Consider the following 69841-nt stretch of genomic DNA (forward strand, 5'->3'; position numbering starts at 1 on the left):
CAATTAACATTAGGCTATATGAAAAACAAGCTTTTTTGTTATGTATAAAATTCCATATATAATTCCACATGTGTTAATTCATAGTTTTGATGCCTTCAGTGTGTGTATATATATATATATATATATATATATATATATATATATATATATATATATATATATACAGTACAGACCAAAAGTTTGGACACACCTTCTCATTCAAAGAGTTTTCTTTTTTTATGACTATGAAAATGGTTGTTTGTAACGCTGTGGTTGTAGATTCATATTGAAGGCATCAAAACTATGAATTAACACGTGGAATTATATATGGAATTATATACATAACAAAAAAGTGTGAAACAACTGAAAATATGTCATATTCTAGGTTCTTCAAAGTAGCCACCTTTTGCTCTGATTACTGCTTTGCACACTCTTGGCATTCTCTTGATGAGCTTCAAGAGGTAGTCACTTGAAATGGTCTTCCAACAGTCTAGAAGGAGTTCCCGAGAGATGCTTAGCACTTGTTGGCCCTTTTGCCTTCAGTCTGCGGTCCAGCTCACCCCTAAACCATCTCGACTGGGTTCAGGTCTGGTGACTGTGGAGGCAGGTCATCTGGTGCAGCACCCCATCACTCTCCTTCTTGGTCAAATAGCTCTTGATGCCTTCAGTGTGACTCTACAATTTTCATAGTCATGAAAATAAAGAAAACTCTTTGAATGAGAAGGTGTGTCCAAACTTTTGGTCTGTACTATAATTATGAGTTCTGTGCGTACTCGGCCCACCCCAGGAACTGGTTCCCAGAGTCCTGGTGGCCATGGCAGAAGGTACGGAGGAAGCGGTGTGAGCCAAGTGGATGAGTGGAGTGTGCCGTGTTCTGGTGATGTACCGCAAGCCCGGTGGACAACCTGGCGGGCATTGGTGGAGGAATTGGAGGAGGGTAGAGTTTCCGCTGACCACGTGATAGGGCTGACGATTACCTTTTCAGGGAGTATAGCTTCGGGTTCCTTCAGGTTTTCTTCGAGAGTGTAACAACGGGATAAAGCATCAGCCTTAACATTCTTGGATCCAGGCTGGTAGGAGATTGAAAAGTTAAAACAGATGAAGAATAGAGCCCAACGGGCCTGCCTGGGGTTAAGCCTCTTGGCCATGCGCAGATATTCAAGGTTCTTATGGTCTGTGAGTACTAGGAAGGGGTGTCTGGCTCCCTCCAGCCAATGCCTCCACTCCTCAAGCGCCAGCTTGATGGCTAAGAGCTCCCGGTTGCCGATGTCAAAGTTAGCCTCCACCAGGTTGAGCTTGCGGGAAAAGAAGGCACATGGATGGAGCCGGCTGGGATTCCCCTGCTGCTGGGAGAGCACCGCTCCTACTCTGGCGGTGGAGGCATCAACTTCCACGATGAAAGGCCTATCGGGCTCGGGATGGACCAGGAGAGGAGCGGTGGTGAAGGCCTTCTTGGCCCTATTGTTCGCTATCTGGCTCGTCTCTGTGTTCATCTTCAGTTCTCTCTTCACAGCAGTTCAGTCAGTGTACTGTTTGAGTGCATGCATTACTCCTGGATATTGGTTTGTTTGAACTCAGAGGGAGTGTCAGCCACATTAAAAAAAGTTAACCGCTTAAGTCATTTGTGGATTAATGCGTATTAGAGATGCGAACCGTTTAAAACGATTCAGTTCGATTTGGTGAACTGAATTATTCGTTCGCGAACCGGATATCCAGCTGCTTTGTTTTGAACTCTCTCTCACAACAGACACGGAAGAGAAGACAATGCTGAATAAAGTCGTCGTTTTTGCTATTTTTGGACCAAATGTATTTTCGATGCTTCAAAAAATTCTAACTGACCCTCTGATGTCACATGGACTACTTTGATGATGTTTTTCTTACCTTTCTGGACATGGACAGTATACCGTACACACAGCTTCAATGGAGGGACTGAGAGCTCTCGGACTAAATCGTACTCGGTTACTAACGTAACCTCGGTTCTCTCTAGAAGAGGGAACGAGTACTGCGTCTTAGCTAAGAGGCTACGGGAAAAGTCTCTTTTCACGAAACACTGAAGCAAAAAATTATCCCTAATTTTGAATTTTTGTATAGCGCATTTGCAGCAGTACACAGCCATAGGCGAGACGGCTCACTCGCTCATTGGCTGCTCTGCAGCAAGTGCACAGCCTATCGAGCGCAGGCTGATGCAATATCAGACCAATTAGGACGCTTCGCGCCCATCACGCCACTTCCCGCCGAAACGGGTGTGGCCCAACCCTATAAAAGGAGCTCGAAAAGGCTGACTCACCTGATTTATTTCATCGCCGAAGCGAACCAGAGTGAATCGTACGCACGGCAGAGAACGCAGTACTTGTTCCCTCTTCTAGAGAGAACCGAGGTTACGTTAGTAACCGAGTACGTTCTCTTACGAGAGTTCTCTCGTACTGCGTCTTAGCTAAGACGCTACGGGAACCCCATGTAAAACGCTGTGCGCGCAGGGATCACACACCAATAAACCTGAAGCAACGCCCAGGATATACAGTGCATAGTCACCCGAGGGACTCACAGAGAGTCCAGGACAGGAAAGGGGGCGAGCCCTCCGTCCCATATCTAGCAGCACCCGTAGATGCGGCAATATAACATCACACAGTCGAGGCACGGCCTGACCAATGTGGCAATGCGGGTCTTACGCAATACTGCCCATATAACAGTTGGCAGCGCATAATGCTCACAAACTCAGAATTCCCATCAGGGCCCTGATTCAACTATACCGACAGCAGCCTTGCTTGCAAGGCGGGAACCTCCAGGTTATAGAACCTGATAAATGCAGACGGCGAGGCCCAACCTGCCACCATACATATATCCTGCAAGGAGATCCCAGTAGACCACGCCCACGATGAGGCGACGCCCCTTGTGGAATGTGCTCTGACGCCCAGTGGGCACTGAAGGCCCCTGGAAGCGTAAGCTAACGCTATGGCATCAACTATCCATCTGGATAGAGTCTGTCCCGAAACAGCCATTCCCTTGGAACGTCCTCTGAACGAGACAAACAGCTGCTCAGCCTGTTGAAAGACAGCGGAGCGAGACACATAAGCTCTTAAAACTAGGGATGTGCACGGATAGTCGAATATTCGAATATTCGTTCTGCTCTAATTATTCGATAAATAAAAATGATATTCGAATTTCGCAAAAAAAAAAAAAAAGTTCACAATAAAACCTAATTTGGTCACTTTCTGTGATTCTCCACGGCATATTTGAAGGTGTATGCAAGCAAAAAATAATTAATGAATGATTAAGGGGCCATTCACATATCGCGCCTAATAAGGCGTGGAAAAGGCTATGCCCGCCGCTTTCTCCTTCTTTCCAAAGCGCTCGGGCAGAAGCGCTCCTGAGGCGACGCGTTCTCTCCATGAAGACGCGGAAATTTCAGCAAAGGATAAATGGATTTGCAGCACAAAAAAATCGCTTTCAGTAGCTCTGCTACTAAATTTATTTCAAAATGGCAATCCATATACAGCTATGATCAGCTGTTCCTTCATCTTGACTGAGCTTTCAACGTTGTTACAGGAAAGGATGAAGCTGAATGTTTAGTTCTTGTCACATGACCTGCGGTGCGCTTGTGTCATTCTGAAAGTTGAGATGTTTTTAACTCGATGCAGTGCGGACGCGCCTGAAAAGATGGGACCGCGTCGCACCACGTGCGCATCGCGACCGCGTCGCTTCCATTATGAGCGTGCATACCACGCGCCTACATTGGAAATAACGAACTTGAGCATGCAAAAGACGCGATATGTGAACGCCGCCTAAAAGAACTGCGGTCTTCTACAGTACTTCGCATATGCCGTGGAGAATCACAGAAAGTGACCGAATTCAAGAACATTGTTGCAGCATCTCTCAAGCAACGAATAAACACCGCTAACTTGGAGAATGCAGTGAAAACTCCTCTTCTCGCGTCTGCCCTAGACCCTCGGCACAAACATCTCAGGTTTCTCGATGAAAACATGAGAGAAGTAAGAAAAAAAAGAACATTTTCCTTGATGCCAGTGGTGCGGATGCAGTCGCCACGATGAAGAAGATGCAATGCCCACTCGTCGGAAAAGGCAGAGCCAGTTCTCCAGCGATGATTACAGAGAGTCCAGCCGAGACGAGTGGGAACAGTTCTTGCTGGAGCCATGTATTCCACCAGATGAGGATTCCATTCAGTGGTGAAACGAAAACACGAAGCGCTTCACAAAACGTATTCGCTTAGCACACCGTTATTTGTGAGTCCCGCCAATGTCTGTGCCGTCAGAGCGCGTTTTCTCCGTGGCCGGCCTTATTGTTCACAGACTAAGGAGCCGACTTTCCCCCGATCATGTTTTCATGCCCATATTTCTTAACAAGAACATTTGAAACAATAGAAAAAAAGCAAAAAAGATTTGCTGACAGTTTAAAAGTTAAGTGTAAGCTACATTCTGTACAATAGCCTAATTGCTGCAGGCTGCTTTACGTTTTTTCATTGTTCACTTTCTTTTATTTTTTTTTATCTGTACTTTTGTTTGTTTGCACGCATTGTTAAAGGTTTTCAGCTACAAAACACGATGTGTAATGTTCAAGCTTATTGTAAGCTTGTTCAAAATGACGAAAACAAATGTTGCTGAAAAATAACGTCTGACTCATTAAACTTAATTTTATTAAACAAATATTCGAATATTCGTTTTTTGTAAGCTCAAATATTTGAATGTGATATTTGTGGAAAACGCCCATCCCTACTTAAAACCCTAACAGGGCAAAGAAGACTCGAGTCTCCATCCTCTCCTGACACCGACAGGGCAATAACCTGAGCCCGAAACGGCGTGTTGAGGGACTTCAGCACATAACCGTGCCTAGGTTTGAGTATGACCCTTGAGTCATTAGGCCCAAACTCCAAGCACGACAGGCTCACCGAGAGCGCGTGCAGGTCACCCACACGCTTCACTGAAGCGAGAGCCAACAAGAATACTGTCTTGAACGACAGATGCTGGAGGCTAATCGATTGGATAGGCTCAGAAGGGGGACCCTTCATGGCCTCCAAAACCGCCGCGAGGTCCCATATAGGGACTGACGGAGGTCTGGGAGGATTCAGCCTCCTAGCTCCTCTAAGGAAGCGGATAATCAAATCGTTCCTTCCTATTGACTGACCGAGCGCTGTTCAGAAAACGCTGCGATGGCCGCCACATAAACTTCGAGCGTGGATGGGGCTCTGCCCTTATCCAACAGCTCCTGTAGGAAGGAGAGAACCTCCGTCACCTCACAACTAAGGGGTGAACATCCCCGAGCCGTGCACCAGCTGGAGAACACCGACCACTTCGAGGCATACAGCCATCGTGTCGACGGAGCTCTAGCCTGAGTGATGGTATTTAGCACTCCCACTGAGAGATCAGCGGGTAACCGTTGAGCGCCCACACATGGAGGGACCGCAACTCCGGTTGAGGGTGCCAAATCAAGCCCCTGGCCTGCAAGAGGAGGTCCCTCCTCAACGGCACTGGCCACGGGGCGATGTCTGCTAACTGCATCAAATCTGGGAACCATGGTTGGTTCTTCCAAAAAGGTGCTACAAGCAGTATTGAACATCTCGTTTCTCTCACCCGTTCTATCACCTGCGGAAAGAGGGAGACGGGAGGGAAAGCATAAAGCGGGCAGCATGGCCATCTCTGTGACAGCGCGCTTTCGTCCTTGGAAAAGAACGCGGGGCAGTGAGCGTTTTCGTGGGACGCGAAGAGGTCCACCTCCGCCCTGCCAAATCTCTCCCACAACAGCCGGACTGTTCGCGGTTGTAGAGACCATTTGCCCGTGGGAATGTTGCTTCTGGACAGCCTGTCTGGACCCAGATTCTGTAGCCCAGGCACATGAACTGCCCTCAGCAAGCGCAAGTTGCGCTGAGCCCGAACCAGGAGGCGTTCTGCCAACCTGTACAAGTTTCGGGACCTGAGACCGCCCTGGCGATTTCTGTAGGACACCACAGACATGTCGTCCGAACGGACTAAGACGTGGTGTCCCTTGATTCGGGGACAAAAGCGCGTCAGCGCGTTCTCCACTGCCAGCATTTCCAGACAGGCGACACCATCTTCACTTTCGAGGGAGTCCCCAGGCTTACACCTGATTGGTACCAGTCGTTTGCTGTCCAGAGTTTCAGGGCTGTAACAGCCCTGATTGACCTTGAGACGCAGTCGACCAGATACCCGCGCTTTCAGCCAGAACTGCAGGGGGCGCATGCGGAGCAGGCCCAACTGCAGAACCGGAGATGCTGAGGCCATGAGACCCAGCATCCTCTGACATTCTCTGAGCGAAACGGTCGCGCCGCAGCGGAGAGAACTCACCGCGCTGAATGCCCAGCGCGCGCTGTGGTGACAGCCGCGCCGTCATGGAACGTGAGTCCAGAACTAAACCCAAAACAGTATCATCTGACTGGGGTTCAGCGACTCTTCGTCCAGTTGACACTGAGACCGAGTTTCTCGAGGTGATCGAGCTCCGCTCGTGATTGAGCCAGAATCAGCCAGTCGTCCAAATACGTACGAGGAGCTACGGACAAGCCGAACGGCAGGACTGCAAACTGGTATGCCTGGCCTTCAAAGGCGAATCTCAAATATCGCCTGTGACTTGACGCCATCTGTATTTAAAAATACGCGTCCTTCAGATCTATTGACATGAACCAGTCTCCTCTGCGAATATGCGCGAGGAGCTTCCTGGTCGTAAGCATTCTGAAACTGCGTTTCACCAATGCCTTGTTCAGCTGTCTTAGATCCAGTATGGGCCTAACACCCCCGTCTCTCTTGGGCACTAGAAAGTATCTGCTGTACAGCCCCCCCCCCCCTCGCTTTGAGCTTGAGACACAGGCTCTACAGCCCCTCTGCTCAAAAGTTTTGATATTTCGGCCCGAAGTATGCGTGCTACTTCTGTTTTGACCGTGGTTTCGACGCGCGCTAAAAAGCGCGGAGGGCGTCGAAAAAACTGTAGCGAGTAGCCTCTCCTTATAATGCCTAGCACCCAATCCGAAACCCCTGGAAGCGCTGAACATGCATCTGCATGAATGGCTAAGGGCTGGATGCGAAGCGCGCTCTGTTGACTGAGCAACAGCGGCGCTTCGGTGTGCTGTAACATGGGCGTTACGCCTGTGGCATTTGAGGCGGGTAGCACGCTGATCACAGCGGGCAGATCGCTCCTCCTCGACCCCGTCCCGGCGCTTAACCGATTGAGGGAGGGCTGAGCGGGTCCCGTGGGACACGTGATGTCTGCGAGTAACTGTGGGCTGCAAGTGTGCACATTTACTGCTTTCGACTCGCTGTCTGCCTGGGCAGAGCGTACGTGCACGGGTTTCGTTTTTACAGAGACCACGCGCCGTGTGTGACATAGTGTTTGTGGGCACTGAGGAGTGGTCACGTTTACTATGTGGAGCGCGTGACCGATCTGAGTTGATCTTATAGGCGCGAGCCCTGTGTGCAGGGCTGTGCTTACATGCGGAGAGAGGCACTGAGGAGTGGGCATCGTCACTACATTTATAGCACCATCGGCCGTGGCCGGACGAACGTGCACGGGTTTCGTTTTTACAGAAACCACATGACGCGTGTGACATAGTGATTGTGGGCACTGAGGAGTGGGCACGTTTACTATGCAGTGCGCGCGATCGACTTGAGTCGCTTTCATGGGCGCGAGCCCTGTGTGAAGGGCTGTGCTTATATGTGGAGATGGGCACTGAGCAGTGGGCATCGTCACTACATTTATAGCACCATCGGCCGTGGCCGGGACACCAGAAATTCCACCTTTTTCGGGAAATATCTTTTTTTTGGGGGGGTTTTTTTGTTTAGGCACAAGCGGGCCACCATACAGGCTTGCGCATTGCAAAAGACGCTGAAACAGTCACAATCCCTGGAACTGAAACAGCGGCGCGCTTAGGTGAGAGTTCGGCCGCGGCGACTCGTACACCGGCGCTTTCCTAGGATGGCTTCGGGGCTCCCGGCCTCACCGTAATCCTCTGCCGCGGTCTCCGCGGCGCGGGGCGACGGCCGGTAGAGCGAGAACGGGGGTCTCGAGCTGCGTTGCTGAAGCTGTTGTGATAACGGCTTTTGTGTGCAGGCAAGCGGGTAACTGTGCAGGCTTGCGCGTTGCAGAAAACGCTGAGACAGTCACAATTCCTGGAACTGAAACAGCGGCGCGCTTGGGTGAGAGCTCGGCCACAGTGGAACTTGTACACCGGCGCTTCGATGAAGCAGCCATTGTGTGCAGTGCAGAAGATTCGCGCGAGCAGAGGTGACGTCATGCAGCAGGCTTTAGATGGCAACACCGCTTTCGTCCGCCGTCCAGCAGAGGGCGGACAAAGGTGCGTCGATATCGCCTGTTCCACCGGCGGAAGTGACTGGTAGTTCCTGTTTTTAGCATCATCCAGTGTGGAGAATGCTAGTGAGACAGACGAACGAGTTCGCGCTGAATATGGAGCGTTCCAAGCCTTTGCCACCTCTTCGTGAAGCTCAGGAAGAAATGAGGCGGGCTTTGAGAAGTACGCTCATCCGAGAGGAAACTACCATCCAGCCGGGAACGAGAGGGGGGGCGCTGGTGCAGACCACTCGCGGGCTGGTCGAGCTCCGAGGATCTCGAACCTTCTGCTCAGAAGCCCAGCAAACGAGTTGACATCGAGAAGTAGCCGAGGCGAGTGTTCACGCTGATCCTCGGAGCTCGACCAGCCCTCACTGCCCGAAGCTAGCAGAGTGCGCTGCCTCAGCGCAGCGGAGAATGCAGGCTCAGAGAAAAGGCCAAGCGAGTCCTCAGAGTCACCATGGCAACATGCAGCGCTCGCTGACGGCAGATGCCCTCACTGCGAGCGCTGCATGATCTTCACCCAGGCAGGAGACACAGATGATGTACCGGTCTCCCTCGCTGAGTGGGGCTCTGACGAGCTGCAGGAAGGCATCTTAAAAAAGACGCAAGCTCTTTTACGAGTGTGTGTCGCAGGGCGAACACACACACATGCATAAAGAACAGCTGGATATAACAGAATTGAAAGGATATGTGCGCCAGACCGCGCAGCAGGAACGGCAGTAGAAGGCGGCGAAGGCCAGCAGCTTCAGAATGGCTCATCCCGCTGAGATGCTTCTCAGACGGCGCTTGCTTCCTCCGTGATCCAGCGATGCGTGAGCTTCGCTGAAGAGATGAAAAATCAGGTGAGTCAGCCTTTTCGAGCTCCTTTTATAGGGTTGGGCCACACCCGTTTCGGCGGGAAGTGGCGTGATGGGCGCGAAGCGTCCTAATTGGTCAATGTCAATGTCAATGTCACCTTTATTTATATAGCGCTTTAAACAAAATACATTGCGTCAAAGCAACTGAACAACATTCATTAGGAAAACAGTGTCAATAATGCAAAAATGAGAGTTAAAGGCAGTTCATCATTGGATTCAGTTATGTCATCTCTGTTCAGTTAAATAGTGTCTGTGCATTTATTTGCAATCAAGTCAATGATATCGCTGTAGATGAAGTGTCCCCAACTAAGCAAGCCAGAGGCGACAGCGGCAAGGAACCGAAACTCCATCGGTGACAGAATGGAGAAAAAAACCTTGGGAGAAACCAGGCTCAGTTGGGGGGCCAGTTCTCCTCTGACCAGACGAAACCAGTAGTTCAATTCCAGGCTGCAGCAAAGTCAGATTGTGCAGAAGAATCATCTGTTTCCTGTGGTCTTGTCCTGGTGCTCCTCTGAGACAAGGTCTTTACAGGGGATCTGTATCTGGGGCTCTAGTTGTCCTGGTCTCCGCTGTCTTTCAGGGATGTAGAGGTCCTTTCTAGGTTCTGATCCACCATCTGGTCTGGATACGTACTGGATCCGGGTGACTGCAGTGACCCTCTGATCTGGACACAGACTGGATCTGGTGGCCACGGTGACCTCGGAACAAGAGAGAAACAGACAAATATTAGCGTAGATGCCATTCTTCTAATGATGTAGCAAGTACATAGGTTGTTATGGGAAGTGTTTCCGGTTCCGGTTTACCTAATTAATGCAGCCTAAAAATCCTTTAACGGATTTGGATAATAAAAGCATATTAGTATGTTATGTGTATGCCAGGTTAAAGAGATGGGTCTTTAATCTAGATTTAAACTGCAAGAGTGTGTCTGCCTCCCGAACAATGTTAGGTAGGTTATTCCAGAGTTTGGGCGCCAAATAGGAAAAGGATCTGCCGCCTGCAGTTGATTTTGATATTCTAGGTATTATTAAATTGCCTGAGTTTTGAGAACGTAGCGGACGTAGAGGATTATAATGTAAAAGGAGCTCATTCAAATACTGAGGTGCTAAACCATTCAGGGCTTTATAAGTAATAAGCAATATTTTAAAATCTATGCGATGCTTGATAGGGAGCCAGTGCAGTGTTGACAGGACCGGGCTAATATGGTCATACTTCCTGGTTCTAGTAAGAACTCTTGCTGCTGCATTTTGGACTAGCTGTAGTTTGTTTACCAAGCGTGCAGAACAACCACCCAATAAAGCATTACAATAATCTAACCTTGAGGTCATAAATGCATGGATTAACATTTCTGCATTTGACATTGAGAGCATAGGCCGTAATTTAGATATATTTTTGAGATGGAAAAATGCAGTTTTACAAATGCTAGAAACGTGGCTTTCTAAGGAAAGATTGCGATCAAGTAGCACACCTAGGTTGATATTGGTTGATACTAATTGGTCTGATATTGCATCAGCCTGCGCTCGATAGGCTGTGCACTTGCTGCAGAGCAGCCAATGATTAGTGATGTCATTACTGCAGGAACTAGAAGGATGTAGTCCAAATGGGTAATTTTTTTGTAGGCGAATTCTGTTAAATAAAATATCTCGCTTGGCAATGAACTTTGAGCTTTAGAATTTTACAGATATTATTTATACTCTAACAACAACATTACAAACTAACTAAAGTTTAAAACATGGGATCACGAAGAACGGTACCTTTAAATTATAAAGTTTCTCACCAATGGATGAATCCCAGGTGGGTCTGCCGAAAACCTCTCGGAAGTGGTCAACAAAGCTAGAATATGATTGGATGACAGAATTATTTTGGGTCCAAATGGAATCGGCCCACTGAGGCTCTTTACCTTGCAACTGGGAGATTAGGAAGGCTACCTTCGATCGCTCGGTGGGGTACAAGTACGGTTGCATCTTCAGGACCAGTGAGCATTGGAGAAGGAATCCGCTGCAATCCTCCTAACCAGAGAAGGGCACCGGTTTGGCCATGGGGCTAGCGTGCACGGTGGGTGAGGAAGTGGTGGTGTTGTTTCCGGAAGTGCTCGCTGGTAAAGGGGGTGATGGAAGACTGGTAATGGTTCAGTCGATGATCTTGGTCCGGTCTTCTGTTACGGTAGTCAGGGACAGGAGACTGGAATAACAGAGAATGATGTTTATTAAGACACAAGCAGAGGAGCAGGTGATGAATGGAGGAGCAATGGGTGAGGATATGGTGCTGGTGACTTTAGTGGTGAGATGATCCGGAGGGTAGTAGTAAGAGACAATGGAGGCAGATGACACACACACACACACGATGGGGACTGGAAGATGCTGGAGATCGCTGGAGAGAGAGTCAGGTATATGGTTAGGCCTTTAGAGTTAGCAGGTAGGTATTGACGTAGTTGCGAACGAGACCGGACAGTGACTGCGTGTGTGACTTTTGAATGCTGGGGTGATTGCAGGTGGATGAGGAGCAGGTGGGTGTGATTAGTATTCAGGTGAGGGCGTGCGCTGTGATTGGGTGGTGTTGGAGCCTGGTGTGTCTGTGACAATGAGAGGGTCACCTAAAAATTTTGGAAGCATCGAACATACCTTTTGGTAAAAAAATAGAAAAAACTATGACTTTATTCAGCATTGTCTTCTCTTCTGTGTCTGTTGTGAGTGAGTTCAAAACACAACAGTTCAATGATATCCGGTTCGCGAGCGAATCACTCGATGTAACTGGATCTTCTTGAAACAGTTCACCAAATCGAACTGAACCGTTTGAAACAGTTCTCGTCTCCAATAAGCATTAATCCACAAATGACTTAAGCTGTTAACTTTTTTTAATGTGGCTGACACTCCCTCTGAGTTAAAACAGACCAATATCCCAGAGTAATTCATGGACTCAAACAGTATACTGACTGAACTGCTGTGAAGAGAGAACTGAAGATGAATACCGAGCCGAGCCAGATAATGAACAAAAGATTGACTCGTTGTAATACCTGTGTCATACCCATGCCATTATACAGAGTTGTGTCCTGATATGTCACAAAAACAAGAGCACACACACACACACACACACGGATATTTCTAACATTATAGGGACATTCCATAAGCGTAGTGGGTTTTATACTGTACAGACATATATTTTGTTCACCTACATAGCTGTATAGTCTATAAACTGACCCCTAAACCTGTACTCATCTCTCAAAACTTTCTTCTTTTTTTTAAGCTTTTTTCCTCATAGGGACCTAACACAATTTTCCCATAAGGTTAGAATTTACTGGTTTTATACTTGTGGTGGACATTTGGTCCCCATAACGTACAGGTGCATCTCAGTAAATAAGAATGTTGTGGAAAAGTTCATTTCAGTAAGTCAACTCAAATTGTGGAACTCATATATTAAATAAATTAAATGCACACAGACTGAAGTAGTTTAAGTCTTTGGATCTTTTAATTGTGATGATTTTGGCTCACATTTTTAACAAAAACTCACCATCTCAACAAATGAATATGGCGACATGCAAATCAGCTAATCAACTCAAAACAACTGCAAAGGTTTCCTGAGCCTTCAAAATGGTCTCTCAGTTTGGTTCACTAGGCTACACAATCATGGGGGGAACTGATCTGACAGTTGTCCAGAAAGCAATCATTGATACGCCTACAAGAAGGGTAAGCCACAAACATTTGTTGCCAAAGAAGCTGGCTGTTCACAGAGTGCTGTATCCACACATTGGATTGGACTCAACATTGGTTGAGTGGAAGGAAAAAGTGTGGAAGAAAAAGATGCACAACCAACCAAGAGAACCGCAGCCTTTGGTGGATTGTCAAGCAAATCAATTCAACAATTTGAGTGAACTTCCCAAGGAATGGACTGAGGCTGGGGTACAGGCATACAGACATGTAGGGATGTGTCGGTATTAGTTTCGTTATCGAACGGTTCACGGGCAAATTCCAAATGGAAGTGATCATCCTTATCCCCTTGGAGTGGGGACTTTGGAGTGAGCAGGGCATGTGCGTGCCATTAAATCCCCTGTAAAGTCCTTGTCTCAGAGGAGCACCAGGACAAGACCACAGGAAACAGATGATTCTTCTGCACAAACTGACTTTGCTGCAGCCTGGAATTGAACTACTGGTTTCGTCTGGTCAGAGGAGAACTGGCCCCCCAACTGAGCCTGGTTTCTCCCAAGGTTTTTTTCTCCATTCTGTCACCGATGGAGTTTCGGTTCCTTGCCGCTGTCGCCTCTGGCTAGCTTAGTTGGGGACACTTCATCTACAGCAATATCGTTGACTTGATTGCAAATAAATGCACAGACACTATTTAACTGAACAGAGATGACATAACTGAATCCGATGATGAACTGCCTTTAACTATCATTTTTGCATTATTGACTGTTTTCCTAATGAATGTTGTTCAGTTGCTTTGACGCAATGTATTTTGTTTAAAGCGCTATATAAATAAAGGTGACATTGACATTGACATTAAATAGTCATTAGGAATGCACCAAGACAAAGATGGCGGAGCGAACATCGCGAGGCTCAGCGTCTCTCCAGTTTTTGCAATTTTGCAATATTATTCCTGCTCATCTCGGGTCTGTTCGTACTGAACAGCTTTGCTTTAACATCATACACCCGACAGGAGCTTTTGGATATCAGTGAGGACTTTTCCAACAGTTTTATCACCAATCTTCGACTCACAGGCGGCGGCGAGATCGTAAACAAAGGCGGGGGAAGCGCGGAGGTCTAAGAGTCAAGCTAAAGCTAACCCCGCTCCGGCTCTCTTTACCCAGCATTTTCCTTGCTAATGTGCGGTCACTGGTGAACAAAATGGATGAGTTACGACTTCGCATAACCCACAGTAAGAGACTTTTGGACTGCAATGTCATGGTTTTCACAGAAACATGGCTACACAGTGATGTACCCAATAATGCTATTGAGCTAGCCGGACACTACATGTTCCGGGCAGATAGAACAGCAGATGACTCCGGCAAGACAAGAGGTGGTGGACTGTGCATTTATGTCAACAAAGCTTGGTGTACGAACACTGTCATTGTTGGGAGACACTGCTCAGCTAACCTAGAGTTTTTCATGGTTAAATGTAGACCTTTTTATCTGCCGCGGGAGTTCACCATAATAACTGCAGTCTATATTCCACCGGATGCTAATGCCAAGCTTGCTTTGAACGAACTTCATGCAGCCATTAGTAAACAACAGACTGTTCACCTGGAGGCTGCTTTTATTGTCGCGGGTGATTTTAATCACTGCAAATTGATGGACAAACATTGATGGAGCTTACACTGCGACCCCCCTTCCCCACCTTGGACAGTCTGATCACCTTTCTTTGTTTCTCACCCCTAAGTATTCACCTCTCATCAACTGTGTGAAGCCATCAGTGAGGACCATCAAAGTGTGGCCAACTGGAGCAGGAGCAAATCCAGGACTAACCTGAAAAGGGGCATCAAAAAGGCCAAGTACTGCTACAAGCTGAAAGTAGAGGAACACTTTTCCAACTCTCACCCCCGACGCATGTGGCAGGGCTTCCAGACCACCAACCTCTCAAACTCACCTCCACAGATGTCCACACTGCTTTGAGCCGGATCAACGCACGCAAGGCTGCTGGCCCGAATGGGATTCCTGGACATGTGCTTAAGGCATGTGCAGAGCAGCTTACAGGGGTCTTCACAGACATTTTCAACCTGTCCCTCACCCAAGCAACTGTGCCAACATGTTTTAAGTCCACATCCATTGTGCCAGTACCGAAACACTCCTCCCCAATGTGCCTGAATGACTATCACCCTGTAGCACTCACACCCATCATTATGAAGTGCTTCGAGCGACTGGTCCTAGCTCACATCAAAGACTGCCTTTGACTGACTGACAGAGGATGCAGTATGCACAGTGCTGCTCTCTGCTCTCACACACCTGGACCATAACAATACGTATGTTAGGATGTTGTTTGTTGACTTCAGTTCAGCATTTAACTCCATCATTCCCTCCAAGCTGACCACAAAACTTGGAGACCTTGACATTAACACCTCGGTCCTTGAAGGTCACCAGTGACTTGACTCGGTCCTTGAAGGTCAACGGTGACTAGCCCTGATTCCGGAAGGTCAACGGTGACTAGCCCTGATTCCGGAAGGTCAACGGTGACTAGCCCTGATTCCGGAAGGTCAACGGTGACTAGCCCTGATTCCGGAGAGTTCACTGGAACCTGACTCGACTCTGGAGAGTTCACTGGAACCTGACTCGACTCTGGAGAGTTCACTGGAACCTGACTCGACTCTGGAGAGTTCACTGGAACCTGACTCGACTCTGGAGAGTTCACTGGAACCTGACTCGACTCTGGAGAGTTCACTGGAACCTGACTCGACTCTGGAGAGTTCACTGGAACCTGACTCGACTCTGGAGAGTTCACTGGAACCTGACTCGACTCTGGAGAGTTCACTGGAACCTGACTCGACTCTGAAAATTCAACGGTCAACTGACTCGACTCTGGAAGGCCAACAGGAACTAACCCTGACTCTGGAAGGTCGACGGTGACTAACCCTGACTCTGGAAGGTCGACGGTGACTAACCCTGACTCTGGGAAATCAACAGGGACCTGACTTGACTCAAAGTTTAACTGTTGTTTCACTTGACTCTTGGGTGTTAATGGTGACCTGACCTTGTTCTGGACGGTCAGTGGAGACTTGACCTGACTCTGGAAAGTCGACGGGGACCTGACTTGACTCTGGAAATTCAACTGAGGCTGCCATCTTGTGCAGCGGCGCTGGGCTGGCGGCCATCTTGTGCAGCGGCGCTGGGCTGGCGGCCATCTTGTGCAGCGGTTTTGGGGCTTTAAAGTCCTCTGCCTCTCCCACAGTGAAAGGAGAACCACATAACAACTTCCATCAAATTCCATTATGTCCCTTAAGCTGCAATTAAACTCCCCTCTAGGCAACCACGATTTTACTGGTTCATTGAGTCCAAAACGGAATAAATCCTTAAACAAGACTTCATCGTCTAGAGTAACTCGATAAACCAATTCACAGAACTGTTGAACATAGTCCTCAATAGATCGATCTCCTTGCTTAAGATCTAACAGCAGGTCAACTGGATCTGTGGTTAGGCTGGATTGGTGAGATGCTGACAATAAAACAGGAACCGATACCTCAGTGACAAGGGGATACCGGGCTGCTGGATCCTGGTATGGCGAAGTCTTCTGTAACAAGGAGTCGGAGGCGTTCGGATCCATATGCAGCATTTATTCCACAGAATGGTAATACAGGCAGGGATCAGGAATGGCGTCAGGTGTGTCAGGGATAACCAGAATCGTAACCAGAAACAAGCAGAGATCGGGACAGGCAGCGGAGAATCAGAGTCGGAATACACAGTCCAAAAGGTCAAAACACAGGAATAACAAACACAGGGAAAACCGCTCGGAAATGTCAGACTGGCTAAACAGGACTTCGCAGTGAGTGAGAGTGAGTGTGCTGCTTTTATGTGTGTGTGTAAATGAGGTGCAGGTGTGGCAAGGAAATTGGCTGATGAATGAGGTGCAGGTGTGGCAGGGTGATTGTGATGCAGTGACTCATGGGTAATGTAGTTCGGGTGTGGTGCAACAGTTTGAGAGGTGCTAGTGTCCAAGTGACAACTGGTGGTGAATGGGTGGAATGGTCCTGACTGGAGTGCCCTCTACTGAAGCTCATGGGCACTCCATCTAATGATCGTGACACTTAGGCCCTCTGCTATATTCAGTATACATGTTGCCCCTTGATAATATTGTTAGAAAATATGGGATTCGTTTCCATTGTTATGCTGATGATATATATACTCAACTATATATTTCAACAAGACAAGATGAAACTTCTAAATTATATAAAATAACAGAGCTTTAAAAATGTAAAAGATTGGATAACCAATAATTTTCTCCTATTAATTTAGGATAAGACAGAGATATGTAATATTGGACCTTCAATCAATAAGTAGTGACAGGTAGTCCAAAATGTTGGTGCACTTACCAGGTCACTACACTGGCTACCTAGTAAGTTCCATATCAGTTACAAAATATTGCTACTTATTTATAAGCCCCTAAATAGTCTAGCTCATCACACTCAATCACGCAACAATTCATCACGCTTCCTAAGGTCACAAACTCTGGACTTTTGGTAGTACCTAAGATAGCAAAGTCTACTAAAGGAGGTAGAGCATTTTCACATTTGGCTCCCAAACTCTGGAATAGCCTTCCTGATAATGTTTGGGGTTCAGACACACTCACTCTGTTTAAATCTAGATTTAAGACACGTCTCTTTAGTTAAGCATTCACATAATGTATCTCATAACCTGGTACTCCAGCTATATCTGATCAAATGCACTTTTTTTCTTGATTTGAACAGAAGCTACACTTTTCCATTTGCTTTTCTGTTTCTGCCATGGGATAGGAATCTTGAGGTAACAAGGTATTACACAAGCTTCAGTCGGATCCAGCTCTTATGAAGATCTGAGATGACCGAACACCTGCCCTTATGAAACAAAAATATATTGCAGTATATTGGAAAATATCATGTAATATATTAGGCATATATTCTTATATATATTTATTTTTTCCAATATATTGCAATATATTGAAAGCGGCAATCATTTGTATATTTTGCAATATATTATGTAATATATGTAAATGGTAAATGGACTGCATTTATATAGCACTTTCAACAGACCACATGGCCATCCAAAGCGCTTTACCATTTTGCCTCACATTCACCCATTCACACTCACATTCACACACCGACTGCGGTGTCTGCCATTCAAGGCGCCATCCAGCTCGTCGGGAGCAGCTGGGGTTAGGTGTCTTGCTCAAGGACACCTCGACACTTGGTCAGGTGGAGCCGGGGATTGAACCACCAACCTTCTGGTTTGTAGACAACCTACATGAACCACTGAGCCACTGCCGCATGAAAATCTGAGATGACTGAACACCTGCCCTTATGAAACAAAAATATATTGCAGTATATTGGAAAATATCATGTAATATATTAGGCATATATTCTTATATATATGTATTATTTCTAATATATTGCAATATATTGAAAGCGGCAATCATTTGTATATTTTGCAATATATTATGTAATATATGTATCATCAATATATTATTAAATGTTATTCAAATATATAATATTTTAGAAAATAAAAAGGGAAATTAATATATTAAAATATATCACAATTTATTTTAAGAAATATATTGGTAAATATATTTTCCTTTCGTAAGGGTGAGAAGAGATGACTCCAACCCTCCGAGAACCTCAGATGATGCCAACATTGAACCAACATACAAAACTATGTGAAATATTCAGCTATATATTCGGCTCTCAAATTCATGCGAAAATAGGCTGACACTTTACATTTCAGACATTTGTCAAACTTCAAAAATGTCATTTCTAATATTATTGTATTGTATTAAATGAAACATTTCATGATGCATTTTATTGGATCATCATATTTTGTTTAGTTTATTGCTCCATATTTTTATAGCTATGCCTCAGGTCAGCTATGAAGGCCTATTGAGACCAGACTCTTGATTGAACTGACATCTGTGGTTCTTTATCAAAAATAACTGGCTAGTCTATATCAGTGAACCCCTTATTACTCAATGACGACTCCATGTTGACGCTCTCTAATTGAACATAAAAATGTTTGAGGTGCCGGCTTACATCTGGTAAATAAAAGCTAGTGCAAAACTGGCTCCCATTTCATATGTTGAATATTTAGAAGTGTCTGATGCAGCTCTGAGATATTATAATGCTGTATAGTCATTCACGGCACAGATTAATTTTGCACAAATTAAAAAAAAAAAATTGTACCTTTGACATTGTACCTTTATATATAATGACATGTAATTATTTATTTATTTTTTACCAGCTGCCTTATTTGTGCCCTACTGAATAGAGATCACAGCTTTAAAGTGGGGTGGGAGAGGGAGAAAAATTATTTAGTTTGCTTAACATTTTATGTCAATTTATTAATAATGGCACATAGAATATAGTTTTTTTTTGTTTGTATATGTAGTATTTCGTGAAATAGATTCAGTTCCCTGTTGATTTATGCTCATTGCTCACGGTGCGTTTTACTGCATTCCTTGTTTTAGTTTTAATTAAATACGTACGTAGTCATTAGATTTTTTTTCTGTATGCAAATATTTATAAATCAACGTTCATAATCTGAAGTCTGTGTAAGTGGAGGAGACTTTTATTATTGCTCCCATGTCTACCCTTGGCAAATGACCCCGCTGCGCTCAGGTTGATTAACCCGGAAGTACCCACGCGGCGCACTGAGCACTCCGTCCGGTTCTACGGGCTCAAGGGGAGAAACGCCGAAGCACCATGGCTCTGTTCTAATCGCGTTTATTAAGAGAAGTGTTATCAATTTACCGGCAATCCGTCACCATCCGCGCCTTAAACATGGACCTCCAGTCAAGAGGCTTGTCCTGGAGGCATCAACTTTGTCAGTAGTAACATCTGAAAACTGTATTTATATTTTTCCCCCCATACTGTCACTTTTTTTTTTGCCTTTGCACGCTAACGTTACATGGGATTTAAACCTAAGTATCAGAAGCTAGCAACCACTTCTCACTTGATAAACCCAAATATTCCTGTGGAAACCAAGACGCCCTCTGTTAGTAACGAAAAATAACAAAAAACTCGTTGACGAAGTCTTGTCCTCGAGTATTCCCGTCTGTCTGCGGCGCCGGTGAGTAATCACACTGTCTATGCTAACTCTGATAGCCGCGTTTAAACCGATAATCGTAGCGGCCAAGCAGGCCTAGACTGATTCTCACGACGGGATTAATGTTGGTGGGGTGGTCACGTATCAAACCTTTTCTTGTAGCTTGTCACTGGTTATTTCCTATTTTCTCTCCCTGTTAACCCGGTTATATATTTCTGATGAGTTATTTCCCAGCGCTTCGCTTTTTTTTTTCAGTTTAACACTCATAATGCTCATATTTCTGGGAGTCAGTCCTCTGAAATTCGGGGAACACACAAACTCGGCACAGTTTTGTCCCGTCCCGTTGAGTTAACATAGCCTATAGACGGTGAATGGCTTGTTCTCTGGTATTTTAGGTGCATTTGTTACCGTTAAATGTCACATGTGACGTATAGAAGGAATGTCGGTACGCAGACGCTAGAATAAGTTTGTGCGGTAACTTACATGACGGAGATTTTTTTCCCTCGACAAACTCAACTCAAACCCAATTTGTTACATATGTTAGTTTTAAACGAACCGGCCTGACCGTCAGCTTTCACCATGTCATTGATTTAGAGGGGGGTAAAGTTAGCTAATAAGCTAGTGCGGTGAAATCGACAGTTCCCTTCACATTTACCGAGGCCCCGGTTTGATTTTATGGTTTTCTCCGTTGTCTATCGAGGTGGGTTTTCGTCAGATGGTGTATTGAGTTCGTTAAATCTGGGGTTGGAAAATAAAACGACGATGTTATGTTATAGACAGTGGAGTGGATGCGAACGTGTCAGTGCCATATGGAGGCTAGCGCTGTTAGCCACACTGGCAGTGCGTCATGGCTGCGGTGTGACACGTCTTTAGAAGCAGCACACTGCTTTCCTCGCACTCCTGGGAGCCTAGCCTGCAGAAAACTCAACATTTGGGAAATGTTACCCTAGCCTAGTGTTTTTTCTACTTGTCTACGGCTCTACTTGTCTTGTCTACTTGTGCAGTGAATATGTAAACTTATTTAAAAAGCGTTTAAAGCTATTTGGAAGTTGCAGTTTCAGTATATTGAGGATTTAATATTTGAATCAGCCTGTTTGATTAATTTATTTCCACGTGGCTCGGTCATATGAACCACCAAAGTGGGATTAGTATAGTGTAGTTAAACCCCCAAACTGAAGTTTTTGTTTTATATTTTGCTCGCTTTCTAATGAGAAAAAAAAAGTAATACAAATTGACAGTTTCAGTTATAATTATCTTTCAAGGCATGGAAAAAGGATGCAGTGGAAGTGGATAATGAATGTGTAACATCTTTTTTTATGCAAAAGAAAGTAATTTAGGAGAACAATGAGAGGATGAGTTTTCATCTTTTAGTATGAAATATGTATCTGACATTCGTTCATATTCATCAAGTTTTATGTTTTTTCAAGTTTTCTTTTGTCAAGGGTTTTAGTCAGTAATTGTTTCAATTAGATTTAAAAAAAAAAAATTAAGTTAAATGCTTTTATTGTAACAAAAGATTTCTTCTGGGATGACTAAAGCCCAAAGCATTTTTCTTTTGTGTGTGTACATGACACTCACAGCCCGATTTTTCTAACAGTACATGTATGTGCAGTTCACTAGTGGTGGGAATCGCACCTCATGATACGAATCATGATACATGGCTCACGATACAGTATCATTATTTTGATTGGGCTGCAACAAATGATTTTGATTAACGATTATTAGAGCGATTATTCAACTAATCATCGATTATTTAACTGATTAATCATAAGACATTTATTGATATTTCAGCTTTTGCAGTTAGTTAAAATATACATCTTTTGACAAATGAAGGTAACTACCGATTTTGAAAGTCATTATGTAATTACAGTTATACAATTTATAAAAAAAATATATTTGGCACACAAAACGAGATGAGAGAAACTCTCTTTGCCATTTAATTAGCTATATGAGAAAGCAGCTGAATGACAAATCATTTAGCCTATTAGCATCTATGTTTGTAAGTCGTGTAAGAAACAAAAGAAAGGTTATAGATAGGATGTTTTATTTTTGAATAAACATTTTATTCACAGCATAATCTCTCTTAAAATACCTTATAGGGTTATAAAGCAGTAATGAGCTAGATCAAACCAAACAAAAAATTTAATGAAAAATTTTTTTTTTCCCAATAATATAAATTCTATCATTAGCTAGCTCCACACTGGAGAGATGCTTTATAACAATTTTTTTTAAAATTCTAACTGTAAGCGACTCTGGCTGTGGTTTTTCATGTTTAAGTCAAGTCAAGTCTGCTTTATTGTCAATTTCCAAAGGTTCAGTCGTGGCCAAAATTTTGAGAATCACATAAATATTGGAAATTGGAAAAGTTGCTGCTTAAGTTTTTATAATAGCAATTTGCATATACTCCAGAATGTTATGAAGAGTGATCAGATGAATTGCATAGTCCTTCTTTGCCATGAAAATTAACTTAATCCCAAAAAAACCTTTCCACTGCATTTCATTGCTGTCATTAAAGGACCTGCTGAGATCATTTCAGTAAAGGCGGGCGTACACGGTGCAATTTTTGCTGTCGTACGAGTTCCAGGAGTACGAGTTCCACAATCGTGTGGAAATCGCGTATGGTCGCGGCTCATATCATTTGCGATGAATTACGAGCCGAGCAGAGTGGCTTACGAGCACTTCCGGACCTCCCGATCATTTTTAAACATGTCTAAAAAGTTCGTGAGCTATTGGTTTGAATTCGTGACATGTGTGCGGTTGAATGAGCTCATTTGTTGATTTATCTGAAGTTGACCAATCACGAACTAGGAAAACCACAGAAGAAGAATCACGAACACGGCAGCTCCACGGCGAATGTGGACTATTGACCAGGAGGATAAACTCACTGAAGTCTGACAGGAACAGCGAGCGCTGTATAGGGATGGGACGATAACCGGTTTTATTGATAACCGTGATAAAATGTGCTGAAGGTTAGTAATATCGTTTAAAAATGAATTATCATTAAAACCGTGTTTGATTATCGCGGTTTTAATAACTCGCTATTAAATCATGTCCAGCCAGCAACAGTCTGACGCAAGCACAGCGCACAATGTTTTTTTTGTTTTTTTTCGAGAAGGAATGGCGAAATATAGTATTATAGTACTAGTACTCGTATAGTATTTTTTAAAGCCATTTGGTTTATGAGGGCACAGGAATTGTCCTCACAAACCATGTTTACATTTTAATACTTATTTCAGATATTTCTAAACTTACAAGAACACACACACACACAGGGTGACCAAACGTCCCGGTTTCCTATTGCTGAAAAATAACATGTACGTGTAGGAAACCGTCACGGCTTGTATCAATATTTTATATGCAGGTATGAGAGAGGGAGAGCAGTTATATCAGGCGCGTTCAACTTGAAGCAGCGCTGCACAGAATGATCATCTGTATGACATCAAAGTACCGCGAGAGCGATTCAAATGCATTGGATATGTGTGCTCTCTTATCGATCTCGCGGTACTTTAATGTCATACCTTCTGTGCGTGCAGTGGTGCTTCAAGTCGAACGCGTCTATCAACATCGTGCGATTGCTTCTGGAATTCGCAGGTTGTAAAATCGTGTCGTATATCATCTCGTCCGTACGATTTTCAGATAAACTCACTCGTGCCGTGTGCGTGGACATACGATCTTCCGACCATCCGAATTCGCACAGTGTACGCCCGCCTTAATGGTCTTGTTAACTCAGGTGAGAATGTTGACGAGCAAAAGGCTGGAAATCATTATGTCAGGCTGATTGGGTTAGAATGGCAGACTTGACATGTTAAAAGGAGGGTGATGCTTGAAATCATTGTTCTTCCATTGTTAACCATGGTGACCTGCAAAGAAACGCGTGCAGCCATCATTGCGTTGCATAAAAATGGCTTCACAGGCAAGGATATTGTGGCTACTAAGATTGCACCTAAATCAACAATTTATAGGATCATCAAGAACTTCAAGGAAAGAGGTTCAATTCTTGTAAAGAAGGCTTCAGGGCGTCCAAGAAAGTCCAGCAAGCGCCAGGATCATCTCCTAAAGAGGATTCAGCTGCAGGATCGGAGTGCCACCAGTGCAGAGCTTGCTCAGGAATGGCAGCAGGCAGGTGTGAGCGCATCTGCACGCACAGTGAGGCCAAGACTTTTGGAAGATGGCCTGGTGAAAAACATCAGGGACCGATTGATCTTCTGCAGAAAGTATAGTGAATGGACTGCTGAGGACTGGGGCAAAGTCATATTCTCCGATGAAGCCCCTTTCCGATTGTTTGGGACATGTGGAAAAAGGCTTGTCCGGAGAAGAAAAGGTGAGCGCTACCATCAGTCCTGTGTCATGCCAACAGTAAAGCATCCTGACACCATTCATGTGTGAGGTTGCTTCTCATCCAAGGGAGTGGGCTCACTCACAATTCTGCCCAAAAACACAGCCATGAATAAAGAATGGTACCAAAACACCCTCCAACAGCAACTTCTTCCAACAATCCAACAACAGTTTGGTGAAGAACAATGCATTTTCCAGCACGATGGAGCACCGGGCCATAAGGCAAAAGTGATAACTAAGTGGCTCGGGGACCAGAATGTTGAAATTTTGGGTCCATGGCCTGGAAACTCCCCAGATCTTAATCCCATTGAGAACTTGTGGTCAATCCTCAAGAGGCGGGTGGACAAACAAAAACCCACTAATTCTGACAAACTCCAAGAAAAGATTATGAAAGAATGGGTTGCTATCAGTCAGGATTTGGCCCAGAAGTTGATTGAGAGCATGCCCAGTCGAATTGCAGAGGTCCTGAAAAAGAAGGGCCAACACTGCAAATACTGACTCTTTGCATAAATGTCATTTTAATTGTCGCTAAAAGCCTTTAAAACGTATGAAGTGCTTGTAATTATATTTCAGTACATCACAGAAACAACTGAAACAAAGATCTAAAAGCAGTTTAGCAGCAAACTTTTTGAAAACTAATATTTATGTAATTCTCAACTTTTGGCCACGACTGTACAGTACATACATACAGAGAATCGAAACTGCGTTACTTTCAGACCCCGGTGCATACAGATAAAATTAACATTAATCGTATCGCGGCACCACGTGTCATTGATGTAAACACAAAGCCCGCCGCCGTGGGTTTTTCCTCCCGCGACGAGAGCTCTGTCCGCTCTCCTGCTTTCCGCTTTTTTTTTATTTTTTTTTTAAATTTATTTTATTTTTTTATGGTTGGCGTTTACACAGCTGCCTAGAGCAGAGCTGATTGGGGAGAACGGAGGTGCGCTCACTCTATCGGTTAGTAAGACTGTCACTGAAGGCTGCAGTCATGCATATGCTCTGGAACAGAGTATCACGTCCACATCGCAGGCTTTTGCGATTAGCAAATCGCAAAGTCTCAAATTTCGATTTCGATTAATCACACAGCCCTAATAGACATATAATTTTAAGGCTGGATACTGTACACTTTTTTTTTATTTTATTTTTATGACTGCCGTATACGCAAGTGTTTTCCAAGCAAAATTAAGTGCACGTTTTTTTTTTCAATGTGGAAAAAATACATGCTGGATGAAAGCAGTTTTTTGCTTAATATACTATCATCGTTCAACTTACAGAATTCAGGTCATTTTTCAAGCTTGATATGTTGTTGTGGTATGCCAGTTTCAAATCACATATTTGGCACACTGCTGTTGTCTTATCCTCACTCAATTTAAAGTGCTCCCACACAGCGGAGGTATTGGCATTTTTTTGTCTTCTTTACCAGACAAACTAAATCATGATGTTCACTCATGGGCAATTCATATTCAAGGGCGAATGAGAACCGTTTCGAGGGGGATGCCAGGTGTTCAAAAAAAAAAATGAATATTTGAATCTCAAAATTGAATATCAAATGCAAACCCACCGAACTAATATTCTAATAACAAAATTTGTTTTGCCTATGTCATGAAAAGATGTATATGAATTTTTTGGTTAATTTTAATTTAAACAAGCTACGAAATATTGCATTATAATTGCAGATGAATCACATTCGGTTATGAACGCGATATTGCATTGTCAGTGAACTATGGCTTTGTGTAGTAAGTGCCGCTCCATTTGAAAACAGGTGACGGAAATTTGCTACTAATCACGGAACAAAATTTACTGATGACACATGACAATCGCATGAGATTAATCGTGCAGTCCTAATTGTGTGCTGTACAAGCCAGTGGCAGTTGTGTGAGCTTGTAATGGGTATTTTGCCAGTTCTCCTAAATGCATTGATCATAACTCCACAACTGGATCCTGGTGTTCCCTTCCCCCCCACCACCCCACAAACACTTCATCTGGATGTCACGGATGGGTGGGCATCGGGCTATATTGAACACATGCTTGGCCTACCCTCCCCCCTCATGCCATTAAATGTCCCATGTTTAGCTCATTCATTTCTAGGTTGTATACGTCCTACTTTGATTACACTCATGACACCAATGCCTTTCTGCCCTTTTGTCCTGCTTTTTTTTTAAATTTGTGTACAAAATTCACAAATGCAGTTTTGCCTTGGAGGTCTTTCAGAGGCTTTCGCGTTCTCTCTGTCAGAAGCACATTCCCCACATGCTTCAGTTCCTCAGCATCGCTCATCCTCCACCGTCTGTCCTCTCCCAGAAAGTCAGTTCTTTTGAGAGGGTGTTTATTGGTTGCCATCTGTTGGAATCATTAACACAGACCTGGATTGTAAGTCCTGACCTATTGTGCGAGCGTCTCAGGGGGCAGACAGACACACCCAGAATGTAGAGCCTACATCTCTATATCCCCTGATCAGAGCTCTTCGGCTGCTCTCCTGCGGCTTTCCCATCCTTTCTCAGATAATATGATAGATTGTTAAATGCCCAGTGTGGCTCTGTGTTTGAGATCTTAAGGGTGTGGCTTTAACTCAATTGATACTAGTAGACCCCCACTCTTTCTTTACTTGCTCGCAGAGAGCATTCATTCAGGCTTTTCTGGGAGCATAATCAGGTACACTGTGTATGTTGCTGCAGCATAATTGGTGTCTTCGATTTCCCATCTTTGCTTCAGTCATGTTTGATATTCAGATGTTTGTCACTGATAGAACTTGATCCCTTGTTGACGTGTCATATATATATGTATGTGTGTGTATATGTTTATATAAATGCACTGAACAAAATTATAAACGCAACACTTTTGTTTTTGTCCCCATTTTTCATGAGCTGAACTTTTTCTATGTACACAAAAGGCCTATTTCTCTCAAATATTGTTCACAAATCGGTCTAAATCTGTGTTAGAGCTCTTCTCCTTTGCCGAGATAATCCATTCACCACACCGGTGTGGTATATCAAGATGCGGATTAGATGGCATGATTGCACAGGTGTGCCTTAAGCTGGCCACAATAAAAGGCCACAAATGTTACAAGTTTTGAGGGAGCATGCAATTGGCATGCTGACTACAGGAATGTCCACCAGAGCTATTGCCCTTGAATTGTGAGCTGGATGGATTATCTTGGCAAAGTGCTCACTAACGCAGATTTAGACAGATTTGTGAAAAATATTTGAGAGAAGTAGGCCTTTTGTGTACATAAAAAAAAAATCTTAGATCTTTGAGGCCAACTTACAAAAAATGGGGGGCAAAAACAAATGTTTATAATTTTGTTCAGTGTGTATATGAGTGTGTGTGTGTGTATTAGTGTTGTCACGGTACCAAAATGTCAGTATTCGGTACCGATACCAGTGAAAATCCACGGTTCTTGGTACCAATTTCGGTACCAAAGCAAAACACAAAAATATTCTAATTAAAAAAAAAAAACCTTTTTATCACTAAAAATAAAAACAATAACATTCTTTATGCTTATTTACAATTGTTTAAAGTTTTTCTACAAGTAATATAATTATGAAAAACAGTAAACAAGTTTCACCCAAATTTAATTTCTTTTAATTAATGAAATGTAAACATTTAATTTTTTTGATAAATAAAGGGAATTTGCTATTAAAATTTAAACATGGAAGAAATATTGTGTGAATTATTTCTTTAAAAAATAGTTTTATAAATTTTTTCAACAGTAGTAGCGTTATCACATACATTCTACTAAATAATAGTAATATTTCTACTTTTACAGATACTGGTCCATACGGAGATTTGATTAATTTATGCTAACTTTTACATTTTAATATGGACAGTCACGGAATTTGTCAGTTTCATTATCAAGACTGGATTTTGAGATTCTGTCCGCGTTTTCTGCTTCGCGGAAATCATAGCGCTGTATGCGTCAAGAACCGGGTTGACCGGGTCCTCGGTAACACAAGCAAACTGGCCCATTTTATCTTTAAACAACAAACAAGAAAGAAGTGTGCATAAACAAGATGTTTATTTGGTATTTTAATAGGCCAAACTGGCTTTTGGCTATTGAAAACAATAACCGTAACCCTCTAAAATTAACGGGAGTAACTGCACAGTAAGTAGCCTACATTCAATACAAACAGATGGTACAGACATCAGCATTTCGCTTTTGTTTTTGAATTGGGTTGAAACTACATAAAACTGGCCTTAAATTAAAAGATTAACTGTGATCATGTGAAATTAAAAGCAATAACTGCATAGTTCTACAATCCAAACAACTCAATCAACACACATTCAGCATCAGCATTCAGTATTTTAGTTTTTAAAATCAAATAATGTTGGTGCGAATAAAACAAAGATGCAAAGTTTCATTCATCCAATTAAAAATAATTAAGGTAATGATTCACATCTATATTTTTTTACTTGAGACAATGAAAAATAAATAACTATTGTCAAGTTAAAAAATATAAATGTGAGTCATTACCCTTAAATTTTTTAATTTAATGAATGAAACACTTTTTTTTCAGTTTGCTACAGCAGGTGATTTTAAAATCAAATTCAGTCGATATAATTTTAAGGTAAAATAAAAATAATCATCCTATAAAAAACTGGCTTTTCAAACGTGTATGCAAGTTCTACTTTACAGGAAAAAAACTTTCCGTTTTGTCGCAGTTTAGTCTGTTTCATTTCTCATCCAACACGCGAAAAGTTGAGCTGAACATCCCTTCACGGTCTTCACTTGTGTCCTGCGCAAGATTTCGAAATACTTCCACACAAATGGCATAGCGAATGATTACAATGTAGAATGTGCACACGGGCACACTTCCGGAAAAATCGGCCAAAAAAAGACCAAAAACCTTTTTTTTTTTTTTAAGCAAAAACCAGCCGGTTCCGTTTCAGGGCTGGTCAACCGGTGCATCCCTAACAGAAATGGTGAAAAACTGTTTAACGATTTAGCTCCATTATTCAGTACTACAGAATTTACAGCCTTTGTAATGTTTCAGCAATACATTTGTAACATTTATAATGTGAATGAGAATTGACTTTACAGAGACTTTAATATTTAAATGAAAATATTTCACATTATTACTTGTGATTTTGGTTGAAAAAATGCATCTGTGGTGACCATAAGGGACATTCAGAAATAGTCTTACTGACCCAAACATTTGAATGATGTTTCAATGATGGTTTACGTGACAATCAAATATTTGAAGAATTACACATTTTACATCACGAAGAGGCCGATTGTAGCTTGATTTTAATTTGAGTCTGATGACACTGGACTATGATTTCATTGATTTAAAAAGTTATTTTAGTCTAACAAATCAAGTTTTTAAATTGCATTTGCATACAGTATACATATTCATAGAATGGATCATAGTCTTGTTGTACCTACTTGAATACAGAACTTTACTAAGAGATCTGATTTTGGTTGTAACATGAGCATTCCTACCCTGTTGACTGATGATTAATTGATGCTAGTAATTTTTTTTCTTTCTCCATTGCAAAGCAAATGAATTGCCTCTTATTTCTCTCCAGGGTGAATTGCTAACACACTACACAAGGAGTCACCCTGAGGGCTTGTCGATACCCCAGAGATTCATAATACTAATTTAGAGGTATGATTTTCAAACAGTATAATTAAAAACGCATATTATTGTATATTTTTTACTTTCATGGCTGTTAAAAATAATTTGGAAAGCCCAACCTGTCAATACTGTTTTAAAACATGGTTGATTGTATCTGATTATTGCTCATAAAATCATGTTTTCCTGATTCACTAGTTTGGCAGGCAAGTGTGAGGCCCCCTCATGCAGAACCACAGGAAATGAATAAACCACCTCAGCCTATAACAGGACCCCCTGCCGTTCCACACTCCACCCAATCACCAGGACTGACACAGGTGAAAGTGGAATCCGAGAAGCTTATCATTTTGATCGGGATTATATGAGTCTCCTTTAACATTATCAGTGTTTTCATTTGTTCTACAGGCTGCCTATCCCCCAGGTCAGCCTCCCTCGGTTGTTTTTCCCGGGCCATCTCCACAAATGAACACTGCACCGCAAACCAGACAGGTACACTGTCTTCAAGCTATGACAGTATGTTTTTTGTAGTTTTTTTTGGCTTAGCTAGATTCCTGCTTGCTTGAGAAAAACTTCTACTCTTTACTTTCCTCCCAGTTTGCTCCAGGGCCTCGTGCTTTACACCAACAGGTACTACCAATTTTCATAAAGTGGATCCTGCTTGATTTCTGAAATCTTCTGTCTTTACACCCCCCCCCCCCCCCCCACACACACACATACACCAAAACTAGTCTATAATAAACTACAGGTTATTTTGCATTTAGGTGCTGCTCTTGCTAGGTTGTGTGTATTCATTACCATTGTCAGTTGGGTTGGGAATCCATATGTTTAATGAATGTGGTTTGTTTTTATTATATATATATATATATATATATGTATATGTATTAGGGCTGCACGATGTGTCGTTTAAGCATCGATATCGCGATGTACGAGTCCACGATAGTCACATCGCAGGATGTGCGATGTAGGCTGTCGTAGTTGATCCGTTATTCATTAACTGTATGGGCCACCTACTCCCCTGCCCTTGACGAATGTGATTCGCGGATTAATTGCACAGCTTAACCATCATAGAGTGAAAGTTTATAATTGACAGGACTGAAAACCACATGCAAGTTTAACAGGGCAGAGAGAGAGGGAGCGAGAGAGAGCGCGCGAGAGAGACAGAGAAAGCAAAAGAGAGAGAGCGCGAGAGAGAGAGAGAGCGCGAGAGAGAGAGAGCGCGAGAGAGAGAGAGAGCGCGAGAGAGAGAGAGAGCGCGAGAGAGAGAGAGAGCGCGAGAGAGAGAGAGCGCGCGAGAGAGAGAGAGAGAGAGCGCGCGAGAGAGAGAGAGAGAGAGAGCGCGCGAGAGAGAGAGAGAGAGAGAGAGAGAGAGAGAGCGCGCGAGAGAGAGAGAGAGAGCGCGCGCGAGCGAGAGAGAGAGAGAGAGCGCGAGAGAGAGAGAGAGAGAGAGCGCGCGCGAGAGAGAGAGAGAGAGCGCGCGCGAGAGAGAGACACACAGAGAGAGCGCGCGAGAGACAGACAGAGAGTACATTAGAAGTACCATCAATGTTTATAGAAATGTATATGGATTTATTTTGCATGTAATTTTTTTTCCTTATGAATATAATATGTATTTTTGTTTTGTTTGTTTCTATTCTGCTATTTACAATGCTTTGGCAATATGTACCTTTGTATGTCATGCCAATAAAGCAATATGAATTGAATTGAGAGAGAGAGAGAGAGAGAGAGCGAGCCGTTTTCAAACAACACGAGCGCTGTCTTGCTCTCTCTCCCTCGCGCATATTAATCAATTGACACGATGGTGTCGGTTTAAATAATTTAAAATGAGAATGTAAGTGTGCTCACCCCATTTTTGTTTGTAAGGGCTGCACGATTATTTATATTAGGGCTGCACGATATTGGGAAAAAATGACATTGCGATATTTTATTTTTCTGCGATATATATTGCGATATTTTTTCTTACAAACAAAAATGGGGTGAGCACACTTACATTCTCATTTTAAATGATTTAAACATCGACACCATCGTGTCAATTGATTAATATGCGCGAGGGAGAGAGAGCAAGACAGCGCTCGTGTTGTTTGAAAACGGCTTGCTCTCTCTTGGTCTCTCTCTCTCTCTCTCTCTCTCAATTCAATTCATATTGCTTTATTGGCATGACATACAAAGGTACATATTGCCAAAGCATTGTACATAGCAGAATAGAAACAAAAATAACGGCCTTAACGGCCTTCTCTCGGAGCGCGTCCAGCTCGTCACTATACGCTCGCAGCGAACGCGCGTCACACAGCAACTGCAGGTTCTGACACACACACACACACACATACACACAGAGCCTATTAGTGCATAATATCAATGTAGCCTTCAGTAATGTTTTTCATTGATGTTATGGCAGTCCACATTGCTGACTTGTGCGCGTCTCAAGCGCCCTCTTTACGTTCGCCCTAATGCCTGTTTAGTTGTCGGTGGATTTGCCTATATTTGGCGTTGAAAAACGGATCAACGCCAAATATAGGCAATTTACTAACGATTCAATAAACACTTTGCCTATGTCTCAAAAATCAAACAGGATTTTTTTTTTCACAAAAGTGACAGCCCTATACGAGAGGACACCAAAGTTGCAATATGTAACATTTGTTCTGCAAAAATCTCCAAAATTGTGGATTTTTTTGCACAATTTTTAAAAAACTATTTTATTTGATGTAACATAAAACTTGAAGAATAATTATTATTTATATTTATTGTAAAAAATATTTCATGTTTTATGTAACTGTTAATAAAAGTTTGATTATTACATTGTGATTTTTCAATTCAGATCCATTAAATCCAAGCAATATATATATATATATACGTTTTTAAAAGAAGCCATTTTCGGCTTCAGTTTCGGTTTTCGGCCAAGTGCATCCTAAATTTTCGGTTTCGGCGCAGAATTTTCATTTTGGTGCATCACTAAAAAATACATATTCATAAGAAAAAAAAATTACATGCAAAATAAATCCATATACATTTCTATAAACATTCACATTCACATCAACATAAACATTTCTCTCTGTCTCTCTCGCGCACGTGCGCTCTCTCTCCCTGTTTCTCTCGCGCTCTCTCTCTCTCTCTCTGTCTCTCTCGCGCTCCCTCTCTCTCTGCCCTGTTAAACTTGCATGTGGTTTTCAGTCCTGTCAATTATAAACTTTCACTCTATGATGGTTAAGCTGTGCAATTAATCCGCGAATCACATTCGTCAAGGGCAGGGGAGTAGGTGGCCCGTACAGTTAATGAATAACGGATCAACTACGACAGCCTACATCGCACATCCTGCGATGTGACTATCGTGGATTCGTACATCGCGATATCGATGCTTAAACGACACATCGTGCAGCCCTAATATATATATATATATATATATATATATATATATATATATATATATAGTTGTGGCCAAAATTTTTGAGAATTACATAAATATTAGTTTTCAAAAAGTTTGCTGCTAGACTGCTTTTAGATCTTCGTTTCAGTTGTTTCTGTGATGTACTGAAATATAATTACAAGCACTTCATACGTTTCAAAGGCTTTTATCGACAATTACATGACATTTATGCAAAGAGTCAGTATTTGCAGTGTTGGCCCTTCTTTTTCAGGACCTCTGCATTTCGACTGGGCGTGCTCTCAATCAACTTCTGGGCCAAATCCTGACTGATAGCAACCCATTCTTTCATAATCACTTCTTGGAGTTTGTCAGAATTAGTGGGTTTTTGTTTGTCCACCCGCCTCTTGAAGATTGACCACAAGTTCTCAATGGGATTAAGATCTGGGGAGTTTCCAGGCCATGGACCCTAAATTTCAACATTCTGGTCCCCGAGCCACTTAGTTATCACTTTTGCCTTATGGCCCGGTGCTCCATCGTGCTGGAAAATGCATTGTTCTTCACCAAACTGTTGTTGAATTGTTGGAAGAAGTTGCTGTTGGAGGGTGTTTTGGTACCATTCTTTATTCATGGCTGTGTTTTTGGGCAGAATTGTGAGTGAGCCCACTCCCTTGGATAAGAAGCAACCGCACACATGAATGGTGTCAGGATGCTTTACTGTTGGCATGACACAGGACTGATGGTAGCGCTCACCTTTTCTTCTCCGGACAAGCCTTTTTCCAGATGTCCCAAACAATCGGAAAGAGGCTTCATCGGAGAATATGACTTTGCCCCAGTCCTCAGCAGTCCATTCACTATACTTTCTGCAGAAGATCAATCTGTCCCTGATTTTTTATTTTTTGAGAGAAGTGGCTTCTTTGCTGCCCTTCTTGACACCAGGCCATCTTCCAAAAGTCTTCGCCTCACTGTGCGTGCAGATGCGCTCCCACCTGCCTGCTGCCATTCCTGAGCAAGCTCTGCACTGGTGGCACTCCGATCCCGCAGCTGAATCCTCTTTAGGAGACGATCCTGGCGCTTGCTGGACTTTCTTGGACGCCCTGAAGCCTTTTTTACAAGAATTGAACCTCTTTCCTCGAAGTTCTTGATGATCCTATAAATTGTTGATTTAGGTGCAATCTTAGTAGCCACAATATCTTTGCATGTGAAGCCATTTTTATGCAACGCAATGATGGCTGCACGCGTTTCTTTGCAGGTCACCATGGTTAACAATGGAAGAACATTGATTTTAAGCATCACCCTCCTTTTAACATGTCAAGTCTGTCATTCTAACCCAATCAGCCTGACATAATGATCTCCAGCCTTTTGCTCGTCAACATTCTCACCTGAGTTAACAAGACGATTACTGAAATGATCTCAGCAGGTCCTTTTAATTACAGCAATGAAATGCAGTGGAAAGTTTTTTTGGGGATTAAGTTCATTTTCATGGCAAAGAAGGGACTATGCAATTCATCTGATCACTCTTCATAACATTCTGGAGTATATGCAAATTGCTATTATAAAAACTTAAGCAGCAACTTTTCCAATTTCCAATATTTATGTAATTCTCAAAACTTTTGGCCACGACTGTGTGTGTGTGTGTGTGTATAATAAATATATATATATATATATATATATATATAAAATTTTTTTCTCATACTTTCAAAGAAGCACGTTTCACAAAGAACAATAAACAAAATTGTTTCTTTTTATTGCAACAAACCTGTTCCCGATGTATCTTGATAAGTAACCACTCCATTCAAGTCTCCTGTAGAGTTTTATAATTTATTTTAAAATGTTCCTCGATTTCTTCACCATAAAGTCTCGATGTTTTTGAATAGTTGAACTTACATTATTTTTACATGGCTTTCAATACATGCGGCTCTCTTGTGCGAAACAGGAGTCCAACATTGTGCCTCTAGAAAATGTGCGAAATATGTGTTCTTTGTGAATGGCTTGGTTTCAATTTTGATGTAAACAAGAGCTTCTCCACATTGATCTTTTTTTTTCTTCTAGTGGCTTAAACTGGATAGGCTAACATAAACTTTATAATGCAATAACACTTACCGTATTTTCCGCACTATAAGGCTATTCTAACCCAACTATTAACTAACTATTCTAACGTTATACGACAGTGCGCCTTATAATCCGGAGCGCCTTATATATGGATCAAGGCGCTCTGTCAAAATGTTGACATTCCCTTTAGCACAGCTCCATCTAGTGGATGCATAACGCAAACCCAGTCAAACGTTTGACTGCAGTATCTTCTATTCCAGTGGTTCTCAACCTTTTTTTCCATCGGCCCGCATTATGGTCCAAGTGCAAGTCTCGCGGGCCGCACGCATATAATTTACATATTACGTCACCAATACAAACCAACCTGATTTATAATATTATTGCCTAAATATTATGATATCTAATCGATTAGATTCATTTGAAATAAATAATTCTACTCCCCATAAATAAAACGCTTGATGCTGTCGGGAGCTGAACAATTTTGTGAAATTCGGCTCGATGTAGTAACAGCACAATGAAGTTGCGATTGTAAAGCCTGTGTTATACTTTCCGCATGAGCAATCCAGACGTGGACTTCCATTTATACTTCCGAAAGCGTACGCTGATGGTCCGCTCTGCAACAAACATGTGAACAAACAATTTCCCAGAATTATTGCACATTGCTGTCTTTATATTCTTTATTGACGGATTGCACTGGTTCGATTGGCAATGTGCTTCTTCACACTGCCTGAACATGTGCAATTGTGCTTTTGAAGCCTATACTGACCACGCACCTGTCCGCGCGGTTGTCTGCTCAGAGCCTCGGCTCTCCGATGGTGATTTTTGCGTCACGCCTACCTAGCGGTCCAAAACGGACTCGCGGATGCAGAAAGTTTAACTGAGGCTTTAAGATGCAGTCTGTGAGACGCACACGGGAGCATGACCTGACGCGCAATATTGCAGAAAATGTGCGTTCACAAATGTAGCCTATGTCGATCCAAATATGGAAAGCACTGCGACTTTTTTTGTATGCGTTCATTCGCTGACATTCTCCACATTTCTTTTTTTCTCCCTTAAAAACAAATTTGTCATTTCAGATGCTCAATTTTACCAAACTAATAGCTGTTGATGACTATTTGAATTGAATTCTGCCAAAGTGCACACTTGTATGTGTTCGTAATGTTATGTGAGTAAGTCTGCTCATGTCTGGAAAATAATAATAAACAAAATAATTTCACATAAAAACATTAGGTTATAGCTCATTTCTTTAGTAGCCTAATTCTTTTTAATGTACAAAATAAAATTAATTGTAAAGTTTTTTTTTTTTTTTTCTTTTTTTTTTGTGTTCAGCATTTGGTGGGCTGCATTTGAATTTGTGAAGGGCCGCATGCGACCCGCGAGTTGGAGAACCACTGGTCTATTCTATGTATGGTGTTATTTTTGTGACACAATCCTGAGCGAGTAATTGTATGTTTTGAGCACAGAGAACTATATTTTGCAAGCACATTACATTATATTTTGGACAAAGTAACAATCGCAAAAAAAAAATTCGCTTGAGCAAAGAAAAAACGATTCCGTGCTCAAATGTATTTGCTTGTTTGCTATTATCCATATTCATGTGCAGTAATATCCCCTCTCACGCAGTTTACTCAGGTGCTCTCTCACAAACTTATTCTCTGCGCTCCTGTCACATCCCCTTCTCTCTCTCTCAGCCTCTTAATAATGTGCGCGCTCAACTCTTGACACATACTCGCTCAACTTATAACAGCGTTACAAGTGTGCCACAAAATCAACCAATCGGAAAATTAAAGGTCAATTGTGATTGGCTGTTGGTCTCCAATCAAATCGCTAGTAGAACCAAAGCCCATCATTTCCTATTTAAAATTCAATAACGAATTTTTTTTCCAAAAAAAATAAAAATAATGTCAAAGCTCTTTACGTTCTTTGCATATGATTTATCAACACCTAGTACATCTTAAAATATACAGCTCATGAAAAATAAAAGTTCCAGATGGACAAACATTATATGCATTAACCAGTGTGAATAAACTATATCTTAAAATAAATTTGGAGGTAGGTTGAAAAAGCCAGATTGGGAAGTTTTAAGCAGTTGTACAGCTGTGAAGTTTATTCTTGTACACAGATATGGCATATTAATGGCAGTACACATGAAATTCATGTATATATTTTTCACTTAAACTATTGTAAACAGAAATCCTGTCGCCCCCTCTAGTGGACATTAAGTGTTACGGCCTTCATTGCTCAGAAAACAAAAGTCAATAGGATTTTTTGGGAAGTTAAGTCTGACCAGTTATACAGCAACGCAAGTCAGACGAGTCTGAAGATCTGAGCTAGTTCTAGTCGGTGTCAATTACTCTCATAATAAATAATAATAATGTTTAAATGTTGGCTTTCTCAAGCCCAATAAAGAATAGTAAGAAGAGAAACTTCATTCAATTTAGTATGTAATTAAACTAATATTACTAATTTATTTCATAAATTTAACTATATTAATTTTCACAATTAATTATTAATGTCACACACACATACCTAGTGCCTTTAGACTTAAAAGACGAAAGTAATAAATGTTACAGACATTATCATGAAACTGTTATGAAGTCTATTATTGATTTTGATTTCCTCTTCACTTTTATCCAAAGAGACCAGAACTATTTGCACTGTATTTACAGTGGGACAATATTCATACAATACTATAACCTAGAAATTAAAGGGGTCACTTGCAGGCCTCAGCAGCATGAATTATGTGCCCAGCCACATTTGTTTCAAATATTATTCTAATTAACAGTGAGTGGTGGTTTCAGACATTACAGTGCTGCACTTGTACTGACTCTTATTCTGCCGAAAGAATGAAAAGACCGAGCTGAAGGCGGAGCGATTCGACCAATCAGATGAAAGCAGCGTTTCAGCACCGCCCACAAGTGCGCATGAAATATTGAAGCCATAAACCGATTTGTTAACCCCAAAAGACAAAATGAGACATAGAGCCAAAAACCCATTTTTCGTTTGTTAAACTAAATGGAAAAACGAATAAACGAGCCATTTTCCCATTTATCGTTATTGAATTCTAAATAGGAAATGATGGGCTTTGGTTCTACTAGCGATTTGATGGGAGACCAACAGCCAATCACAATTGACCTGTAATTTTCCGATTGGCTGATTTTTGTGGCACACTTGTAACGCTGTTGTAAGTTGAGCGAGCGTGTGTCAAGAGTTGAGCCCGCACAGTATTAAGAGGTTGAGAGAGAGAGAGGGGGACGTGACAGGAGTGCAGAGAATAGGTTTGTGAGAGAGCACCTGAGTAAACTGCGTGAGAGGATTTATTACTGCACGTTAATATGGATAATAGCAAACAAGCAAATACATTTATTGAACACGGAATCGTTTTTTGTTTGCTCAAGCGATTTTTTTTTCGCAATTTTTTTTATTTTTATTTCTGATCAAAATATAATGTAATGTGCTTGCAAAATATAGTTCTCTGTGTTCAAAACGTACAATTACTCGCTCAGGATTGTGGCACAAAAATAACGCCATATCTATGCGCCTTATAATCCAGTGCGCCCTATATATGAAAACAGTTCTAAAATAAGCCATTCATTGAAGGTGTCCCTTATAGTGCGGAAAATACGGTACATCGTCATCGCATCTCGTGCTCCACTGATAAAGGTCAAGTATACTTTGGCCGTCCGCGCACCGTCTGCATTGTCATTTTCATCATCCGGGTGCAGGCAATTTTTTTTTATTTTTTTTTTTTAGACTGCATGGATGGTGTGCTTACATGAGGTGAATGATGAGACCGAAGTGGTACTGCGTGTCGAGCTCGTCTGCCTTTGAATGTCTGTGCACAAGACGAGATGGATAAAACAAGGAATGTGAAATACCCAGGGCTTATAAGGCAGCCTCCTTAATGCACATCTAAAAATGTTTTAGCATTCGAATGTGGATTTTAAATGAATATTAGAAATTTATATATATATATATATTTTAAACAGCCCTATAATATACACAAAGAATATCGGCTAATGTATCTTTATCTGCCTTTTTCTACACCCTAAAATCGGTATTGGCCCCAAAGTACCCATATCGGTCTGGCTCTAAATGCAACTAATAGCTTATTTTACAATTCAACCAAAAAAATCTGTTGAAGACTCAACAGTAGTTGGACTGATGGCTGAGTTAGACTGAAAAGCCTTCTTATAAACAACTTAAGCCAAATTAAATTTTAGTTCGCTCGTAAGGGTTGAGGTAAACCTGAAATAGCCTGATCAATGTGGAAAAATTTCAGAATGTAAACACTTCCCAAAATGTTAATTTGCGTTTACAAACTGGTCAGACTGAATATGAGACCGAATATGTTTGAGAAATGTTAGCAGAACTGAACTTTCTAAATCATATAATGAACAAATATCAGAAAGCTTTTTTTTGTCAATTCCCAACCCTAATAGTCAGAGACATGTTTTAATAGCTGTTTTAAGTCTCATCCTTTCACCATTTCCAACTTGTTCTGTGTGCCACTAATCTTTGTTGTGCTGTATTGCTCAGGCTGTTCAAACTGCATGTTGGAAGCTTGTTTTCACTGCTGATGGCTAACTTTACTGCTGCTTCTTGTTGTCTGTTTTTCTCTCACACCTTCTCTCCACTCTATTTCTTCTGCTATTTTGTGTGGCTCAAGGTTGGATTCAGGTCACTGCAGGTAACTGGCCCTCTAATCTCCCTCTGTTGACAACCAATGTAATCAGACTGTCAAGACATTTAAAGAAAAAGCAAGTTACCTGAATAGAGCCCGACCGATATTTAGCCAATATCATCACCCGATATGAGCCTGTCACCGATATATTGGTTATGGCGAATTTGACGCTGTTAGGATTATTTTTTAAATATTTTTTTTACAGATCACATAACAGATTAAATGCTTCTGAATGGTGTAATTACTTAGTTTGTCCAACAGAGCACACTCCAATGTTTGCTACTGGAGACCCAGGTCAGTGTACTGTAGAGATGCGTGGATGAGCTCAAACTCCAAGCCCGCTTCTTCAAATTATCCTCCCGCCACCCACCTGCACCTATATTTGATCATCACATTAGTGTTTCTAATTCTTAGTTTTGCATGATGATATGATGAATGGATGGCTCATTTCTAACAGCAGATTCAGTGACGTTTGAGACTAGAATTGATCTGTGCATCACGGTATGCGTCTGCGGCACATTAAAGCCTGTGTTACGGCCACCTGAGCTGATCGCGGCCATTCAGACAATGCTGGTGTCTATACCAGCCACACCACTATTTATGGCTTGCTGACACAGTTCAAATGTTTTTCAACAGTCACTTTGTCGCATCCTGTTGCGGCACAGACACGCGTGTCAGCATAGTTAAAAGGTCAGCATAGTCCATAATGTAGCAGATTGAAAAGTTAGTATCTTTCTGCAGTCCAGTAGACAAGTGCGGTGGTGGTTTGAGCCTGTTGAATGGTGATTTAATGCTACGTTGTCATCTAGTTGGACAGACTCAATGCTAAGTAAATAAACAATGTCCCTGTCTTTTGCTAACACAATGAGCTCATCATATTCGTTTGCTACATTAATAGGGCCCTATGTTTTACACGATGCAGAAAACATGGACAAAATCGTGGAATCCAGTTATAAAAATGGAATTTACTATATATAATATATATATACACACACACACACACACTGTGTCTTTGAATATTAGACTGCAAAAAGACGATTTTTGCATGGGGGATATGCCGGTATAAAATTTTCATGTTGCGATAAATTGCTAATGCTTTTATCATGGTGTACGGTATTATCATGATATTGAAATGTATTTTAAAATAAGTGGTTGTAATACAGTATAACAGGTTTACAATGAGCAATAGCTACATTTGCTTCAGAAGAGGCTGTGGCCTTCTTGTTTTTTCAATTTGTCACTGTGCATTCAATGTTAAATAAATTAATGATACAATATGGTTATGACTGTAATTTTCTCGCGAGCCGTGGTAGTTTTATGGTGCTTCGTTTGTTTTGAATATGCCGGCTGAAATGATGGGAGGCGCTCGATCTTGTCCCAAAACCCAATGTCACGTCGCCAGTTTGGGAACATTTTGGCTTACAACCCAATGAAAAGGTCGAGCCAGCGAATATAGATGAGCCGATATGCAAAATTTGCTGCAAAAAGGTTCATGTGACGCAGCAATGCATCTACTTTGATGTCATCGGGACATTCTAAAACGCTTAACGTGAAAAACGCTTAACGTGGTTTAATGTACTAATACAGTGATATTAACAGACCAAACTCACTAAACATATTAATAAAGTATACTATCTACAAAAAATCAGATGATCCCTGAATATACCGCGCTATTGACAAGCAAACCGCAGAGGAAAACCTTCACGTCAGTGCCCATACCCAAGAGAGCGTGAGCAGATAATGAGCTCATACGCTATCTGCATGAGGAGTGCATCTCCAACTCCAACGCAAATCCACTGTCCTGGTGGGCCAGTGGTGACGCGATAATCAGTCTAGATTTCCGCTGCTGTCCAAAGTCCCGCTCAGATACATGTAATACATGTTAGAACTCTTTGATCTCTTCAAAAAATTGTTTTGGGGAAAACGCATGTTCTTGTTGCTGTTTGGCATTTAACAATAAACAAAAAATGTTTTAAAACGTGTGTCTCTGTCAGTAAAAAAAGCAACAATATATGCTTACATAACTCAACGATAGAGCTTTGTATGCAGCAAAATCAGGATAAATTAGGTATGTAAAAAAAAACTGCGGTAATACCGCATATCGCGCTATTGAGCCACCCATAATAACCGCAGGGGAAATTTCATAACCGCGACAGCCCTAGAATGGATGTGGATGAAGGAACGTTACAGGAATAACAATGTGAAGTTTGATCTTGTGTGGATTGTTTTCTGAATTCGTCCAATTTCCCCAACAGCCATATTACCCCAACCGGCCCAACATGCAAGGCGGTGCCCCTCGTCTCCCACACAACAGCACCCCCAGGTCTGTTGCACCCACTCATGTCTACCAACCTACCTCACAGGTTATGATGATTCCCCAGCAACAGTTGCAGTTCGCCAACACTCAGGGCCATGCCATTTATCTACATGGACAGGTAACCCCTATTGTTCTTTTAACAATTGAGTTGTGCATTTTTTGTGAGGCTGTTCATGCATCTAACAACCTTTTGTGTTTTTAATTGTAGTACCGCACCCCCTACATGCCCCCAACGCAGCAGTACTCTGCAGGCTTTTACCCTGGATCCAGTCCAGCTGAATACGGTACATATGGTAAGAGGCTCTGCTCTGGGCCTCCCCTGCTTGTTTGAACCACCATCATTTTGGTCAATAATGTGTTATGTACGAAGCGGACATTACACAGAGGTCTTTTTTTTTTTTTTTTAAACCAAGCAGTTTTCTGTTTGAACTTGAATCTTGTCTGACAGCACTTTAACGATGGGGAAAAAACCTGGCTGCAGAGTTGTATTCCAATCTTTTTTTTTTTTTTTTGGAATATAAAATTGTGTATGTAACGGCGTATGTTTTGGGTAGATTGTGTAACTTCACCTTAGAAGACTTATGCTAGATCAGTCATATACATTAGATAATATCCCTGTCATAACTAACCACTATGCGCATAGTTCTATCCTTCATGTCTGTTCAGATTATTGGCTCACTAACCATGTTTAGCACTTATATCTGTTGCTTGTTGTTTCCTCTTACTCACTTTTGACCTTTGTCTCTTTCTCTCTGTCTCTTCTTGCTTTTCTCTCTTCCCTTCTCTTTCGGCTGAGTTCAGATCCCTCTCTGGCAGGGAGGGAGAGGCAGGGGGGTGGGGGGAGAGGTGCGGGTAGAGAGAATGGACGTCTCTCGCTGCACGGAGCTCCTCTCACCTCCCAGCGCTATCCTGGTGAGTCTGAAGAGCAGGGCTGTTTCTGTTCCACCTTGTCTGTGTCTTAGCCTGACTGGTTGTGTTTTAACACCCCAGGTAACATGTAACCTTTGATGTAATGCTACTTCAACCTTTGACTCCGTGTCCTAGACTAAAAAAACAACAAAACTGCAAACATTCTGGGATGTTAAAAGAATAGTAATCGATTTGTGATCATCGTTAAGAGATTTATGACAAGAATGATGTGAAGTATCGTTTTCCCCAAAGCATCAGGAAGTGTTATTGGCGGACAGGGGAATACTTTGCATGCGTGTCCCACTCCCATTAAAGTTGATGGTCCCTTATTTTGCGGTCTAAACTTCTTCTTTTTGTTGTTGTTGTCTAGCGGCTGCCTATTATCCTGCAACACAGCAGTACCCAACTTCAGTGTCCACCACGCCTGTCATGATGAGCCCCGCTCAGCAGCAACCAGCTCCACCTCCACAGCAAGCTCCGCCTCAGCAGCCAGGAGCAGCCAAACTGAGAGAGCGCAAACAGGTGGGTGGAAACAACTTTTGGTGTGTGTTCATTTTGATCCATTTGTCTGACATACCAGTTGCTGCGTTATAGATCAGAATACGTGATCCCAACCAGGGTGGACGTGACATTACAGAAGAGATCATGTCTGGTGGGAGATCGACCTCCACACCCACTCCTCCACAGGTTTGTTGATCGCTTCAAGTTTATGATGACAGGAGCATGGCAAAAAGGACATGCTGCTTTTAACGGATTGTTGTTCTTAGACTGCTGGTCCGGAGGTGGCAGGGCCTGTCCAGACCAATGGTGAAAGTGATCTGCCTGTTGCTGATGTGATCAGAGCTGGTGAGTGGGCTTTTTTCAAAATACCCAAACAGGTTTGCCCTGGAAAATGTGAAAATAAGTGGTTTTTAGCACCAAAAGTTTCAAAAGGGTTATCAAGTCACAAACAATGTCAACCTGAAGTGATTTTAGCAAGAAATTTCATTTGGAGCAGTACTTTTAAGCCCGCTAAAAAAAATTTAAGAACACAATTTTTTTTCTTAAGATGAAAATGACAGGCTTTGTTGTTTTTTTTAATTTTATGCCACTTGTTGAAGACTGATCAAAAACAGCTCAAAGTTTGCCGTTTTGTGCTTCCTTTTGTTGCAGTAAGCTTGACCAGAATTAAGCTCTTAGTACCTTCATTGTGTATTTTATATTGTTACTTTTAAAGAGCCTGTCTCGAGATGGAAAATTGTTGTATTCATTTGTCCACCATCCTACAAATTCAGAGAAATGTCACATGCATGACCATTGTTGTTTCAATCAATTAGTGTTAGGGATGTAACGATTCACTGAACTCACAATTCGATTCACAATTTATTTTTAACAAAATTAGATTTTACAAATTATGAATGAAATGTATCTTTTATTATTAATTGGACAAAATGCTGCACGTTTCTTTGTGAAATAATTAACACTATTATAATATACTAATATAGCACTTGCATATTACTCTTTCGTTGGTTTGATTGCGTTTATTGTCCTCATTTGTATGTCACTTTGGATAAAATCCAAAAAAATAAACAAAGCAGCGCTGCACTTAAGAACTTTAGTATGCATTATTCAGAGGGAAGATTAAAAGAAAAATACCATCTAAACTTTTCTAAAGACCGTAAGTTCCCCTCAGACATACTTTCATATGAACCCCTACCCTAATTGAATCACGATTTTGAGCATCTCAGCTGATTTGAATAGTCACATTTTAATCAATTTTCAACCGGCCCTAATAAGTGGTGTCACTTTAGTGCTCATTCATTCTAGAAGAAATGTGTATATCTAGCTAGTGTTATATTTTAATGCTTAATGTTTTAAAACCCCTCAAACATTTTGTGAAGCATCTTAAGTCTTAAGGTTATTTGCACTAATTTCTAAGGATGTTCTTATCAGAAATTAAAATTAAAATTAACTTAAATTCTCTTTAGACCAATCGTAAGAAAAAAGATCGTAATGTTCTTGTTTTAGGATAAATAAAAATATTCATAAGTTTGAAAATGAGAAGGAAAAGATCTAAAAGCAAAGAATTTCATTCTAAGAATGTTTTGTGAATCCAGCCCCAGGAAAACATTGATTGTGCTAATTTTATGTTTGTTTTATGTCCTTGATCCTCAGATGATCAAGCAAAGGCAATGGCTGCTCCTGCAGCTGTGTCCACCCCTCCTCCATCAAAGACGCCAGAGCTAGCCCCCGTTGCACCTTCAGCCACTGACTCTAAACCTGTGTCAGAGTTCAGACCTGCTTCACCTGTGAGCAAGATTTCCATTCCTCCAGTAGAGGACCCTGCGATCTCCCCTGCACTCCCACCGTCTCCTCCTCCTACAAACAATCTCCAACTTTCAAAGCCTCAAACTGGTGACAATGTGGATTCTCCAGTACTCCCTGATGCCCCAGTTCAAAAGGAGCCTGAGGACGCCCCTCCAGTAGAGCAGACTTGTACTGGGGTTGCAAAAGAGGAGTCTGAGGTCGCCAAAGAGGAAGAGCCAGAATCTGTGGCTGAACCTCTGGTTGAAACAGAGGCTGCATCTGACACATCTAGCCCAGCTGCTGTCATCTCCACCCCTGTGGAGCCGCCTCCTGCTGTAGCTAATGATGGTGACGTTGCTTCTATGGACGCTGCCCCTGTAACCAACCTAACACCCGTTCCAGAACCAGTCGTTGATGAGCCAAAAGAACAGACTTTGCCTAACGGTTTGCCTGAGGACTCTGCAGAGGGTCCAGTAGTGGAGCCAGAGAGCTCTACTAATCCAGTTGCTGAACAAGCAGTTCCTCCGGTCCAAAAGAGCTGCCTTATGGCCGTGAAAGCACCTGTAGAGGAAGCAGAGCAGCAGAAAGCAGAGGAGACACCTGTCTCTGTAACAGTCTGCCCTGTTGAGGAAACAACTATGCAAGGTGTGGAAAAAAGTTCTTGAGAAAAACTTAGTATATTGGTTTCTCTCCTTCAAGATTAAGTTTGACTTTGGTTTCTCTTTTCCTAGTTACAGCAACAATAGTGCCAAAGAAGAGAAAGAAGATCAAGGATCTGAATAAGAAAGATGTCGGAGATGTCCTAGATGCCTTCAAAGAGGTTTGCAGTAATATGACACATTTTGACTCTATTACAGTAGGACTTCTGTTATGATGAGTTCAGTTGTGCATTTATAAATCTTCTGTATCCGTTGCAGCCTGAGGAGGAAAAGCCTGCTCTTGAGCCAGAGGTTGCTCAGAAAGAGCCCTCCCCTGCTCCAACCCCTGCCCCACCAGTTGAAGAGTCAGACGAAACATGGGAGGACAAAGAGGACAAGCTTGACACAGAAAATATTGAGCCTGAGGCGTCTAAACCTGTGGAACAGAAGTATCAATATAAAGAAGGTTAAGAGTCTGATTAATTGGGTCTGATTTCCGAATGTTCATCCTGTTTTCTAGATTACAACAATAAATGAGTCCTCTTATTAAGAGGGCAGTTTACTGCAAGTACACTACCGTTTAAACGTTTGGAGTTTCTTAAATGTTTTTGAAGAATCTCTTATTCTCACCAGGCCACATTTATTTGATAAAAAAAATCCATAATATTGTGATATTAATTTAAAATAACTTAACTTTTTTTAATTTGTATATAAATTTCATTTTGAGATGTAATTTATACTTGTGATGGCAAAGCTGAATATTCAGCCGCCATTACTTTGTTTTAAGTGTCACATGATCTTTCAGATCTTATCCTGATATGCTGATTTGATGCTCACAAAGCATTTTGTATGATCAGTGTTATCTCACAGACCCCAGACTTTTAAATCTACACAAAGACCTATGTGTATATTTTAAATGCATTTGACATGTTTTGATAGTTTTTAGGGGGAGTTATAAAAAGTAATCCATAACTTGGAAAGCTGGTGCATCAATGCGTTCTTGATTTAGTTTCTTTTGTGCAAGGCAAATATTCATTCAAAAGGTTTGTGGACTTTTTTTTTTTACTTTTTTTTTTTTCTCTCTTCTCTCGCTCTCTTTACAGAGCAATGGAAGCCCATCGACCCAGAGGAGAAGAAACGATATGATCGAGAATTCCTGCTTGGTTTCCAGTTCATTGGTGCAAGCATGCACAAGCCAGAGGGTTTGCCGCACATCAGTGACGTTGTCTTGGACAAGGTGAGGCTTCCATCTGGACCTAACAGTTTTAACCTGTGCTCTGTCTTGCTACATATTTTAATCACCCTCTTGCTCTTTGCTGTTTGGACAACAGGCAAATAAAACCCCCTTGAGGCCCTTGGATCCCAGGAGTCTGATGAACTGTGGGCCTGATTTCACACCTTCATATGCTAACTTGGGTAGACAGTCATCCGGAGGAGGAGGGCGAGGACCTGTAAGTTGACTTTCTTTTTACTTATGATTCAGAATTCAGTTAAAAGTAATATTGCTTTATTTTGAGATTGATCATTTATTTTTAAAAGTTGCACTCTCAGTCTGCACGGCGCCCTCAGCCGGGTCGAGGCAAAGACCAAATGAACCGCAACCCCAAGATCATCACCAGCTTGTCTCTTAAAGACAATGTGGAGCTCAACCAGGCTGAGAATGCTTGGACGCCTTCAGTGAAGAAGCAAGTCCGAGGGCGTGGAGGAGAGGAAGAGGAAGAGACGGAAGCTGTGAAAACGCAGGAGCTGTTCCGCCGTGTGCGCAGCGTCCTTAACAAGCTCACCCCACAGATGTTCCAGCAGCTGATGAAGCAGGTGACGGAGCTCAGCATAGACACTGAAGAGAGGCTCAAGGGTGTCATTGACCTCATCTTCGAGAAAGCCATCTCTGAACCCAACTTCTCTGTAGCTTATGCCAACATGTGCCGCTGCCTTATTGGGGTGAGTAGCGTTCACCTGTATGTTGGTTTGCATGTGTGGGCTCCAGTAATGACCTCGACTTTTGTGCCACGTGTCTGGGCCACTGATATACTCTGATGGGATTGAGGAACTGAGGAGCTTTAATAGTTTGTCAGTAGTTAGTTCATCGATTTGCCATTTCTGCAGTGGCAAATGTAGACTATTAATTTTTCGATTTCACTGAAATATAAAGTGATCAATGGTCAACAGCGGCTCAACCGTCCTTTCTAGATGTGTAAACAAACCCCACTGGTTCTAGTGGTCAGCTTTTGTTTAGCACATTTGAGTAATTGATGACAGAATTACTTGCCTGTTTATCTGAATTGCTAATTTTGTAGGGAATGGGAAATAATTTGATTGTTACTGAATTTTTTTTTTTTCCAGCTTAAAGTCCCCACTTCAGACAAACCAGGAGTCACTGTGAATTTCCGTAAACTACTGCTCAATCGTTGTCAGAAGGAGTTCGAAAAGGATAAGGATGACGACGTGATCTTTGAGCAGAAACAAAAAGAGCTGGATGCTGCCACTGAGGTGACGTCTTGCCACATTTAACTCCATTCTCTACAAAGTGTATGAAATGGTTCTATTAAAATAGACAATATTAATTTTTTTCCCTTAGGAAGAGGAACGTCAGCGCCTGAATGAGGAGCTGGTGGATGCCAAGGACAAGGCACGTAGACGGTCACTTGGAAACATCAAGTTCATCGGAGAGCTGTTTAAGCTGAAAATGTTGACAGAACCCATCATGCATGACTGCATTGTCAAGCTCTTGAAGAACCATGATGAGGAGAGCTTAGAGTGCCTGTGCCGGCTGCTATCCACCATTGGAAAAGATCTAGACTTTGAGAAGGCTAAGGTACAGCACCATTTGTACATGTGCAGGATGCTGTGATTGACCAGTCAGAATCAATTACCCATCAGAACTCTTGAGGCCTTGTGGGTTATGAGCTTTATGATTACGTTAGGTCCACATTTCTTCTGTGTAGTGTATTTTTCTGTTGTTTAGCATTTTTGACAGTTATTTACATTGTTACAGTCAGATTTAATGTTGGCCTATTTTATGCAGCCTCGTATGGATCAGTACTTCCACCAGATGGAGAAGATCATTAAAGAGAAGAAGACATCTTCTAGAATCCGCTTCATGCTTCAGGATGTTTTAGACCTCCGAAAGGTAACCACATGCTTGGTTTATTTGTTTGGTAGGAACCTGATTTACAGTGTTAAAAACTGTTTTCAGTTCTTGTCACTATTTATATCTTCATTGTTTTAACTGTGTATGTGGTCTCTGTTACACAGAACAACTGGGTGCCAAGAAGAGGAGATCAGGGTCCCAAGACCATTGATCAGATCCATAAAGAGGCACAGTTGGAAGAACATAGAGAACAAGTAAAAGTACAGCAGCAGCTGCTGTCTAAGAAAGACTCCAGTCAGGGTCGAGGGGGCCGTGGTGGGCCGCACTCCTCTGGGGGCCGTGGTAGCCAGACCCAGGATGAGGGCTGGAACATAGTGCCTATTACCACTAAGAACCGACCGATTGACACCAGCCGGCTCAGTAAAATTACTAAGGTGAGGCCTTGTAACACTTTTTTTCTATTGTAGAATATCAACTTATATTTAGTTGTTGAAAGTGATATTTTTTTGTTCATAGAATAATGAATTGGTGTTTGATGTGCTTAGCCATTTCTCTCTCTCTTTTTATTTTATTTTTTTACTTCAGCCAGGTGATTTCAACACCCAGCTGCTGGCCCCAGGAGGAAAGGGCTCCTGGGGTAGCTGGGGCAAAGGGAGCAGTGGAGGCACAGGAGCCAAGTCCACTGGAGATCAAGGTGAGCAATCACCTACTCTTATTTACCTTGGACCTCACTCAGCATAGAAGAAGCCCAGCTATTAATGTAGGACTGCAACAAACGGTTATTTTGATAATTATCTTGCGATTTATTTTAACGATTAGTCGATTATTTCACCAATGATAAATATATTTATAAATATATTTGGCACACAACATGAGATGAGACACTTTCTCATTCACCACTTAATTAATTGTATGAAGTAATTGACTGACTGAATGATGCATCCTTGTGTCTGACATTGCCTTTTGTAAGTCATACATGGAACAAAGCAAAGTGCGAAGACATTTTATTTTTCCAAAAAAAATTATTCACGTTAACTCCTTAAAACACTTTATAGTATTAAAGTGATTAAAGTAGTCCTGCGCTAGATCAAGCTTTAATCTATGCAGACCTTTAATGTAAAGGGTTTTATTTATTTGTATTTTTTTATTTTTTTGCATTTTTTGCATTCATAAAAATATTCTATCATTAGCTAGCTCCACACTGGACAGCTGTTTTAAAGCAGAAAATCAAGTTAAATTTAAATTAAAAATTAAATTTATGCATTTAGGAGAAGCTTTTATCCAAAGCGACTTAGTTCATTCAGGCTATCAATTTTTACCTATCATGTGTTACAAGTTGTAATTCTACCTGAAAGCAAGGCTGACACTGTGAGATTTAATACTTTAATACTGTAAAGCTGCATGCTTTGAATCAATTTATTGTATAAAGCACTATGTAAATGAATGTGACGTGATTGTAGTGCTGATACCAAAGCTGCTTCAAGCTTATCCACATTGCTATTATCAGATGCTTTCTTAACTGCTGTTTTCTCTCCACTGTCATTTGTTATTTCTTTATTGAGAGGAAAGAGTGAAGCACATATTCATTTAAACTTTGATTTAGCAATTGCTGCAGTTTACCAGTTAGTGATACCTCAAATCATGTGAACATTGTAGCAACAACTCTGAGCAACTTCAACAACCTAGCAACCCTCCACAACATTGTACCACACGTTTTTGCAAGCGGCATTCATTTTCTTCAGAAACTTAATGAAAACCCAGAAACTCAACTTTATTTTCAAATGTAATTATTTTTTTATTTTTTTTTTTATGGTAAATGCAAGTCTAATTCATGTTCTTTTATCTGATGCAGACCAGGGGAGACCTGCCACTAGCACAATCAACCGTTTCTCTGCATTGCAGCAGTCTGGACCCTCATCATCCTCTTCCTCAATCGACACTGATCGTAGAGTGCCTCAAAGGTAATTTTGTAGTGCTGTTTTTGTTCTGCGGGGCAAGTTTGGCATGGTAATAATTGTAATGTAATCTAATGCTACAAGTTTCTGACTGGCTTTTTAACAGCTATCTACTTTGCAGAAACAGCTCCAGTAGGGACCGTAGCGATAGAGATCGTGGTGACAGAGACCGTGATCGGGATCGCTTTGATCGATTTGATAGTAGGCGGGATGACCGGGACAGAGGCCTTGACAGACCCCGTCAGGCCATCACCAAACGCAGTTTCAGCCGTGAAAATGAGGACCGCAGAGGAGGCGACAGCCGTGGACCATCAGATTCTGTGCGCCGCGTGTCCAGCATGACAGAGAACCGTGATCGAGGCAGTCGGGAGCGTGATCGAAGCAAGGAGACCGGTAGGAGTCAACAGACTGAAAGAACTGTCATGAGCTGCACCAGCAGTACTGGTGTTTGAGTTGATGAATTATAAATTGATTTTTATAATTCTTTACCTGCTTGTGTTTCCTCAGTTAAGCCAATGTCGGCTCCTGCTCCACCACCACCTGTTCAAGACAAACCCGCCCTGAGTGAGGAAGAGCTGGACAAGAAGTCCAAATCCATCATTGAAGAGTATCTCCACATCAACGACATGAAGGTATGTACATTCATATATAGATTATTGACCTAGAAAACATTTAGAAAATAACAAACTGAATTCACCTGATCCTGATCTTCCACTTACATTATTCTTGTGACTCTTTTGTAGGAGGCAGTGCAATGTGTGCAGGAGCTGAACAGCGCCTCGCTGCTCTTTGTGTTTGTACGGAATGGTGTAGAATCCACATTGGAGCGCAGCTCCATCGCTAGAGAGCATGTGGGGCTGCTGTTTCAGAAGCTTGTTAGTGCTAGAATACTTATTCCTGAGCAGTACTACAAGGGGTGAGTTCATAGACCATGACATCTATTTATTCTTCTGTACAATAATATGGCAGCGATGCACACATGACATCTGAACGTTGTAGCCACGTTTTCCACTTAGTTATGACCTCTATTTTTTGATATGTGTCTTGACCCCACTGACCTATGCTGTTGGAATTGAGGAACAGCTTTTCATGCTTGTTCCATGTTTTGAGTTTTGTTTAGGAAAGAAAGTTCTCAAAAGGATGGTTAATGTAAATGACGTTAAATTGATTTTTTTTTCTAATCTTGGTGGTGTTGTATTTATCTGTTTTTATGTAATGGTCTTTTTGCTATCCTTAATCAAAATGTAACTACATGTTCTGTCGCTGCCAATATTCTTACTCTCCCTACCACAAAAAAAACTTTTCTCTTTCATTCCAGATGTTTTAATTTGCTTAAGTAGCTACGGGGTATAAAAAGTTATCAAAACTCACCAATATTTTTGTATTTGCATACTAGTGTTTAATATTGTTTTGCCTTATTTTTATACATTTTAGATTTCAATTATTTTCATTTCATTTTGTGCATTTGTCTACTTTTTTATATTTATCTTTAAAGGTACACCAAGCAAGTTTTTGACTCTACTAAAGCATTAAAATACCATATGTTTTCAGATATTTAAGAAACATGTTAAGTAAACATACATATTTATCTGAAAAACAATGCTACAGTCAGTTATTCTCCTTTGAAAATGTGTCTTCTGTGTCGGAATGTCTGTTTTTATTTTGGTCTGTGTGACTTTGCCCATTTCAACACCCCGGGTTGGCAGGAAACAAGGCGCATTTAATTTCTATAATGCAAGCTGCCAAATGAAAAGTCAGAGCTCAAACATTCTACCCATCCTAAAAATCCTCAGCATCCATATACGGTATAATAAAACCTGTATTAATATTGGAGCTGCATTTGAGAGATAGAAACGGTTTAAAACAGACATTTTAAAACGAATGCATTAGAGCTGAAACAACGAATCGATTTAATCGATAAAAATCGATTATTAAAATAGTTGTCAACTAATTTAGTCATCGATTCGTTGCTAAATAACTTTTATTTGCCGTAAGCGGCTCATTTCGTGCATATTTCAAATCTGCGGTGACCAAAGTGTGGCAGTAATGAGCCATCGGAGGTTTTACTCAGCCAGTACAGCAGGAGAAGTAGCGAATAGCCAATAGCTGGCCTCGTTTTATGTCACGTGCTTCCCGAACAGCGTCTCTGCAGCATTTAGCGGGATGTGGGAGACTGGGAGTACTTTACTTTGAGCCTTCAAAAAAGAAGAGTAACCTGTAAACTCTGCACTACTGAACTGTTTAAGGGGACGTTCACATATCGCGTCTTTTGCGCGCTCAAGTTTGTTATTTCCAACACCGCACCGCATCGAGTTAAAAACATCTCAACTTTTCAAAATGCTGCAAGCGCATCGCGGGTCATGTGACAAGAACTAACCAATCAGCTTCATCCTTTCCCGTAACAACGTTAAAAGCTCAGTCAAGATGAAAGGAACAGCTGATCATAGTTGTATATGGATTTCCATTTTGAAATAAATTTAGTAGCAGAGCTACTGCAAGCGATTTTTTGAGCTGCAAATCCATTTATCCTTTGCTGAAATTTCCGCGTCTTCAAGGAGAGAGCACGTCATGGTTGCTTAGCAAAGGCAGACGCCTCAGGGGCGCTTCTGCACGAGCGCTTTGGAAAGAAGGAGAAAGCGGTGCGCCTAGCGTTTTCCACGCGTTTTAGGCGCGATATGTGAACGGCCCCTAAGACTTTCATTTGTGCAGATTCTCCAGTACAATGTTGTTTGCAAATGTTTAGTCGTAAAAGCTGATAACATTGCTTTTTAACAGTTAACATTTAAAGCTTTACAAACATGTTCTGTGATCAGTTTGTCGTTTAACAGTTCAAAATTCAGTCGTGCAGCCTAATTATGACTGAATGAGAGAGGTAAATGTTTAAAGATATTTGAAATGCACTTTTTTTTCTAAGTATTCACTGCTCTTTTTCACACAGCAGGTTTTTTGTGTGTGACTGTCCAATTTTTTTTTTCTGGACAACCTTCTGATGGATTTTACTTTAAATTGTGAGTTCCATTCAGGTTTCATGCCACTGGCACTTTATTCGAAGGATTGTTTACAATTTCACAGCAAAAGCTATAAAGCTGTTTCCCAGTAAATAATAAAATACAATGCACTGCAATTTTATTCTGTTTTATCCTTATTCTTCGTGAAAATATGTTCTGAAAGATTCCTTAATAAGCTTCGTTCGGGATGTTAAACTACTTTAGGTGCTCTAAGGACTGCCATGGTGAAAACATTATTTTAAATCTTGTGAAATTTGCTAGAGTATGGGTCAGTGTTCTGATTGCAGAAGAGTTCGACAAAGGATTACTAACACAATAAAACAACTCCAGGTATATTTTTGATTAGGATATGACAGTGCAAAATGGTTAAAATCTCTTAAAAATCTATGCTGAAGGATAAAGACCATTTATTAATAATTTACTTGGGGAAAAAATGGAAAAACTAAAATATAAGTACATAAACCGATTAATCGTAAAAATAATCGACAGATTAGTCGATTATCAAAATAATCGTTAGTTGCAGCCCTAGAATGCATAGTTTTCTCCTTGACAGGCAAGTAATTGGCTAAAGTTAGTAAGCTGATGGCTACTTAATCACTTTGAAATCTAACTAAACCATTAGATTTCAAAGTGAAAAATTATAGTATTTTACACCTCACAATGAATAACAGTTTACTTTATTGTGGTTGCACCTGGGCCGCCTCAATATATGGCCGACAAATGCGACCTCCGGAGGACACCGCAGTAGCCTTGAAATGAGATGCAGATCCACACGAGGTGGTTTATTTTTTGATAACAATAGAAATATTGCAAACGTATACATTAGCTCAAACCTGTCCTGTAATACCCCCAGCCCTGCAAATTTTGTATGTTTCCCTCATCGATCACACCTGATTATCAGTGGAGACTGCAAGGCCTGAAGTGGGTGTGTCTGATATAGGGAGACGTACAAAATGTGCAGTGCCTGGGGTACTTCATGTAGGTTTAAGAACCATTGCATTAGCTGATTAACTTAGTGTAAGGCTCGATGCTTTCCATCGTCAGGTACTCTTGTTCCTGTTGGTGTCTTCAGTCTGGCAACCTGTGTTGTGCGTTAAGTCTTAGGAGGAAAGGCCGGGTGTAAAAAAATAAATAAAAATGTTGAATTTGGACCTCAATCCTACAATACAGCACCTTTTATGCTTTTAATAATTTTAGTTCTTAAACTTTTTATTTCAATTAGCTTGAGGCTTCATGATTTTTACACAATATAAATGGTTTCCGTGCAGCTGAGCAATTTGTTTTCATCCACTCTATAGACTGCAGGAGATTCTGGAGATGGCAGATGACATGGCCATTGACATTCCTCACATTTGGCTCTACATGGCTGAGATCATCACACCCATGCTGCAAGAGGGAGGCATCCCCATGGGCCAGCTCTTCAGGTTAGGCACTGAATCTTTGGTTTCAGATATTCTTATGCAAAGATTATAAACCATCAAATAAAATGATGTATACACCATCTGACCATTTTGTAAAATCCACAGGGAAGTGTCCAAACCTCTTCTCCCTATGGGTAAAGCAGCAATCTTGCTTGTTGAAATGCTTAACATTCTCTGCAAAGGACTGGTGGGTATCATGCTGTGGCAAATGCTTATGAAATACTGTTTGCATACATTGCAGTTTCAGAATTTTTTTGTAAAATTCTCTGTAATGTTCTCAGAGCCACAAAAAAGCTGGAGCGATGTGGTTGGAGGCGGGTCTTAGCTGGATAGACTTTCTCCCCGAAGAAGAGGATGTCAATAAGTTTGTAACAGAGCAGGTATTGAAAGCTGTTTGTACTGTTTTAATGGGGCCAACATAACTTCTGTAATATTTAGGAGTGTAACGATTCACTCAACTAATGATTTGATGAGATTCACAAAACTTGCTTCAGATTTCTCAATTCTTTATTTATTTAACAAAATTAGATTTAAGACAAATTATAAATGAAAAGGTGTCGTTTTATTATTGTTTGGACAAAATTCGGCATGTTTCTTTGTGAAACTGAAATGTCAAATAACAAAAGTTGAAATTTTAAAACAGACTCCAAATCTAATCAAAGAAAAACTCTTCGTATAAAGGCTTTGCCTGTGCTCTTTCCATTCAAAATTAGAAGCAACCACTGCATTTAAATCACAATCCAAACAGAGATGCTTTATAATGCAGCATGATCAGTTTAAGTCTAAAAAAATTCAAAATTTTAAAACAAAAACAGCCATGCTACATAAAATATCTGCATGGAACAAAGACAGCAGAACCTCTGATGGATAGAGATGCAGATTCACTCTCTAGCAGCAGGTGGCGCTTATGGAACCACAGCAGTACAGTGTTTCCTTGGTTACCACTGTAAACAAAAAAGTGCAGTTTTATGAACACTGCTTTAATATGCATTACACCGAGACGACAAAGAAAATATTATCTGAACTTTTTTGAAGACAGTCAGTTCCTCTCAGAGAACCATTCATATAAACTTCCACCCCAAATTTGTGATTCATTTTAACATCTGAACTGATTTGAATTAACATTTATATTTTCATCCAGCTCACAGTGAATCTTTACATCCCTTACCTAGTAATGCTAAATGTATATGTAAATATATATATATATATAGTGCAATATATTGTGCGCAAATGTTTTAACTGCCAACACCTTAAAAGAATAGATTATTTTAAGTTTAGTAATGTTCATTTTCTTAAATTATTCTTATGATACTTTTTTGTCTCCAAACGTTTTCACTAACAGATCCATAAAAAAAGCTCTATTTTTATTTTTCATATTTTCCTGAAATACATTTTTCATAATTAGCTTTTCGTGACTTTTTGTCATAATTTTTTTGTATATTGTACATGCATTTGTACGCATACACACCCCATATATATAATAATGTGCATATGTCTTTAATATCCTGAAGGTCATTACGATTATGTATTTACAGAAAATGGAGTTCACTCTGGGTGAGGAGTCTGAGAAGCCTAGTAAAAACGAACTGACTGCTGAGGAGCTGAGTAAACATTTGGACAGGTTGTTACAGGAAAAAGCCAACAACCAGAGGATCTATGACTGGGTAGAGGTGAGTGTGTGTGTGTGTTTTGGCTGTGGCTCAAGTCTCTTTAATCAAACATTTAGGTATTGCAGCGATCTGCATTATGCGTATTACATTATGCATGTCGGACATGTACTGACTGGCATTTCTTTCCTTTAAAGGCCAACCTAGATGAGCAGAAGATGAGCTCCAATCAGTTTGTGCGGGCCCTGATGACATCTGTGTGTCAGTCTGCCGTTATATGTGAGTGAATTCATTAGATGCAATCCGCTTTCCTTCGCTTTAGTTTGACTTCCGACCTGAATTTGCACTGACCTATACTTGATGTTAATTGAATGCATTAATCAACTGTTTTAGGTGAGAATCCCTACAAGGTGGATGTGGAGCAGATTACCCAAAGGGCCAAGCTGCTGCAGAAATACCTCTCTGATGAAACGAAGGAGCTGCAGGCACTCTATGCTCTCCAGGCTCTCATGGTGCAGATGGAGCAGCCTGCCAGTGAGTATTTGTCTCTGTGTGTATTTTTGGGGTGAAGTGTATACTCCAGTCTTCACTGTCACACAATCTTTAAGGAATTATTTTAACATGCTGACACCCCTGATGATGGAAGTGTAGCTGATCGATTTTGTCTGTTTTACCCAGATTTACTGCGCATGTTTTTCGACGCGTTGTACGACGAGGACGTGATAAAAGAGGACGCCTTCTACAAATGGGAGTCCAGCAAAGACCCGGCAGAGCAGCTGGGGAAGGGTGTTGCCCTGAAGTCTGTCACTGCCTTCTTCACTTGGTTACGGGAGGCTGAGTCTGAATCAGACAACAGCTAATCCTGAACTTTGCTAGCCCAGGTAGCACTGGAGAGAAATGCTGCCAGGGACTGAGAAGAGGATGACTGACAACCAAGTTGAACTTGATCCTCATAAAGCCAATCTTATCTGATCAGGATGGCTCTTGACAGATACAAACTACAATCATTTCTCAGTCATTTCTCTTGCTCTCTATATATCTATTGTGGCTAGTGTCCACCAAAAACAAAATAAAATACAAATAAAAAACCTGCAGGACTGCATAAACGTGTTACCAATTCATCGTCATTTATTTTTACAGAGAAATTCATGGGGGAAAAAAATACAAACCAACGCTGCTCTTACAATACAGTTAATACAGATTTATATGCAACGTGGTATATGACAAACAAGACATGTTGTCATATATATTGTGTAGAGGGTGTGATGTCCTTTAGGTTTGTAATGTTGGATCAAACATGGAGCTCTTACAGACAATTTCTTTCGTGTGAGTGTGAGAGGAATCGTTTTTAAATCCACAAAGACTGATACATGAGCGTAGTATTCGATGAATTCTCTGTGACGAATGAAATTGGAGTAGCGTTTGTATTTCGCCTTTTTTGCTTCCTGTATCCTTTAGTAAGGGATGGACCTGTCGAACTTTGGGATGATGGTCTTGGATGGACATTGACCTTTTTGACCTTAGCACTGCTGGATTAGGAGGGGGTCCAACATGCTTCCTAAGTCATCCTTGTCCTGCTTCCTATCCCAGACTTTTGCGTCTTACCTCTCTTGAAGAACTGATGGGGGTCTTTGTGAAAGCCCCACTTGAGCAAGCCTGCAGTGGAAATTTTAAGAGAAATCATTAAAACGTGAAGCATATAGAAAAATCAACTTGATGAAATGACAGTAATGATCCTTAAGCCTTTTCAACTTGCAAAGTGGAAACGCATTTCAGGAGCATTCTGTACGTAAATATGGAAATGTTTTTTTTCTCAGAAATTAAAAGTTTAGAAATCTGATGTAATGCCATTTTATTTTTTTCCAACGTAGAAATGGCAGTTTCCCTGTATTTAAGATTTGTTTTCTTCCTGATGGTAAGAGGTGCTTACAATGATCCATTGATTTAGTTTTATTGAAAAAAATGTGTAAATATTTTTTTTGCGCTCTTCATTATTTAAGTAATGCTTTCACATCAAACTGGAAGACTTTGGAGAGATGAAACATTGCAAAATAATAAAAGATGATCAAGTTGTGAAGTATAGAGTGTGTTTGGGAAATTTGGAGACTTGGGTCAGTAGTTTTATATACTTTTTTATTTTTATATTTATATTATTTTTTATTTATTTTTGCATGTGCACATTGTGTCGTTTTCATCGTGAAAAAGGTGCAGTATGTTTTCCCTGTGGAGGAATTCAACTTTGGTGCTGTAATGAGTCTGTCTGCCAGGAGAGGGCCTGCTGAACAGATTGTTCAAACCTATGTGAAATGACTATGTGAAGGTTTTTTTTTTTTTTTTTTTTTTTAAATGAAGAAAAGTTCAGATTGCTGGGGACTGCTTCGGTTTTTGTAGTTTTAATATTAAATCTAAAGATGAGCAGCCTTAAAATATGGGAAGAAAACCATTTTATTTTTTCAGATAAACTTGGCATGTGTTGAGAACTTGACGTTTATGCTGATTTATAATCTGCTATGCTCTAGGTGTGCTGCTAATTATAGGTCATTCAATGAAATGAGTGCCTTTTAAAAGGGTGCTTTTAAATAAGAATTTAAGAATTCTATCATAGACGGTAAAAGTGTTAATTGTTTTGGGAACTTGGGACTGAATTTTAATATTTCAAGATCGATCTGCTTAAGGCAAGCCTCACTTTTCATTATGACTATTTTGCTCAACGTCATGACAAGGTTTTTATTAGAGAATTTAATGTTTATTTCAAATGCTGTACAAAACTCCTGGCAATAAGTTGACTAAATTGTCTCCCACTGAGAACTTATAGTATGATATATGGCATAGTATAAACTCCTATTATTATTGCAGGATGTGGACTTTTTTTTTCTTCCTAAAGGAAATGTGCATATTTGCTAATCGAGTAAGCAATTGATGAAAAAGGTTTGCTTTTTAAAGTCATTGTCCACAGAAGGAACTAGGAAGTGTTGGGGAAAAAAAGGTACATAACTTTTTTTTTTTTTTTTTTTTTTTTTTTTTGCATTCTACCCAAATAGTGAAATGTTTAACTAAAACATATTGGTCAAGCTTAGGGACTCAAAAAATAATAATGGATAGATTGATCAGAGGCTGGTCATGGAAATATTCCACCATGTTAGGGACATGTAGATAGAGATCACAACATGTTAATAATGTAACTGTTAAACAATAATGAGCTTTTCTTGGATAGTTTATGTCCCTTATGCCATCTTATTATTGTTTTATTTTTTATTTTCAAAACAATAACAAAATTATTGATTAATATAATGTCTTAATTATTAACAACAGGTAGTTTTTCGTGCCCATTTTTGCCAAAAGGGTGCTAAATAATACAAAATCTTGCTCATATATATGCCAAACACTTAACGTTGTGGTCAAATTATTATTTAAAATGACTTGTCTAACAGGGTGGAAATGAGCATAACAGGGTGGAAGGGAGTATAACAGGAAGGAACACCAGTGTTAATAGGTTCTAACAGTGGACAAGCTTTCCATCATCGTCCTGCATGGTTTCCCATCTGTAATGTGTGGAACTGCACCTATATAATGTTATTTCAAAACAATACCTAAATAAATAAATAATCAAGATTTCCTTTGGGGGAGGGACACAAAAAAAATGCTATGTGTTTTCTAATCAAAATCAATCATAGTGGCAAATCAATTATCTGTTCAGATGTCAGAGAAATAATTACAAATTAGAGAGGACAGACATAATAAATTATTATAATTATTTTATATTTGATTAAAAATAAAGATGCTATAAATCATTTTGGATTAAATAGATTAACAAATAAACAAAACATGAAGGACCAGTAATGAACAGCGATGCCTTTTTTTTGTGTTTTTATGATGATGATAGTTATGATGAAAAAATGGATGCTGCATTAATTGTATCAAATATTTTTTATATTTCCCCGCTCAGCCTAGTGGGTGGTCTTTTTTATTTTTTTTACCTCAAAGCTTGAGTTCTTTACCAGTGACCTAGGGAGCTATACACACACACACACACACACACACACACATATATATATATGTATATATATATGTGTGATTTGGAGAATCACAGAACGGCCGGGACTCCAGGACGGCCAGCGGGCCGCCACGTATGCAGTCATCACCTGTTTTTTGCCCCACTAATCTGTTTCACACTCCAGTACTGTAAGTGGCAGCAATGCACCCAGAGCCGGCCCTAGACCTTTGGGGGCCCTAAGCAAAATTCGGTTGGAGGCCCCTTTGACCGTTTTAAGTAAGGCCTAAAGAAAAGCAATGACTACCTTATAACTATACTGTACATATTATATCTACTATGTTATTTTTACATTTTTTAGTCTATTAAATTATGTTTAAATTATTCTATGTATGCTGTATGTTAATTATCTTTTTTACGCTGATGGTCCTGAGTAAGTATTTTTTTCTTATGTGGCAACATGTACAGAATGACAATAAAAGACCTTGAGTTCTTGAGTTGAGTTCCATGTTTGATGTCTAAAAGGAAAATTATGATACCACTGAGCTGAATGGCAGTGCAGTTCAACGAACACACACTGATGAACTTGCTGAATAAGAAGACTGATAAAGTGATTTTCACTGACCTTCAAAGAAACATTTTTAATTGACACCAGAGTTTATGAGGCACAAACAACAGCCTATATATAATTTAAATGAAATCGAGCAAATAGAATAACATTTAAATAAAATATTATATATAATAATAAATAGAACATTTAAATGTTTGAATTTTTCAAATAAACAAAATTAACAATAACATCTAAAACACCACAAACAAGATTAATAGTAACAATAATAAGAATTAGGTAATATTTCAATAGAACTATTAAAATCCATATTTGTGCAGAATGATGTGCTCAAAGCAACATGGAGTCACAGTGTACAGCGCTGCGCTGCTCAAGTGGGCATTTAAAAGTTCACGGCACAAAGCGAAGAAATGTCGAGCGCACAAATCCTAATGTATATCTGTCCAACAGTTTATTGATCATGTGTTCCTTCACAGTTTTAAATTCCAGTTATTGTGCGTTTGATGCCGATTCATAGCCTAGTCCTTGTGATGTGTGTGATCTAACAGGCAGACGGTAGCGAGTCGTTTAAAAACAGCAACAAACATAAAATACAAATACACAAAATAAAGTCATTTTATGCAAATCCACAGCCTTTTATCTAGAGATCAAGCATTATAATGTAAATATATCATATGATATATTGGAGAGAGTTTTACCGTGCACGAGACGCGCCCTTTTTGAATAACGTTTATGAATGGAGAATGATTGACAAGGAAAAACGAGTAAACTTTAATTTAATGATGTAAATAGTAGGCCTGTCGTCAGAGCCGGCCAAGCCACTAAGCGACCCTTGCAATTGCAAAGGGCCCCGTAGCCAGCAGGGGGCCCCCTAGAGTCACTCTAAAAATAATTGTTTCTGCAAATATTCTCGTAAACACAGTCGGTTATGTTTTAAGTGTGTGTGTGTGTGTGTGTGTGTGTGTGTGTGTGTGTGTGTGTGTGTGTGTGTGTGTGTGTGTGTGTGTGAACTCACTGGACGCGTTGACACCATAGACAGTGAAAGATATGGACACAGCGACCCCATTGGATTCAATGGAGACAAGTGAAGTTGTTATCTCTTTATTCCCGAGACAACTTTGCCATCGGAAAGGGTGTGTCTGCCACAGGCTGCGCTCCAGACTGACTACACATCGTGACATGCTACATTTCTTAAATAAAAATTGAAAAAAGAAATGATCGCGGCCGAAAAAATTATCGAGCTCATTTTTTTATAGTGCGATTAATTGATTTATCGACTATCACGACAGGCCTACTATTTACATCATTAAATTAAAGTTTACTCGTCATTCTGCACAAATATGGATTTTAATAGTTCTATTGAAATATTACCTAATTCTTATTATTGTTACTATTAATCTTGTTTGTGGTGTTTTAGATGTTATTGTTAATTTTGTTTATTTGAAAAATTCAAACATTTAAATGTTCTATTTATTATTATATATAATATTTTATTTAAATGTTATTCTATTTGCTCGATTTCATTTAAATTATATATAGGCTGTTGTTTGTGCCTCATAAACTCTGGTGTCAATTAAAAATGTTTCTTTGAAGGTCAGTGAAAATCACTTTATCAGTCTTCTTATTCAGCAAGTTCATCAGTGTGTGTTCGTTGAACTGCACTGCCATTCAGCTCAGTGGTATCATAATTTTCCTTTTAGACATCAAACATGGAACTCAACTCAAGAACTCAAGGTCTTTTATTGTCATTCTGTACATGTTGCCACATAAGAAAAAAATACTTACTCAGGACCATCAGCGTAAAAAAGATAATTAACATACAGCATACATAGAATAATTTAAACATAATTTAATAGACTAAAAAATGTAAAAATAACATAGTAGATATAATATGTACAGTATAGTTATAAGGTAGTCATTGCTTTTCTTTAGGCCTTACTTAAAACGGTCAAAGGGGCCTCCAACCGAATTTTGCTTAGGGCCCCCAAAGGTCTAGGGCCGGCTCTGCCTGTCGTGATAGTCGATAAATCAATTAATCGCACTATTAAAAAAATGAGCTCGATAATTTTTTCGGCAGTCTTTTTTCAATTTTTATTTAAGAAATGTAGCATGTCACGATGTGTAGTCAGTCTGGAGCGCAGCCTGTGGCAGACACACCCTTTCCGATGGCAAAGTTGTCTCGGGAATAAAGAGATAACAACTTCACTTGTCTCCATTTGAATCCAATGGGGTCGCTGTGTCCATATCTTTTACTGTCTATGGTGTCAACGCGCCCAGTGAGTTCACACACACACACACACACACACACACACACACACACACACACACACACACACACACACACACACACACACCTACACACACACACACACACACACACACACACACACCTACACACACACACACACACACACACACACACACACACACACACACACACACACACCTACACACACACACACACACACACACACCTACACACACACACACACACTTAAAACATAACCGACTGTGTTTACGAGAATATTTGCAGAAACAATTATTTTTAGAGTGACTCTAGGGGGCCCCCTGCTGGCTACGGGGCCCTTTGCAATTGCAAGGGTCGCTTAGTGGCTTGGCCGGCTCTGAATGCACCTTTTAGTTGGATGCCAGCTGCACTGGCCGTGGCCGCCAAGTAAGGAGAAGAAGAAGTGGAAGAGTAGGAAGAACCGAACAGCAAAGATGTTAACGTTACATAGAAGAAACATAGAAACAAACAATATGCATAACGCGACCGCGGGTGAAAAACGGAAAGAAAACGGTGGGGCTGAGAAAGCAAGAGAAAAAAAATGCGGGATTTAGATACTGAAGCCGGCGCTAAATGTCCCAAACTAACTGAAATATATATCTCATCCAAGGGAGTGGGCTCACTCACAATTCTGCCCAAAAACACAGCCATGAATAAAGAATGGTACCAAAACACCCTCCAACAGCAACTTCTTTCAACAATCCAACTACAGTTTGGTGAAGAACAATGCATTTTCCAGCACGATGGAGCACCGTGCCATAAGGCAAAAGTGATAACTAAGTGGCTCGGGGACCAGAATGTTGAAATTTTGGGTCCATGGCCTGGAAACTCCCCAGATCTTAATCCCATTGAGAACTTGTGGTCAATCTTCAAGAGGCGGGTGGACAAACAAAAACCCACTAATTCTGACAAACTCCAAGAAGTTATTATGAAAGAATGGGTTGCTATCAGTCAGGATTTGGCCCAGAAGTTGATTGAGAGCATTCCCAGTCGAATTGCAGAGGTCCTGAAAAAGAAGGGCCAACACTGCAAATACTGACTCTTTGCATAAATGTCATGTAATTGTTGATAAAAGCCTTTGAAACGTATGAAGTGCTTGTAATTATATTTCAGTACATCACAGAAACAACTGAAACAAAGATCTAAAAGCAGTTTAGCAGCAAACTTGAAAACTAATATTTATGTAATTCTCAAAAAAAAAGTATTTTGGGAAGAATTCCTTCAGGTCTTGGAGGTGTTCGAATTTCAGCTCTTTGATCTTCAGGTGGTCTGAATAGAGGCCGCATCTGACAGAGTTCCTCTAAGGACAGACAAGGTTGCTGCAAAAAAATTAAATGATTAAAAGTCAAATGATCGTTTCCCTAAATTATACGGCATGTTTACGCATGATAACGAGGCAAGAAGCCAGCTAGCTTGCTTAAAGTGATGAACATGGCAAAGGCAGCTACTTGTTGAACATGATGGCATGCAATGCACAGGGTTTAGTCTGCATTGCAGTGGATTGTCTTGAGCTAAGTTCCGATCCTCAGACGAGCGCCAGAAATAGCGTTGGTCAAGATTTTCTTTAAGCCCTACGAAAATCCATTAGCTATTCGCCAAACATGACGACAAAACCAGTGCACAGTGGTTAACTAAGTCAATGTCATGCTATTTTTGTGCATTAAATTCATTATCCTCATCAGAAACAAAACCATGGAAGATTTCAGTCAACAAGATAGTGACCGTACAATGCTAGACCTAGCAGAAAGAAAAATCTAGCATCCTCAGAAACGATACATGACACCTCAGCACTACCATTACTTCAAGATAAAACTGTTATATATAATATATATAAACTGTTATTATATAATTCATATAACTGAATTTTGAATAACCACTGTTTTGAGGATATATACCTCAGAGGATGTGTTGCTCGACGCGGATTCGTTGCGACTCTCATTCTTGATTATGCCGTGCAGCTCCCGCGGTGTGAAGAAGAGGTGGAGTTACGAGACTTCTCAGACAGTTGAAGTGTCCAATGGAGTTACGACATTTGCTCTCAAGCTATTTTTAAGACTTTAGATTGTTTAATAATTAGTAAAATTAACATACCCACGTGGGGACTGACCAATAGCATGGATTTGTGGAAAAAATATGAAATTTACAAAATTTGGACATAGCAAGTTGCTATATACACTAAATACTATATTCTATTAGAATTTCCACTCTTTGAGCTAAATTAGCCATATCTCATTGAGTGATCAACATTTAGCTAGCTAACCTTCTACAGATTAACAGAACTTTTACAACTATGTCAGATTTGTTTTTACTTGTTTGTTTTTACTGTAATTGAAGAAAAAACTATATTTTCATGTGATTTATATGTATGATTAGAAGCAGTTTTAGTCTCTCTGTATAACATAATTAAAACATATTTTGAATTTTAAATCATTTCATGGTTTACATTTCTTGTAGAAGTTGGTTACTTTGCACTTTGGACATAATAAAATTTAATGCATACATCAATATAAAGGTGTGTAAAATAAATAATACAAAAGTATTTATAATGTCTATTATCTCTGTTTAAGTGATCAAATATACAATTTAAGCCATATCTTATAAAAATGTGACTCATTTTAGAGAAAATGTGAGTCAATAAATCATTGAGACATAAAAGTCCGAGTATAACAGGAATGAGCCAAATGTTAAACCGGCTTGCCATACTAACCGCTCAGGCTCTGTACGCGTGAAAGAGACTCGTGTGTCTTTAAGAGAGCCGCATTACAGGTGGGATGACGCTGTCTGCGAGACTCCGTGGTGGGGACGATGCGCTTGGTGGGTTAACTGCGCTCATTTCTGCCCGTCTCTGATGCTCAAGAAAAGGTGGTGTCTATTATTCACTGCCGAAGACGGCTCCGCGATTCTTCTCTTCAGACCCAACGCTAATGCTGTATCCATGTGCAATGCTTTTGACAGCTTTACCACAACTAAATCTAAAGGTACGTGTGTGTCACTGGCCAAATGCTTATTGATTTTCGCTTGCACCATCAATGTTTGTGGACTGGAATGCATGTGTTATTGCGCTGGTGTTGTTGCGGTGGAAATAGGCCGTCACGTACAATGAGTGAACAAGATCAGCGCTCGCCTGTTGCCAGGAAACAAACGCGCTGAGTGCTGTTACACTGTTGTTTATCAGTCAGACTTCTCGTGTCCTGTCGTGTACCCTCACTTCTGTGAAGGGGTTCATTGATCAGGGGCTCATCCATTACTTAAAGCGCTCAGTTATCTGCAAAATACATCTGTCACTAACCGGTTATTTGTGGCAGAACTGTCATACTCGGACTGCGTGGAAACAGACGGGCATGTCAGATCCCTGATTCTGGATGGAATGATGATAGTTTTTCAGTATATTGGAGGGGACGGACATAATGAAGAAAAACAATAAGCAACCCAACCAAATCACTATAAACCCTAGTAGCTCTGATCTAGCGGAACATTTCATGCGTGTTGTACATGGTAAATGGGAATTAATGATGCTCAGGGACAGATTCACGGGTTACCTGTTGCTATAACGACCGGCCCTTATATTGCAATAACTGCATTGTGTTGCTTTCCATGAATTGAGCTCAGGTGGCCTGTTTTAGGTGTGTTTTCCTTCATTGCAACCACATTTTCTGTTGCAATTACTGTAATATATTTGCCCTAACACGGCTAATTGTGTTTATATTTATTATATTTCACAAAGACACACTGCAGCTCTTTTCACTGAGATGAAACAAATCTCAATGCGTGACCTCTTTCCCTCCTTGACAATTTCTCTGTATTTTTTTTTATTTGTTCATTCATTTGTTTGAAAGTAGTACCATGTATATTGTTTTAGAACATGTATTACAATTATATATATATATATATATATATATATATATATATATATATATATATGTATGTATGTATGTATGTATGTATGTGTGTGTGTGTGTGTGTGTGTGTGTGTGTGTGTGTGTGTGTGTGTGTGTGTGTGTGTGTGTGTGTCCGTGTCTATGTGTGTGTGTGTGTGTGTGTGTATATATATATATATATATATATATATATATATATATATATATGTATATATATATATATATATATATATATATATATATATATATATATATATATATATATATCTATGGTGCATGTACCATGCTAATACTATGTTTCTGGACATAGAAATGGTTTGTTTTTGTAGTACCATGTAATGTTGTTTTTATAGTACCATAGTAATATTACTTACTTAATATTACATAATGATATTATTTAATTTATTTATTTGTTTATTTATTCTTTTATTTCTTTTATTTTTTTTTTTGCATTTGCTACCATAATAATACCATTCTTTATGTTTTGGACATACAGACCAATTCAGTGGAGAAAAAAAAACATTCTGCATGTGTGTCTGGAAATGTTATTTCAAATCGTTCTGCAACTCTTCTTGGAAGGCATCAGCTAAATGTAATGATGAGCAGGGTGTGTGTTATTCAGTACCATGGTATTAGCAAATATTACCAGGTCAATGAAGTAAATTAAGCCAGAATCTTCTGGTTTAGGCTTAATTGCCCTCATTATGGTCAAAATCACGCAGAAATATTTGACCCACATATGGCACTGAAACATGGCAGCCAGCCGGTGCCTCTGCAATCTTCTTCAGTAGCAGCTTTTTCTTATGGGCAATCTGGTTTAAGCATAATCTACCTGTGTCCTAGACTTCAACATCAGGCATGTGCATGTCTGATCCACCTGTGTTTTTTGGTTTTGGGAGGGATATAACTTGAGTGCTGCATGTTATGTATGACACAGTGGCCTACTTTTGTTAGGAAGGTTTACGAATACTTCACTTCACCTCATTATTTGAAAATAGAAACTGGATCTGTGTTTCTGAAAGCTTTGCAGTACAAGGACTACAAATAGTCCCTCATCACTCATTGAACATGTCAGTTCTCTTTTTAAACTGATGGATGTCACTAGTCAATTCAGATTTCCATCATGTAACCCATTAATATCAAATGCTAGAGGTCATTAGCCCCCAGCTGTGGCCAGACTTTTTATTATTATTCTTGAGGGCTGCAAGCTAATATTATCTGACATGGCAGTGAATGCTGTTTGCAAATTAACAAGCCACAGGAAGAGGCTTGATTGGCCAGATATATCTGAGCCATAAGCTGCTCTTGATAATTAATGCCGCAGTGTGGCTGATCTCTCACAGAACCATTTGAGCAGACCATGCAACTAACATATGCTTCAACTTTGATTAGTGTAAGTAAATTGTCAAAGGGTTAATTGTGGATTTGGCATCTAATTCTGAGGTGGAGCTCGAGTCAGCACTGGCTTTACAGCCTTTACTTTCATGTGCAGCTCTTATAGTTTGGTACTTGTGTCTTGACTGGAAAAATCTATGTTTGTGATGCGTCCATTCATACAGCAAGATAAACGTGTCAGGGGAAGTCATAAGGTAAGAGAACTAATTGGTGATTGGTTAATTCCTTGTTGGGTATCTTTGCCATGTTGTCAGTGACTTCCAAGGAGGGGTGCACAAACTGCAGTGGGTATTTAGGCAGGTTACAGGCAATAGTTGGATTGTAAATTTGTGGATAACATTTTTTTAGAAGGAACTATATATGTTAATATTCACACAATGGCTGTAAATTATTACTAATTTATTGATTCTCCCTAATTCTTCTTTTTTCTCTTTTAAATTTTACTTTCTAAAAAACTTCTACTTCGTCATATTGTATTGCTTTTGCATATTCTCAATACAGATTGACCTTGTGAAGTAATTTGCGATCCATGCTTCTCATTTTGAGTACTAGTCAAATATGAGATGAATAATTATGAAGTTCCTGCCAGTGTATATTTCACAAAAAATATTTCATTGCAGTAGCAGTTTTCATGTTTAT

At 40.7% G+C, this 69841-nt stretch overlaps 2 protein-coding genes and 1 non-coding gene across 6 annotated transcripts in view; all 3 read left to right on the plus strand.

Moving 5' to 3' along the window:
• Positions 1 to 29707: 29707 nt before the first annotated feature.
• On the plus strand, positions 29708 to 58923 carry LOC132155100 (eukaryotic translation initiation factor 4 gamma 1-like). Of its 4 annotated transcripts, none has more exons than XM_059563888.1 (32): positions 29708 to 29793; positions 29959 to 30077; positions 30166 to 30273; positions 30355 to 30387; positions 42107 to 42286; positions 42377 to 42461; positions 42970 to 43080; positions 43448 to 43599; positions 43672 to 43764; positions 43845 to 43923; positions 45232 to 46008; positions 46095 to 46183; positions 46281 to 46467; positions 47105 to 47238; positions 47333 to 47452; positions 47553 to 47942; positions 48345 to 48491; positions 48580 to 48816; positions 49027 to 49131; positions 49257 to 49526; positions 49678 to 49786; positions 50945 to 51053; positions 51169 to 51440; positions 51555 to 51679; positions 51791 to 51963; positions 55354 to 55479; positions 55582 to 55663; positions 55758 to 55856; positions 57012 to 57146; positions 57281 to 57362; positions 57477 to 57617; positions 57762 to 58923. In XM_059563888.1, the coding sequence occupies exons 2-32, from the start codon at positions 30003 to 30005 to the stop codon at positions 57941 to 57943; spliced, it is 5007 nt and encodes a 1668-aa protein (XP_059419871.1). In that variant the 5' UTR covers positions 29708 to 29793; positions 29959 to 30002; the 3' UTR covers positions 57944 to 58923. The 4 variants fall into 4 exon arrangements, with proteins under 4 accessions (XP_059419871.1, XP_059419872.1, XP_059419874.1 ...); XM_059563889.1 differs by having other exon boundaries at positions 46101 to 46183; XM_059563891.1 differs by having other exon boundaries at positions 30166 to 30249.
• On the plus strand, positions 47983 to 48059 carry LOC132155449 (small nucleolar RNA SNORD66). Its single transcript, XR_009437243.1, has one exon. It is a non-coding gene; the product is annotated as a small nucleolar RNA SNORD66 (small nucleolar RNA).
• A 7712-nt stretch (positions 58924 to 66635) lies between the features above and the next one.
• LOC132154243 (protein FAM131A-like) overlaps positions 66636 to 69841 on the plus strand; it is an 8063-nt gene continuing 4857 nt past the window's right edge. The window contains exon 1 of the mRNA XM_059562816.1: positions 66636 to 66907. Within this exon, the coding sequence (XP_059418799.1) occupies positions 66854 to 66907 (54 nt within the window). The 5' untranslated portion in view covers positions 66636 to 66853. The remainder of the gene's footprint in view (positions 66908 to 69841) is intronic.

Source organism: Carassius carassius, chromosome 12 (assembly GCF_963082965.1).
Source record: "Carassius carassius chromosome 12, fCarCar2.1, whole genome shotgun sequence".
NCBI classification, from domain to species: domain Eukaryota; kingdom Metazoa; phylum Chordata; class Actinopteri; order Cypriniformes; family Cyprinidae; genus Carassius; species Carassius carassius.

Excerpts from the sequence above, each read along its gene's own strand:
- LOC132155100 (XM_059563888.1), top strand. The coding sequence starts at position 30,003 with ATGAATAAACCACCTCAGCCTATAACAGGACCCCCTGCCGTTCCACAC. Across the intron at positions 30,388-42,106 it reads CTCGTGCTTTACACCAACAG|CCATATTACCCCAACCGGCC; the intron begins GTACTACCAATT and ends TTTCCCCAACAG. Across the intron at positions 51,441-51,554 it reads TGATCGAAGCAAGGAGACCG|TTAAGCCAATGTCGGCTCCT; the intron begins GTAGGAGTCAAC and ends GTGTTTCCTCAG.